This window comes from Siphateles boraxobius, unplaced genomic scaffold (genome assembly GCF_051911475.1).
Source record: "Siphateles boraxobius isolate OS27281-9 unplaced genomic scaffold, OSU_SipBor_1 5, whole genome shotgun sequence".
Lineage (NCBI taxonomy): Eukaryota > Metazoa > Chordata > Actinopteri > Cypriniformes > Leuciscidae > Siphateles > Siphateles boraxobius.
The window spans coordinates 29,287,679-29,359,767 of record NW_027509141.1 but is presented as its reverse complement, the minus strand read 5'-3'; the positions used below and the strand labels follow the sequence as shown (position 1 = coordinate 29,359,767).

Here is a 72,089-nt window from a genome sequence, read left to right as displayed (position 1 = left end):
TATCCCCCCACTCCCCACTCTCTTTTCCTCTTATACAACATCTTCTTATACCCACAAAATGCATCACACACTCATAAAAAACCCATCTACCCAGCCTCCCAGTCACATTCAATGTGTTATCATCATTTAGAGAGCCAGCATGGCTCTAGAGCCGAGACGTGTAATATCGTCAACTCTAACAAATATAAGAATAGTGTCTGCCAGTATGATGGTTCTATTGCTGTCCACATCCATCCACAATTTGTTTTTCATTACCTAAAAAGCTGCGATTTTTTTTTTTTTTTTGGTCTTACCTCACGCAAAAAATAAACAGAATGGTAAATGGACTGCATTTATATAGCGCTTTCACAGACCCAATGGCCACCAAAGCGCTTTACATATTTGCCTCACATTCACCCATTCACTCACTCACTCACTCATTCATACACCGACGGCGGTGTCAGAAATGCAAGGCGCCATCCAGCTCGTCGGGAGCAGCTGGGGTTAGGTGTCTTGCTCATGGACACCCCGACACTTGGTCAGGTGGAACCGGGGATCGAACCGTGGTGGTCCTTTCGGTTTGTAGACAACCTACATGAACCACTGAGCCACTGCCGCCCGAACATTGCATTAAAACTTTTTAATGACCACAGAGAGTCAGGACCTCGGTTTAACGTCTCATCTGAAGTACGGTGCTCTTTGACAGTATAGTGTCCCCGTCACTATACTGGGGCGATAGGACCCACAGAGACCACAGGGTGGCCTTACTAACACCTCTTCCAACAGCAACCTAGTTTTCCCAGGAGGTCTCTCATCCAGGTACTAACCAGGCTCAAACCCTGCTCAGGTTCAGTGGGCAACCAGTCTTGGGCTAAAGGGTGATATGGCTGCTGGTGATATACAGCGATATCGCACTGCTATTGCTCATATATATCAGATTTATTTGGCCACCAACGAGATCATCTGACTGACAAGTAACCAATCACTTAGGCAAACCATTAAAGAACGCAACACACAAGCCTGACAGAAATCCTGGCGAGTTCAACGTATCAGATGATGACTTTGAAGGTTTTTCCCATTTGTGTGCCGTATACATCAGATGTTCAGCCAATGGTCTGTGGGTGTTGAGTCTAGGAATGAAGTAAACTTCCTTCCTCCCCAACAGATCCAGAGTGGATAATAATCATGTTTTTCTGGACACAAGCATGCATTTTCCACACTTTCTTTGAGTCGCAATCTAGAGCACTTATCAAAACACAAAGAAAAAAGGGGTTGACTTAAGTAAGTAACGCACATAAAAAATCATAATAATGCTTCACTCTCTCTTTCACTGCCTTCTCTGTCCCTTCCCGGTGTCTCACACACAGACAAATGCACATACATTTAACAGTACACCTTCATAGCCGTTTTTTTGGGGGGGGGGGGGGTTGGTTTAGTATGTCTGCAGGCTCTTATCAGGGTTGATGCACATTTCAATGTCCCAAAAGATTAAAAAGCTAAGTGCCATACAATGACTCATGGTAATGAATGTGCACTTCTTTATTAAGCTTTATTCAGACCATTCTGTCTCAGAAAGACAGCCGCTCCATCGGCTAATATCCCGTCTCCACAGCGCAGGGTCACCCAGGTCAGTTTTGAATGAAATTGCTGCTCAGGTTTAATTCTAAAATCGTATATTATCTGAGTGAGAGAGTTCGAGAGTAAATGGGGTGGGTCTTCATCTATTTTTCTGCAATAACAAAGTGGCTCAGACAGAGATAAAAAAATTCTTAAGAGAAATTAAAAGAAGTTTCATGTGAACGCTCCAATGCATTAATTTGTATCACTGTTACTGGAGGTAATTCATCTAGCGCTCTGTGAAGGGCCATTATTTGTCCATTCGTGGCTTTTCAAATGCAATTACAATGACTTAGTTCAAAATATTCCACTGTGTTAAAGTCACTTGTCTCTTTATGATCCAGAATGATTTCAGAATATTCCCAAAACATCCTGAGCTTCAGAGGAAGCAAGAATATCACATGCTCAATGTCACAAATGTACTTGCATGTGAATGGTGACCAAACCTGAAATAGTTTCTCTCTAGATTATATCATAACTTTTACATATTTCAAATCTATCTAGATTGACACAAACATAACAAAAATTTGCAATAAAGTAAAATAAAACAAAAGTCTCTATTTACAAAAAAACTGTTTTGAATGTTTATCTTTAACTCCCGTTGTCACATAAACAGAGTCAATAACCAGTCAGTAAACTGATTTAAGTCACACAGACCTTTAGAGAAACAACAAAGACAGAAATCAAACCACCAGAGCCATGTCTGAAATCATGGGAATACTGTCAGAAATATTGTCACAATTCAATCTGTCAGCAAGACAGGAAGACAGAAAAGTCAGGACGGGAGCATCAGAGAGCCAAATATATATTGAGTCATAGACCCTGACATGAGCTCATGCACCAACCTAAACCTCCCTTCTTCTTCTTTTTCTCTCCTGGCTTTTGTTCTGATGAGCATCTGTGTTTGCATGGCTTCACTGAGCATATATCTGAGTGTCAGCTAATGGAGAAGACTGGGGGACCGAATATGTTAGTTTCACCTCAGACAAAAATAAACCTGAATGTTGCAGGCTAAATACAACCATGTCAATGTTTCACACTTTCTGGAGAAAAAAAAATGTTTTCCTTTTGTTTCATCTCTCTCTCTCTCTCTCTCTCTCTCTCTCTCTCTCTCTCTCTCTCTCGCTCTCTCTCTCTTACTCTCTGTAAAAAAATAAATTAAAAAAAATTAAAAAAAAACCATAAATGATAATAAGAGCTGAGCTCTAACAGCTGTGAGCTTTAATGGGTTAGAACATTTGAGCTGATCTGCTTTCCTCTTTTGTTTTACTATTTATGTTACACATTGTTAAAAATGTCAATATCTATGCTTTGCTTTCCACCCACAAACAATGCAATAAAACAGTGCCCGCCCACTTTATTAGTGTCCAAGTCTAAGTCTGATTAGAAACAATAGAAAAGTATAAAACTATTGACTTAAATATGTTGATTACTGTACGCATAGGGCCTACAAATATTTAAGTCATTTGAGAGTGTATCGAGACTTCATGGGTGTGCGTGTGCGCTAAAGTGTTCTTTTGGCACAATTTTCTTTTCCTGATTCTCTAACTGGTGGAGAATTCTCTGATTGATTATTTAAAAACTTTAAAAAAGTTGAAATAATGCTTCTAGAAAAGTATATAGCATTCTATAGTTGTATAGATTTTTACTTCAAGAACCCAACCATTGCACTCTGCAGTTTTTGGAGGAATCAACCTACAGCCTACTTATATTTTCCCTGAATTAAAAAAATAAAAACATGACCTTTCAGTCAACATTTTTACATTGTGGCCTTTTCATAAAGTAATCATTGTTCTAAACAATTAATTTTATATAATCTGCTAGACAGCAAAGATTTTCATTTAACCTCAAATCTTCAAACACCGCTTCATATGCCTTCTTGTTTTCCCTTCACATTTCTAACCATCTCTCACTCCTATCTCCCCATTTTCCATGCCGTCCCTGAATAAAAATGAAGAGCGCATCCGTGGGTGCTCTGACACTCCTGCCATCTGTCCAGGGGCTCAGATTTACTCCCAAATATCTTCATAACTCACGCACAAACACACGGAACGCCACACAAGCCAAGAGAGCGCCCAATGACATCTGAAGGTCTTGCGCTTTAGCTCCAGGGCTCGATGACTTGAGTGACTGATGTGTGTTTTAAACGCCAATGCAATGAACTCGCTGGTAATAGAAAGAGAGAGTGAATGAGAAGGAAGGAGAGTAAGACATGAAGAAAGGAGAGGGAATGCTAAGAAGGGAGGGTGGCAGCCTAATGTTGTGAATGTTTGGAACAGAATACTACATACTACACTTCCAATATTTTATTATGAAATAATGCGGCTAATGTTTGACTATTTACTATGTTTTACTATTTCTATTCAACAAAAAGTGCTGGGTTATTTTTATGTTTTATTAATCACAGTCCTCATTTTATCTCAATATTGATTCTTTAAATCTCCTGATTGATATTTTACTCTACGCCAGTGTTTCCTATGTTTTTTTTTTCAGTAGCACTCTGAACCTACAGCACCACAGCAAAATAAATCATATTTTACCATATTCTGCAGTCCAAATAAATAAAAATGTATTAAAACTATTCATTTAATTTAAATTATTCAAAAATATACACGCTACAACATACAGAACATACAGAATGACCAGTGTAGAGAGAGTGAGAGAGAGAGAGAGAGAGAGAGAGAGAGAGAGAGAGAGAGAGAGAGAGAGAGAGAGAGAGAGAGAGAGAGAGAGAGAGAGAGAGAGAGAGAGAGAGAGAGAGAGAGAGAGAGAGAGAGAGAGAGATGATGGAGGCATAGTTAGAGAGAAATAGAAGGAGGTCAAGAGGAGAGGTGCGAAGAGGGGGAAAAAAGACAAAAGACTTTCCTCCATTTGAGATGGGCAACATTTGGTAGAGAGATAGAGATTTTTAAGATGGGCCCAGGATGTGATTTTCTATCTCTCGTCTGATTATAGCGCTATCGGAAATGTGCTGGGGAATTGTGTTCTGTCTGTGCTCAAGGCTTAAGCACTTGTCAATTTCATTCCTCTACGGCAAACGATTACTTACAGACCCCTACGACAGCAAGCTAATGGGCTCCTCCGATTTTGGCAAAGATTAGATGGTAGGACACTGCGAAAGATTGAGCAGAGGCTGAGAGGACATTTTTAAGGGAAATTACGCAAATGACCTTGGTCTACTTATCGTTTGCATTCCTTGCCAGGAATGTAGATGGTCTCCTTGAAAATTACAAATGATCTTAAACTCCCTTGAACCTTGTATAACTGATGTTTTTTTTTTTATTTCTCAAAAACAAAAAACTGAGTAAAACAAGCTGGAAGTGAAACATTTCTCTTTTCTGAACCTCTCCTCAGGTTATGACTGAGTTTATAGCAGTTTTTCGAGGTTAAATACAAGTTAACCTTTCTAGACAGCGTCTGCAGCATGCTGTTGATTACCACAGAAAATCATTTCGATTTTGTGAAAACAAATTGTGTCAACAGAAATATAGAAGTCTTTGGCTTTGTAATTTTTTTTTTCATTTTACACAGTAATGTAAGTAAGCTGTGTATAATAATAAAAAAAATAATCATAATTATACAAAAATTTGGAATTACATGAACTTTAAAACTGTAGTGTGATAATCATTGAGACCCAATTTTTTTATTAGTATATTTTCTGGTTTCATTTTAATTTAAAGTTTTAGTAATTTAGTTTTGCGTTGTAATTGTTCTCTCTTTCAATGCCTATATAGATGTGTTTAATTTTTTTAAATGTTTTTTTTTGTGTTTTTAGTTTTAGTTAAGTTTAAGAATCCTGGACCTATCTGTCTGCATAACTAGTCGTGCAAAAGTTGTTGAGCAAGCATGTCAGTGCTGACAAGAGGTTAACTTATATTTTACCTGAAATATTCCAAGAAATTATTTAAACTGAATTCAGACAAGCATTGAAAACAAATAAGCATTGGCTCTTAAAAAACAAAGCGCTGTAATTGAATATGACACTCACTGATTCCTCTCAACACCCCCCCACCCCCCCCCCCCCCCCCCCATCTTTGTGAGGTTCTCATTAAAAAGTTACTCTCTGCTTCTCTCTTCCTGTCATCAGTTGCTCAGAAAAAGCACTTTAATCACCTGACTCTTCTGACTGACTCTTCATGTGCAGTCTAGTGCTACGAATTCCTATCGACTTTAAACCACAATATGCATGACCATTTGAATGGGAATGTAGGAAGATTTATTTTATTTTTTTACTTTTTCTGAAGAAAATGTACATCATTATGTGGTTGTTGAGTGGTTTTGCTAAGCTGCTAGGGTGATTGCTAGGGCAAGGCTAGATGGTTGCTTAATAGTTACTTTGGTCTCTGGATATGACTCCGTTCTGTGTTCATTTTTTGTCATCCAAATGCATGTATCATCTGTAGCACAAATGCTGGGCAAGTTAGTGAAAAGCTTGTAAGTATGAGCAATAATACTTGCCTTAGCAAGCACTAAGACACCTTAGAGCTACGACAGCAGTCTCAGTAGAATAGCATTACTAGATTAGATTACCAGCAGACATTCCTAAATCATGTTATTTAGCTAAAATGAGTGTAGTGCATGAAAGGGATATTGCCACCAGTCCTCTCATGGCTGTTGGCCACCCAAAGATCGGGAACTGAATTAAGAGAAGCTGTGCACCCTCTTTATTTATTGAATTGTGTGTTCTTTTCTGTGCTTCAGTTAGATTACCAGAAAAAAGAATGGAGTATTTCCCATACCTGGCCATAAATAGTGAACTAAAATCTCGGAGCTATAAATGCTCAAGGTTACAGATGTTGGACGCAGAATGGAGGATGCACACAGTAATACAAATGGCAGAAAACACAATGAAAGCAACTGGATCATATATTATATAATTCAAAGGGATTTAAAAAATCACATTTCTCAACACACAGGGGCTAATTCACTATATTTTAGTGCAAAATTACACATAAACCAATGAAACCAGGTACTAAATGCACTGAAATAGGGAAGCATTGAGTATTTAAATGAATTCATTGTCATTATTTTCAGATGAAAAATGCTTCCTTTTTATGTGAATTATATATGGCACATTATTCACGGAATTCAGCACTATTATATGTAGTCAAAATGACATCAAAATTTATTTTATCTATTTTATAATGCACTTCCCTGGACTTAATATCAATGATGCATATTAATTTTGAAAATAGCTAAATTTGAGCAAACTTGCACACAGTTTGCTTTGAATCTATTTTTGACACAGTCTGGTAAATTCCCAATAGATAAAATCAAGTCCCGTCTAACATTTGTTCCCTTTGAATATCCTGTTTAACTCAGAAATAATCATAAAATGGTGTATCAAGTGCTAAAACAATGCAATGGGTGTAAATAGATGACTATCATATGGCACAAATGATTTGACCAATGAGTTGCATTATTGGTGTAGCACACCACATGTTTCAATTTGAAATATTTGATGTGGCAGTTTTAGACCAGAGTAATAAGTCTTTCCATTGGAGTGAACTGTTGGTTAAATTTGTATACCCAAAATTTTTCATCCTATCTCTCAAAAAAAAAAACGTCTTTTACCCGTAATTGTACTTTTCACTCAAATCTGTCTCTTTTGCTGCTAATTTGTCTTCTCTCAACCATCAACCACCAATCTGCTCAAGGAGAGGAAGCTTTTTAATGTCTTTCGTGTGGACAACCCACTTTCCGACTCATGCATGCACTCGTGTGGGATTCGAGATCGATGAATACTATATAGCCTCACCATCTGGCCCCAGTTTGTTTTCTTAGCAAATTAAGCTAATTAGCGAGTACGTTAACGACTTTCAGTTCTGTGGGGCGGTTTGTGTTTCCAGCTCCACCCATGCGATTCCAGACTGATGCATTGCATGGTCACTCCACCCTTGTGCCCTCCCGTAGCACTAATGAAATCACCTCCAGCGCCGTGGCCCCTCAGAGACGGCTGTGAAAGACAAAGGTTAAGATCTCAGCACTTTGCTATATTGCTGTATTCGGTTACAGGTCACCCGATTTGCTCTTCGGACCAACTTCTTTTGATAGAGGACTCAGTTTATGGGTCCAACTTCTACAAAAGAATGCAATTCACAAGGGATTTTCACCTTCAAAGCAACAAATAACTTTGTTTTGTTGTCAAGCTCTTAGTGGACTGCCAAAAGTCTGCTTGAATCCAACTTTCAAGTAGAGCTACAGCATTCTACTTTCCAAACTTTTTGTCACACTATAATTTGAAGTCAACCTAGAGATTGCAGTTTTTGGTCCCCATTTCGTCAGTACTTCTATGAAGAAGAAAAAAACATATGTATGTGTTTGTCTGAATGCATTTCAAGTGTTCCCCAAGCTGTCATGTTGAAGGAGGTGGATGGAGGACTTGGCGAAAAGCTGCGAGTTCTAGTAGTGATTCATCCGCTAAAAAGAGATTGTTTAAAAAGCTGACAGACTGACAAGGAAACAGATGGAATCGGCAGTCATGTGTACTTAAACACGTTAATTGTTGGCGACGGAGCCAGACTACTACTTTAAACGCTGGATGGCAGGTCGCCTCAGAGTCGCGAATGCCGCATTTATCCTGCATTGATTGTTTACAAGAAACAGTCTTCATCCCACCCATGGAGGAGGGTAAGTACGCCGGAGCTTGATTTCTAGACAGCTGAAGTAATCAGGCCAATAACAGAGACAGCTTCCCATATGCTTGGCTCAAGAGAACCATTTCTGCACAGACTGAGCGAGTGTGTCGATTGTGTGTGGATGTGAGCGTAATTCACTATCTAATCAAATTCATGCCTAATCTCTCACAAAAAAACAAACCTTGAGTTCTTCTGTCTTTCCTATAGTTTAATTCCGTAATGCACATCAGTGATGCTGATTGCCTGCTTGTTGCCATGGCGTTTCTAGGGCATTATCATCTTTTCATCTTGAGGTTCGGATCAAGGCAGGGACAACACCTGACAAATCCATTACACTGAATCACTCTTTAATTTACCAGCATTGACAACAACAAAAAAACGTGCTCATACGCCAAGCCCGCCTGTAATTTCCTCCATTTGAATCTCTCGCAGGAAAGGCTCATCACTGTGTTTTTAAATTAGACAGTATATCAAATCCTGCTGGCCTACGTGGTTGAAATTGTAATCAGCTGATAGTGGCATCGTATGATGCACAGCTTTTGTCTGGCTGCAAACACACCTTCATTAAAGAGCGGACCAAATCTGTGCTTTGGCTACAGCATTTGTAATAAATGCACAGCAAACCGCAAACAAAAACAGAGGTTTCATGCAATTCAACAGGCATTTGTTTACCCAGAGGAGTAGCGGAAGGAGATATAACAGAAATTCAGCTACATGCTACTGTTGTGACTACTTCAAACGCAGACGTGATGAACGATTAATTAATGTTGTTATCTCGAAAGCGAAAGGAACATTTCCTGCATCAAACAATCTCTGCCTGCCGTGATAATTCCCTTAGTTTCATCAGGTACTAAATACATCCGTTTATCATTCGCTCAGTGCTAACCTGTGGTCTGTTCTCAGTTTTCAAAAAACAATCATGCTTCAATCCACTTTAGCTGCCATTACTGTACTCTTGTGCTGTAAAAGGCCGATAAGCAGCATTTAACCGCGTGATGCTACACAACTAAATTTAATGTGCAAAAGGTTTATTTGTGTTTACGAAGGGTGATGTATCTCCAAATGCATTCTGGACTTTCTTAATTATGCTTCGTGTTATCAGGAAAACAACACTGTGTGTTAAATTGCATTGACATTAATTTAACAGCAGTCACAGAGTGTTAAAATTTTCGGATTTATTGCTGCATCCGGAACACTCTTTCTTTCTTTTTTTTTGTTCATGCCATCAATCTATTACTGACTTTTTTTATCATAAAAGGACATGAAATGTTTGTTTGTTTGGATAAAAGAAACTCTCCAACATGTAATGTTTGGGAGATCTGAAAATAGACAGATCGAGCTAGCACAAAATGGGAAGAAAACAAAAAATACGGCCACTGAATCAGTCTGATGTAATGATGCCATTACGTATAGTTTTCTCTCAAAGCAATAATTTGGTGCATTTGTTTCAGCATGCATTCAGGTGATTATGTTTGCTCCCCACACACAAAAGTCATTACTCTGTACTCCAGAAAAACAACCCTATTTAGCCTCCACCGCCTCTTAATATCTCCTCTCTGAAGCAGGCACTGCTGTGCTGGTTTAGCTAATATTACCTCCCCCCATTTTTCATCCATGTCAGAGGTATCCATGACATTGATTTTAGCATAATGATTTTATTGAAACCAGGTTATTTTGTCATATTTGTATAAATGTCAGCATCTGTAAACTTGCTTTTTGTGTATTCCTCGCAAAAGCTGCCTACGTGTTTCCTCTGTATTGTATTACGCTTAGGCACAAATAAAACTTAGGACTTGTGCATTTGTTCAAAAAAATAATGTAATTTGTGTATAAAAAGTTTGTGGGATTTGGCAAATCAATCAAAAGTTTGAGGTAAGAAAAAGCAGATATTAGAAAAGATTTCTATTTCAAAAAAATACTGTCAATTAAGCAGCACATCGGTTTTGAACATTGATAATAATAAGAAATGTTTCAGCAAATGTTTCATTTGGTGTTTAAGCACCAAATCAGCATATTAGAATGATTTCTGAAGGATCATGTGACACTGAAGACTGGAGTAATGATGCTGAAAATTCAGCTTTGCCACCCAAGGACAAATTTACATTTTAAATTAGAAAATGGTTATTTTAAAAGGTAATAATATAATGGTAATACTATTTAATATGATATATCATTAATAACACTGTATATTCTGATCAAATAAATGCTGTGTTAGCACTTTGTTTTACAGTCCTGTTCCTCATGTATGTACTTATTATAGTAATTGCAATAACTGGGTAATAACTAGGTTTCAACCCTGAACCTACCCATAGACGTAACCTTAACCCATGTAGTTACATTATATTAGCCAGTACTTTCTTAGGAAAGTACACCGTACACATGCTGAAAAATAAAGTGCAACCAATACAGCCTTGGTGAGCATTCAAGACTTTCACAAACAATAGAAAATATTACCAATCCCAAACTTTTGAATGCTATATGAATATCTAATCATTTGTAAATATCATTGTGTAGAAAATAGCATCTATAAATATCTTATTTTGTGTTCAGCAAAAGAAAGTAATCTGTCAGGTTTTAAATGACTTGAGGGTGAAAAAATGACAAGAGTATTTGATTTCTGGCTGAACAATTCCATTTAAACCTTAAAATTAATTTGTTTAATGTAATTAGTGTATAAAACCTTCCCATAGACCAGTTTGAAGGCATTTGTGGATGGATTTCATGAAGAGTCGATCTAGTGCCTCAGTAGTGCTATCAAAACAAAGAATGACTTCTGACTCAACCAATGGTGTGAGTTCGAGTTTTGTCTGAACAATAACAGTCAGGGAGAGAGTGTCTCTTTCTTTGTCTTTTTTCCAGACGTTGTGGCAGAATTCCCAATAGCTATATAGAGACCTCGCTGCACATCATCACGGATCTGTAATTCCCCCTCAGAGCAGTGAGGACTCACATCCTGTTTAATGGGAAACGGTTCACTCAGTTTCCTGCGCTTGTTGTTTTGAGTCTGTCTGATTTATGAAGGTCTTGGGTAACACTCACGGAGGGTTTCTGGGAGCGTCGGATTGCAGATAACTACGTTGATTTGAATCATAATCTAATTTATTCTTCACATCTAAGGCAATGTTGACCTGATGATGAGTTTCAGTTTATCCTGTGTAAACTTCTGGTTCGGTGCTAAGAGAGAGGCAAACGAGCACACAGACGCATTTAAAACCCATTAATTTCCATTAGGTCCCCTTAGGCTGAACAGTGCGTGGTTGTTTCTCTCCGTCTTCTGTATTTAGGCTGCCAAGTCAATCTTGCACAGTGAGCTTATCTACACAGTGCTTAAAGACAGGCTCAGGATTAGCCGGGCCTGACTCTATGGCAATGCACCGACAAACCTTTCACACACAGCAGGCCCGGTGCTACAAGGGGGCAAAAGGGGGCATTGTCCTCCGGATCTGATTTGTACCCCCTCAGTTTCAAAAAAGGAAAATCTAAATAAAGGTGATACATGTGTCATACAGTGTGGCTGCATGATGCGTTGCCATGGAATTAATATGTTCTAAAATAATGTTCTAAAATAACGGTCGCCTAAAAATCTCAGATAGAATATAGACTCCCCCAACAACATAGCCAATCCTAGTTTCTTATCATGTTTAACTCAACAGTAAATTTCTTATAATCTCAAAAAATAAAAGAAAATTTGATATTAATTCAATCAAAACCTCAAAAAGCAATTTTTTCAGCTTTATTGGCTTAGTTGCTGCATTTTGCAGGGAAGAGAAATTTACCGTCAAAAATAAAGCCACCTTGAGAAATGTATTAGAGTCGAAAAGGTGTGATGACAAGCCCTGTTCTCCCCTATGTAGTTGTCAGGAATGGTTTGTGATCATTTTGCTGAGTCATCAAGTCACCATCTTCAGAGTCTGAGAATCCCTTATTTCTCATGTACATACACACACACACAACAGGCCTTAGGGAACCAAAAGCAAACAGTGTTAAATTGCAAACTATGCAGGCTGCTGGAAAGCTGTTTGCGAGTCAAATGTTTATTATCAGTAAACAGGTGTGTTGTTGTAAAACAAAAGGAACTCTGGGAAAAAAATAATTCCCATGTCAAAAAGATTTCCGCTCTACTAATGTTTATCAGCATCCCTAAATGTAGTCAAATTGAAGCTATACCCAATCCAAGCCTGTCTTAAATGCAAAATAAAATTCAAAACATGCATAGTTGATTATTTTTCCATTTATCTTCGAAATATACATTACATTTTTTGATGATTGCATCTTTTGATTGGTGCATGCTTATTTTGTTTCTGAGATTTAATGAAATCAAAACAACAAAAGCAAACATCATAGGGCCAGGACAACCCCTCCCATTCGATTGGCCCGGCTATAAAATAGAACATTCCTGGGGGCCCTTTTGTTACAAGCCCCCCCCCCCCCCCCACCCCCAAATGTGAACGTGAACAACATTCTAACTAGCTAGACCTTTCCTGAATTGTTTAGCAATAATAGAAATCCATCAGCATGCAGTATGGAAATGTACCACAGTGGAATTTTCCACGAGGGAGCCTCCCTTTCCCTGGCCCAAAGCCGTTGGGGCAGCAGCCTGCTGTAGGGGCCCTTTCAGTCTAATTGACTACAGGGTCTCACCTGTGGCGGCGTAATTACGGGTTTCAGCACTGCAATAGTGGCAGTTGCTTTCACTACCTCCCTCCTGAGGTTATCCACTGGGGTTAATGAATTTCAACTGATAGTGTACGAGCCGTTGTAATCCCCTGGGTTTTCCAGCACAGCACACACACTAATGCCCCAAGGCAATGCTACACCCTTTCACCATCAAGAATGACTTTCAAATGGAGCCCCATGTCTACAGATGGTCAACAATGGGTGCAGAGGCCACACAGTCCATCTAGTCTACAAATGCAAAAGAAACAGATTTCCTTAATCAGCTTCCTCATTATCAAGCTGTTCATGGTCTTTCTTCTCCTGCTGTTGGCCTATTCAGAGATTCTCCAGTCTGTTGAAGTGCTCCGTAGAGAGGGGCAGAGGCAGGAACAGGATTTGAAAGAAAACATGCATCCTATGCAAGCCAGTAGAATTTGAGCGCTCGTGAACAAAGCTGCCATTGCTTCTGAGGTGTTATTTTTTAAAACGGGTATGTGCAGAGCTGGCTATGTAAACACATTTCAACAAATTTATATATGACTAACTCTTTCATATCTCAATATTCCTATGGGTGGGCTGTATGACTAAAATATTACATCCCGTTGCACAAATATATCTACCATGGTATACATTTTACATTAAAATATCTATAGCTAGGCGTTGTAGTGGTGGATGAAATACTCAAATTAATTGTTGCTGGGTCTAACCTCATTATGAATTATTATGAATTTTCAAGTAGCCAACACTAGTCAGTAAGGAAGATTAGAGGATAAAGATAGGATGTATTGATCTGCAAAACATTTTATTTATTATCAAAACTGTCATAAACTGTAAAAAAGTTAAATATATTAAAATGTAATTTTAGGTTACTGATAGCCTTGCAAACAAGTAATAAACCAAATATAACATAGTATTTAAAAATGAGCACTAGACTAAATTGACAAAAACAAACACAAAGACATCACATAGGGCAAAATGCATAGCATTTTAAGAATGCAAACATGCTAGTTTTATCTCATTTGAAACTGCTACGGCAGCGGAGAAGATGCAAAAATGAAAAAAATTAAACATAACCTAAAACCTATACTCTGCTGAGATGGTGATACACGAATGTGGACATGTCCACATTCAAGCATTACACATTGGGCTTAAACAGCTCACCCTTTTACAGCAATTTACTATGAGCCATCAGTCTTTTAATCTCAAAGCATCTCCCGGTTCTTAATGGCTCATTTTGAATCAGAGTTGTGAATCCAGTGAATCATTAATTGGAGACTCACTCTGAATGGATAACTGAATCAATGACTTGTTGACTCAAGAACAGCAGCAATCTGATCAGTCCAATTTGCGAACGAATCGTTCGGTGTGATTTGTGAGCCGATTTAACAGGTTCATTGAAAATTATCACTTCGTTCATGAATCAGACATTGCTACTGTGTTAGGAAATGTAGGGGACTTAAATTCATGATATTATGCTTTGAAATGAAGTGAAGTAAAAGTTTCTCAAAATAAAAATACTGTCCACCATTGGCATTACATATTGTGCATTTACTGCTTTTCTTCTCTATTTTTTCGAGTTTACTCTACATATTCTGATATTTCATACCAACATTTATCCGCCACCCTTTATCTGTATTTTCCTTTCTTAGCCTCAGTCTGGCAGGGACAACTCAATTTGCTGCTTCTTCTAAATCCAATATTTGATTTGAAAATGTCACACTGGCTCTCATTAATGAAATGGAAAAAGCCACCTGCATTTTGGTACTATTTATTTGAGCCAAAGCTGCATTCCGATTGGATCAAAACAGACCCACCCACTCATTCTGCCATAAGTTAATATGACTAGACGGATTGGTGCAGGAGACTAATAACTGGAGATGTGATGGCAAAAATACATCAGGCATCTCTCGCTCTCTTTCTCTGGTGCGAGATCCATGATGGTTTAAAAACTTTGATCTTCTGTGAGGGGATGAAAAGCCCATCTCTTATCACCTGCCTGACTGTTGTCTACTTAACACTTAGCCTCAGACGGGAGGGCCTGACAGTTTCAAATCCAGCGCAAAAAGAGGCTTTTAAATCAACAAACTTTGGAAAATATTTTAACCACCCGCCGTTAGAAAAAAAAAAGTGACACTTGGCAATTCTAACATGACGACTTTTTACATGGGTTCAATTGTAGTAATGGGTTTAACTGTACACATCATACAATGTTCGTCTTCACTTATACCTTTGCTTTAAAGGAATGGTTCATCCAGAAAAAGAAAAAAAAAACATTCATGTCATCATTTACATATGTTCTGTAGAGAGAGAAAATCTACACAACAACTGTTATACTGTATCTTCATGCAGTCATAATCACCCAAAGAACAGAAGATTACACACAAAAAAACACCCTAAATGTAGTCCACATGACTTGCAGCATTATGTTCCAAGTCTTTTAAAGCACTAAATTAAAGGTGGGGTATGTGATTTTCTTTTTTGACCATTTTTTCAAAATTACTTGAAATCCTATTCCTGACCCACTTGCTGGCTGTAAATTAGAAGCACTGAAATGAAAATTAAGCAATTTAATCATCTGTGGAACGGGCAGGACTCGAAAAACTCCAGCCAATCATTTTCAAGACCGTCTAGAATCATTGGACAGAGAATGCGTCACTCAAACGGACTTACCATGCCCCCCTCCCCCCACCCCCGTGTCCCGTTCGTGCGCATACTCAAAGCTCGTGGCACAGTCACAGGAAGTGCAAGTCGCCTCGGTACAGAGAGAGAAGGAGAAGGTATAGTTGCTTCCGTTTGGAGAATGTCAGACAAGACACCATCACAGAAAAGAAAATCTATTTTCGAGACAGCAATTGCGAACAAAACGGCCGAAAGAGAAAGGTCTAAAACAAGGGTCATTCTAGGCGATGCTTTTCAACGTTGGCGGCAACTGAAGGACCAGGAAGGACTACCAACAGATGCGGCTGTGGCATTTTTTCTGCTTGACAGGTGAGAAGCCGATTATCTTGTAGTATTTACTACTAATCAGGGAACTGTCTTTACTGACGATATGCACACGAGAATTGTAGCTGTTCTAACGTTATAGCCCAGCCATATGTAGAACTAGCTAGCTAAACAACCTGTTTGGGGAGGAAGCTAATGTGAGCGATTGTATCTATGTATGGGCATCTGAGTTCCCCTTCAGGGACTACCGCTGCGTGAAATCGCAGTGGGAACGCCCTCAGCGTGACGCGTCTGAAGCATGAATGAAATCAGTCAATGGAGAGAATGAGCGTACGGCGAGTGACGTCATCGACCAGGAAGCTATAAATATCCCCTGAGTACACAACACGCCAGCTTTTAGTTACTTCAGCAGCTCTGTGTGTGTCTGAATCTGTCGATTGTGTTTTTCTGTTTTGTCAGGAGTTTTCACTATATATATATTTTATATAAAAAAACCAATATGAGCGAGCAGTATAAGAAGTGTGTTCCCCCCTGTACTCGGCACATCACGGGTGGGGATTCACACGAGCTAAGTGTGGCTTGTTTGGGAGTGCAGCAATGCCCAGTCGGCTCTCGAGGGAGTCGATTGTCAGCATTGCGAGCAGGCACGATTGTCACCTGCTCGTATTGCTTTGATTCTCGCTGCAGTAGATCAGGTCAAGCTAGGCCAGTCATCCACTGTAAAACAGTTCCAGAGACTGCTAGGTCTCATGGCAGCTGCGTCCAACGTGATACCTCTTGGCCTCTTGCACATGAGACTGTTACAGTGGTGGCTCAGGACCAAGGGATTCTCCCCGAGGGGAAATCCGCTTCGCATGATCGTGAGTTTGCGACGGTGTCATCACGCCCTGATCATGTGGAAAGATCCTTGGTTTCTGTCCCAAGGCCCTGTGTTAGGAGCTCCTTGTCGTCGCGTTATGCTAATGACAGATGCCTCTCTCACGGGTGGGCTCAGGGTCTGTGGGAGGACCATCATCGTCTGTGGCACTTAAACTGCCTAGAGATGTTGGCGGTGTTTCAGGCTCTGAAACACTTCCTCCCAGACCTAAGGGGCCACCATGTTCTTGTCCAGACAGACAACACATCGGTGGTTTCTTATATCAACCATCAGGGGGGTTTGCGTTCTCGCCCGCTTTACAAACTGGCACGTCAGATCCTTCTATGGTCCCAGGGGAAAATTCTTTCTCTGAGAGCTTTTATCTCCCGGGGTATTTAAATCAGGGGGCAGACATCCTGTTAAGACAGGGGCCGAGGCCCGGGGAATGGAGTCTTCACCCCGAGGTGGTGGAACTCCTATGGAAACATTTCGGTCTTGCCGAGGTAGACCTATTTGCTTCTCGAGAAACATCACACTGCCCGCTGTGGTTCTCTCTCAGCCATCCAGCCCCGCTGGGGTTGGATGCGATGGTACATCCGTGGCCGAGGTCACGCTTGTACGCTTTTCCCCCGATCGCTCTGCTCCCAGGAGTTCTGGAGAGGGTTCGCCGGGACGGGCTCAGTCTCCTGCATAATAGCCCCGTTCTGGTCGGCCCGGGTATGGTTTGCGGACCTAGTGTCTCTCCTCAACGGCTCTCCCCTAGAGATACCGATCAGGAGAGATCTGCTCTCTCAGGCGAGTGGGTCGATCTTTCACCCCCGTCTAGAGCTATGGAGGCTGTGGGCTTGGCCTCTGAGGGGGCCCAGCTCATAGATTCTGGTCTCTCGGCTGAGCTCGTTGAGACCATCCTCCGATCCAGAGCTCCCTCCACGAGGAAGTTATATGCCGCGAGGTGGAAACTTTTCACCTCTTGGTGTGGAGAGCGCCAGCAGGACCCAGTTAACTGCCCGGTTGGTACAGTCCTGGATTTCCTGCAGGACCGTCTCTCCACAGGGTTATCCCACTCCACACTGAAGGTGTATGTGGCGGCCTTAGCTGCTTACCACACCCCTTCAAGTGGAGGTTCCCTCGGGAAACACCCGCTTATGTCTCGCTTCCTTCGTGTCACCTTGAGGCTGAGGCCTGCAGTTCGCACAAGGGTACCAGCTTGGGATCTGGCCGTCATCTTAGAAGGTCTCTCCCTTGCTCCTTTCGAGCCCATCGAGGAAGTTTCGGAAAAGTTTCTTACTCTAAAGACTATCCTTCTTCTCGCTATCTCATATCTAAAAAGAATTGGAGATATTCAAGCACTTTCGGTGGCTCCCTCGTGCCTGGAATTTGCTCCTGGTTGGTTAAGGCCTTTCTCTTTCCGAGACCAGGTTATGTTCCTAAGGTTCCAACTGTTTCAGTTAGACCTATAGTTCTGCAGGTTTTCTGTCCTCCGCCTTTTCTGACGTCAGACCAGGAGAAAATTAATTTGCTGTGCCCAGTTTGGGTTTTGATGCTTACGTCCACAGAGCTGCCCTGTGGAGGAGATCGGAACAAATGTTCGTCTGTTTGGGTCACCTAAGAAAGGGTGTCCTGCATCTAGAAAAAGGATGAGCAAGTGGGTGGTCGAGGCCATCCCACTTGCTTATGGTTCAGCCCATCAGCCTTCACTTTGGCTGTAAGGGCTCATTCCACCCGGAGTATGGCTGCTTCTACAGCTCTTCTTTCAGGAGCTTCTCTTCAGGACGTTTGTGATGCGGCAGGCTGGTCCTCACCGCACATTTTCGTTAGATTTTATTCCCTCGATCTTAGCTCCACTCCCGGGGCTCAGGTTCTCTCGTCGGTTTGTGTCTCCTAATGACACACGACGGGGATTTGGTCGTATGGGGATGTGGGTATTGCGTTCCCACTGCGATTTCACGCAGCGGTAGTCCCTGAAGGGGAACGTCCCGGGTTACGTATGTAACCCTAGTTCCCCGAAGGGACGGACGCTGCGTGTCCTGCCATACTCTCGGCATCCCCTTGGGTCGCTGCTTCAGTAACTTTTAAGCTGGCGTGTTGTGTACTCAGGGGATATTTATAGCTTCCTGGTCGATGACGTCACTCGCCGTACGCTCATTCTCTCCATTGACTGATTTCATTCATGCTTCAGACGCGTCACGCTGAGGGCGTTCCCACTGCGATTTCACGCAGCGTCCGTCCCTTCGGGGAACTAGGGTTACATACGTAACCCGGGACGTTTTCGATCGTGCTTGATTGCGCGTCCATGTTTTTCGAATGGGTGGAGTCAGAGCCAGCGTTGGAGGAGAAGTAGGTAGGACCTTATGAATTGTGTATTTTCAAAATCTGCCGGCCATTTTGCAAATCAAATACCCCACCTTTAAAGTTATTTTCCATGGAAAATCATTGTTTCCCTAATGTGATCATAAATGAGATTTTGGATATTCTTCACATTACTATGACTTCAGAAGGCTTGGACTGTACAGCTATGAATCATATGGACTCGTTTCATGCTGCTTTTGCCCTTTTTTGGAGCTTTGGAGCTAGCCTCATAAAGTACAAAAAAACAAACTTTGTATTCTATGAAAATAGCAGCATCGGTAATTGAAAAAAAAATACAGACTAACTAAATAAATTTGCTTTTTTTATTTTGCTTTGACTTTGGTTTAATCTCTTTAAAAATAACTTTATTTTTCATTTACCAGTTAACAGCATTTATTACATTATAAACAGAATCAACAGGCAGTCTGAAAGAAAAATCCCTTAAGAAAATGTTTTTCCACAGCTCTCTTCTCCCCCTTTCCTCCAAGTGTGAAATAACACTTGCCTGTCTGTGAACCTGCTGCTTGGGGTCAAATGTAAACAAGATCCACACAGCTGTTTGATTTCAAACGTTCAAAAAATGCCATCGCCGTGGCGACTGACCTGTTATGATTCAACTGTGGAAGCCTGTGATTGGCCAACTGCCGGAGGCTCTGCTATGTGTTTTTGTTTGAATAAACCAGCTGGCACGTGTGGAGGTGAATGAATGCATGAGGCCCCTCAAACACACACACACACACACACACTTTGTGGGTAGGACTCATCTGTTGACATAACGATAGACTAAAGGCCCTGTCTATTTAAAGGCAGGGGGCGTGTGGATGTAAGGAAATGCTGTCTGAATTATCTGTTGGTGCCTATTGTGTCTGAAAACAATGGCAGGCACGAGCGACCTATTGTCTGAGTGTAAGCGAGACATAAGGCACTAACCACCCCTCCATTTAGCATCACACCATATTGCCAAAGGATACATTCAGATATAAGAAAACATTATTTTTTAAATGTCAAAATTTACTTTTATAACCATAAACTATTGTAGGCTAGTATCCATTGTACATTAAAAAAGCATATGCACTGTAACAAATGTAATTTAATTTAGTAAATTCAACTTAATTGACTGTGTTAATCCAATGAATCTGTCCAATGTATTTGAATGAAAAAAATAAAATAAAAAATTAATAATAATAATTGGGGAGTAAACGAAAAGAAGAAAAAAAACATGCAAAAAAGAAACAAAATATGGGATGAGATTTCTTTTTACAGGGAGAAACACATTTTAAATACATAGATTTATTTATCTATGTGTGTGTGTGTGTGTGTGTGTATGTGTGTGTGTGTGTGTGTGTGTGTGTGTGTGTGTGTGTGTGTGTGTGTGTGTGTGTGTGTGCGTGCGTGCGTGCGTGCGTGCGTGCGTGCGTGCGTGCGTGCGTGCGTGCGTTAAATATTTGTATGCACGAAAATAAACACTGGATTGAGTAATACTGTATATATACGCAGTTTGTATATTAGCATAACTATTTTTTTTATGTTAAGCGTATTTACTTCTTAGGCCAGAGATATTGATATGTGCTAAAAGATAAAAAACTAAAAATGTAAAATAAATGTAAATAATAATAATAACAACAACAACAACAACCACCAAAATATCACTAACATAAAACCCAAACGGAGTGTGTTAAGCATCAAATGAATAATTTGGGGATTTCAAATCAAACCTGTGAAAAAAAACACAATCATATGATCGTGGGGGTGAGAAAAGAGCAATTGTATGAAAGGGCATAAAGGAGAGAGAGTATTTTCATCACTATGTCGCCCATATGTTAGACAGTAACATTTACTGCTTCAGATTGAAAAGAGTGTGTGTGTGTGTGTGTGTGTGTGTGTGTGTGTGTGTGTGTGTGTGTGTGTGTGTGTGTGTGTGTGTGTGTGTGTGTGTGTGTGTGTGTGTGTGTGTGTGTAAGTGTGTTTGCGTGAATTATGAGCACAGAGCAGGCCACACAGACTGAGCGAGGCAGCCATAAAAAATTGGTCATAACGGCATAGCGAGCTTTCCCCACGGCAGGGAGCAATCTATTTGGTGTGTATTTGTGTGTACAGCATGTGACAGTTGATGATTTTCCTGCCGATATTACCTGGGTGTAAAACAGATGTCAGCCTAGAGATTGGTGGTGGATGAACAAGATGAAATCCAAATATGTTTAGAACATGCAATCATAGGAAACAGCTTACAGGTTTCTGTATAACAAGAACACTGTTAGAAAATGAGCCGGTTGTGGCGGCATTTAATTTGCATGTGACAAATGGGTTCAGTATTACTTCAGTTTCAAATGAGCTATATTATGTTTTTCTATCGACCAGATATAATATTTGTTTCTAAATAGGTTAAATATTTGACATTCTGCTACCGTCACAACATTTGTATTGATCTGTCTTTAGTGGCATTTAGTCAATGAGTGAAAGACCTACAATTTATACAAACACACAGAGATACTTTTAATACTATTAGATACTCTTATAAAACACTTTTCACAAAAATGTTAAGATGGATTTTCATTGTTTAATATTGAGAGTGTGTGGGGGGGGTCTGGGGGTAAAACAATAAAAAAAATAGATAAAAAGCATTTAAAAAATGCAAAAATAAATGATAAAGGCATGATCAGTCATTTCCAAGACAGTCTTAAAGGTAGGGTAGACAATTTTCAAGAACAGCTAGCAATAGCGAGCTAGTTTTAAAAGTATGAGATCCCACTCTCCAAAGCCACGCCTCCTTCAAAACGCATGAACGCTGTGCACAGCCAGAGCAAACAAAAGCACAGAGACGCCGTTAAACTACGCCAAGTCTCAAAGCACATACTATTACAATAATAATGAACATAAACAACTTACAGAGCTCTAGTTGTACCACCTGACTGCTGCAAATTCATTTTGGAGTTGATAGTGTTGCCATTGAAGCGCATAAATTTGAGTCACCTGTCATCCATTATCCATATACGCTCAGAGCACAACATCACAGGATTCATTCTCTTCCAAATTACAGTACGGCATGAATGCAGCATAAGCTCATTTTTTTGGTTCAGGAGGAACTGTTGAAGGTGAAATGCAATGATTGGACGGACATTTTATTGTCCTACGCCTTCCACAGACGATAATTAGATACATTTAAATGGATTTAAACCACTTAATTTAGGCACTGCTATCAGGATATGAAGAGACTTTCAACCAGCATAACAAACAAAAAAATCTGGATCAAATACCCTACATTTAATGTGACCATCATGAAACAAAGAAAAAGTTGAAATCTAGTAGTTTTAATAAAAATCATTCCTCGGACAAAAGTGCACGTAGGTTAAGAAACACCCATATAAAAAAAAATGACTGTTTCGCTCCATCTTGCTCCAAAAATATCCCGGCAATAATGATTTGGTAACATAAATCTTGTTTGGTGACACTTTGCACATCAGGCAATAAACGACCTCTGTGTAACAGAGCCAACAGTTGGGACCTTCCAGAGGAAAAGCTCTGATGGAATAACAGCACTCATGCATAAAAGAGAGCAATCACTCACTCCATCTCTCTCTGACAGTCTTCAGTTATGGGCCCTGAGTAATCTCATTTCGTTTATCATCAAATATCAAATTTCTCTCTCTTATTGGCAAAGCCACACACTGACGGAATTACTGGCATATATAGGGCCCCAAAATATCACAGCCTCTTTATCCCAGTCTCTCTTGACACCAAATGTCACCCACTAACTTTGTTACGACTTTAAATATTACAGTGGCCCAGCGCTCTGGGAGTTCTCCGCAGCCGCAGGTGTTTATTTTTTTTATTTTTATGAATTTAAGCAAGAGAGCGAGATAAAGAGTTTGAAGGGTTTGTATCAGGTTGTCACACTGTGACACTGAGCATCTGTGATTTTAACAACATGAAAGTTCTTTGAGCTGCAAAGTTTACAAAGAGAGACACAGAAAAAGCAGGAGATTACACTGAATGAACAGAGATATGAGACAAAGTGACACTGAAAAATCAGAGATGAAGAACCCAAGTTCACAGACGGATGTGATTACGTCATTTTTATTTCAAAGCTTCAGCCGTCTGCAGCTGTTAATTTTTTATTTAGTGAATCTTCGCAGGTACTTTTTTTTCTTCTGTTTTAATATCAAAATATTACCAAATGAAATATCTGCTTTAGTTGTTTCCGGAAACAGAGACCCGGTCTAGCCCTATTTTGACAGAACTATTGTTCCCTGAGGAGCTCTCTTGCATTTCACAAGCACTACAGTATATGTGTGACACCTCTGTATAAAAAAATGTCCCTTCTGTGATAAAAATTGTTTACACTTTATTGTGACGGTCCACTTTAGACATTCTACTAACTATAAGTAACTTTGCAACTACATGTCAACTAACTCTCGGAGTAGTAGACTGTAGTAGAGTGTTAGGGTTAGGTGTTCGGGTTCGGGTTAGTAGAATAAGTTGACTTAGTTGCAAAGTTATGCAAAATAGTGTTAGTAGATTTTAAGCAGACAGTCTACTAATACTCTATTGAGAGTTAGTTGACATGTAGTTGCATATTTACTTATATTTAGTAGAATGTAAAGTGGACCATTGAAATAAAGTGTTACTGCATGAAAATCATGCATTTAACAGACATTTGCAATAGGGTTGTGACATATCTTTATTTGGGCTATGACATGTAAGCACAGCTGCTAAATTAAATCATTACCTGAACAATCATTTAAGGGAATCACACCCATTTTTAACTGCAGTTGTCACTCCAAAAGCTTTACCAAGTGGCAATCGTTAAATTGAGTTCCCTGAAACAAGCATCCCTTGTACCCAATGTCCAAATGGCCATTACTTTCAAAACAGCAGCCCAACGGCAGTGGTCAAAAAATATTTTCAACACCACTTTTGGGCCAACTGCTCCATGTAATCGAGAGATGACTGATTCGGACAGGAATTAAATTACCACACACCCCTGCTGTTGATTCAAAAGCACTAGGTAGTTCATCCAGTATAATGGGAGAAAAACATGAACATTTCTCATCCAAACGGCAATAAAATCACAAATTGAGCCTGTAAATAATGCAATTGCATCACATGTAAAATAATTACCATCTGAGTAGGGTTACAGTTAAACTTTTGATTTAGAAACTTTTTTGATCGATGGTTGCTATTAGTTGAACCAGCTAATCAATGTCTTCAGGATTGCTAGAAAGCTAAAGACAGGTGAGTTTATCAGGGTTGGAGCTAAACTCTGCAGAGCTGTGGCCCTCCAGGACCGAGTTTGCCCATTCCTGTTTTAGACTGTCTCACAAATGAATTAGGTTGAATAGCCATCAGCTGTTCAATTTAAGTTAGATAATACCAATTTAGGTCAACCAATTACCAAGCAATGCTTAATTTTGTTCAGTATGTGGTGTAATAAGGTCGCATTAGCAATTAAACACTTAAGCAAAACATGGTCGGGTCAAAGTGTAATTTTTGGTCCAAAGGTTTTATACATTTTACTGGTAATCCACTGTATGAAGAATCTTTGCATTTAATATGTCACAGTTTACTTTATTTTGCAATCCTCACTTACACAAATGAACTATAGTGTCCTGCACCCACTAGTAAAAAAACATCAAAAATTATATCTGGATTCTAAATCATTTTTGTTTTGACTGTATATGTAACAAACTATTTATAATTCAAATACATGTTGTTTTGAACTTTCTATTCATCAAACAATCCAGAAAAAAAGTCATGGTTTTTAACATTGATAATAATAAGAAATGTTTCTTGCTCACCAAATCAGCATATTAAAATGATTTCTGAAAGATCATCTGACGCTGAAGACTGGAGTAATGATGATGAAAATTCAGCTTTGTCATCACAGGAATAAATTACATCTTACAATATATTAAAATGGAAAATGGTTAATAATATTTCACAATAGTACAGTTCCCTTTCAAGGGAACTTCGAGCTGCGTCAAACGCTGCGGGAACGCCCCTGCGTTGTGCGTCATGAAGCACGTATGGAATCAGCCCAATGGAGAGATGAAACGTCATAGGCGGGTGACGTCATCGACCAGGAAACTATAAAGCACCCCAAAAACACAAGCGCATTAGCTTCTGTGCTTTCAGTCGCGCTACATGTGAATCTGTCCCTGTGTGATATTGTCTGTCTTACATACCCTGCACCACACAAACAATTTATCCCTATATATATATATATTGAGAGATTATGGCGGACGAACAGCAGTTTAGAAAGTGTGTTCCTCCCTGCTCGCGTTATTTAACGAGCAGGGATACACATGATCTTTGTGTTGTTTGTTTGGGAGTTCAGCATGCCCAGTTTGCTCTCGAGGGAGCAGACTGTGAGCATTGCGAGCGTTTGCCGTTAAGGACGCTCCGCTCCCGCCGATCGCTCTTTGAGGAGAGCGGTTCGGTGCGCGCTCCCCGCGGTTCGGGTCCCGCTTCTGCCGAGGCGGAGCGGCGTCGCTTATCGTGGGGATCGCAGATGGATCTCACAGCGGGGTTTGAGACGGGCTCTGCCTTATCTCTCCCTTCACCTGTGAGATCCAGTGCCTCAGTCCCGGGTTCGGAAGCACGCGCTGCGGTTTCTTCCGCTCGGGCTGAGGCACCAATGCTGCAGCTATCCAGTTCTGAGGAACTTGATGTTGTTAGTGTTGAGGGAGATGTGGAGGATTCGCCACCCCACACTCCTGAGAGTGATGAGCTTATGGAGGTGTTAACAAGAGCTGTTGAAAAACTTAATATTGAATGGCCAGTGACTAGACAGGAGTCTGTTTCTAAATCAAAGTTGGATGAGAGATTTTTGCCGTCACGTGTGCAGCCTCCACGCCGGTGCCTGCCGTTTTTCCATGATCTCCACACCGAGGTGTCGAAATCATGGAGAAAACCGGTGTCATATAGAGTGTTTAGTCCCCAGACTTCAACATATGCTAATATTATGGGAGCCAAGGCTCATGGTTATGGTGCTTTGCCTCGTGTGGAAGAGACGCTTGCGAGCCATCTCTCCCCCGAAGCAGCATCATCTTTTAAGGCACCGGCATTACCCACCAAGCCTTTAAGAAACACTTCGGCTTTGGTGGGTAAAGCATATTCGGCAGCAGGTCAGGCTGCGTCATGTCTGCATACTATGTCAATCTTGCAGGCATACCAGGCTGATCTGCTAAGGGACATGAGTGAGAGTGAGGAGGTCAGTACTGACGTAGTTCGCGAACTGCGTCAGGCTGCTGATTTATCCCTGCGTGCCACCAGAGAATCGGCCAAATTAATGGGTCGTTCTATGGCAGCTCTGGTGGCCGCAGAAAGACATTTGTGGTTAAATCAGACTAATATTAAAGAGAGAGAAAAAGCTTTTCTTTTAGATGCTCCTCTTTCTCCCATGGGGTTGTTTGGTGATGCTGTGAATTCAGTTATCGATAAATTCCAAGAAGAAAAGAAACAAACTGCAGCTTTTAAAAAGTTTCTTCCCCTTAAAGTTCATGTCCCTGGGGCTGCTGGGCGGGAGCAGCCCCGGCCGTCTTCGAGCTCATCACATAGAGCGCAGCAGAGGCAGAGTGTCGCGTCTCGTGCTCCCCCTGCTGGACAGTGGGCTCAGCCGCGACACTCTCAGCCGAAGCCTTCTCCCAGTAGAACTGATCTGAGGACAGTTATATTGGCTAAGAAGGCTTCGGCTAAGAAGAAGTCCTGACGCCAAGCCGTTCAGGATGCTGAGGGTGGTCCCCACCGAGGCGGAAAGGTGTTCACCTCTTTTTACGGTGCCCATTCCTCCTCGGTGCCCTCAGGGGCTCGTTCTGCCAACCCCGCCTTTATGCCGGGGCACAGACGATCCCAGCGAGCGCTTTCCCGAGGGACGCTCGCTCCCTCTGAGGAGGGTCTCAGAGCGGTCAGACCAGTTGTTCCCTGCCGGTGCGCCGTTACAGGGCGCTGCGTCTGCTGCTCAAGTTACACCAGAGGCCAGTCTCGAGAGGCTGGTACCCTTAGTAGAATTTCTGGCAGAGTGGAAAAGCCTTCCAAAAATATCTCATTGGGTCCTGCAGACAGTAGAAAAGGGTTATGCTATCCAGTTCAGGTGTCGTCCACCAAAATTCAGAGGGGTTCTGCACACAGTGGTGGGCCCCGAGCAGGCTCTGGTATTGGAACAAGAGGTGAAAACGCTCCTTCAAAAAGAGGCTATAGAACGGGTTCCTCCTCCCAGTTTGGAGTCAGGTTATTACAGCCGATATTTCATCGTTCCAAAGAAGGATGGGGGGTTGCGTCCAATTTTAGACCTGCGCATATTGAATCGCTCGGTAGGGAAGCTAAAATTCAAGATGCTCACTATCAAGCAGATCGTGTCTCAAATCAGGTCCGAGGACTGGTTTGTCACGATAGATCTGAAGGACGCATAATGTGTCCATCCTTCCACAACACAGGAAGTTCCTGAGGTTCGCCTTCGGGGGCGAGGCGTACCAGTACAGGGTTCTTCCGTTTGGCCTAGCTTTATCTCCCCGCACTTTCACGAAATGCATGGATGCAGCACTAGTGCCTCTGAGGCTTCAGGGCATTCGTATTCTCAATTACATCGACGATTGGTTGATTTTAGCTCAGACCGAGCAGTTGGCGGTTCGGCATCGAGATGTCGTCCTCGCTCATATCAGAAAGTTGGGGTTGAGGCTGAACGCAAAGAAAAGTGTATTATCTCCTTCCCAGAAGACCACTTTTCTGGGTGTCGTTTGGGATTCGGTATCGATGCGGGCGCGACTCTCTCCGACCCGCATCGCTTCGATTCTCTCAGCTGTGAAACAAGTGAAGCTAGGCCAGCTACTCACTGTCAAGCAGTTTCAGAGACTGTTGGGTCTGATGGCAGCAGCGTCCAACGTTATACCTTGCGGCCTGTTGTACATGAGACCGCTACAGTGGTGGCTCAGGACCAAGGGATTCTCCCCGAGGGGAAATCCGCTCCGCACGTTCAAAGTCACGCGGCGCTGCCTTCGTGCTCTGGTCATGTGGAGAGAAACTTGGTTCCTATCCAAAGGTCCTGTGCTGGGGGCTCTTTGTCGTCGCATAACGCTAACGACGGATGCTTCCCTCACAGGGTGGGGGGCGGTCATGAGTGGTCGCCCAGCCCAAGGTCTGTGGCAGGATCATCATCTTTCGTGGCACATAAATTGTCTAGAGATGTTGGCTGTGTTTCAGGCTCTGAAACACTTCCTAACAGACCTGAGAGGCCATCATGTGTTAGTTCAATCAGACAACACGTCGGTGGTCTCTTATATAAATCATCAGGGGGGCCTGCGGTCTCGCCGGCTTTACAAGTTGGCCCGTCAGATCCTCCTGTGGTCCCAAGGGAAGCTACTATCTCTGAGAGCAATGTATCTCCCTGGGTATTTGAATGTGGTAGCAGACTCCCTGTCGAGGCAGGGGCCGAGGCCAGGGGAATGGAGACTCCACCCCGAGGTGGTGGAGCTCCTTTGGTTGAGTTTCGGTCGCGCCGAGGTGGACCTATTCGCTTCCAAGGAGACCACTCATTGTCATCGGTGGTTCTCCATCACTCTTCCAGCCCCCCTGGGGTTGGATGCTATGGTGCAGCCGTGGCCGAGGTCACGTCTGTACGCCTTTCCCCCGATTGCTCTGTTACCAGGAGTTCTGGAGAGGGTCCGCCGGGACGGGGTCAGTCTACTACTAGTAGCCCCGTTCTGGCCGGCCCGAGTATGGTTTGCGGACCTGATTTCTCTCCTGGACGGTTCTCCTTTGGAGCTCCCGGTCAGGAGGGATCTACTCTCCCAGGCGGGGGGCACGATACTTCACCCCCGCCCAGAATTGTGGAAACTGTGGGCTTGGCCTCTGAGGGGGCCCAGCTCATAGACTCCGGTCTCTCAACCGAGGTTGTTGAGACCATTCTTAACTCCAGAGCTCCATCCACGAGGAAGCTTTATGCCTTGAAGTGGAAACTTTTCACTTCTTGGTGTGGAGAACACCTGCAGGACCCAGTTAACTGCCCAGTGGGTGCAGTGCTGGAATTCCTGCAGGAGCGCTTCTCCACAGGGTTATCCCCCTCCACACTAAAGGTGTATGTGGCGGCACTAGCTGCTTACCACGTCCCTTTCAGTGGAGTTTCTCTTGGGAGACACCCGCTTATAACTCGTTTCCTCCGTGGCACTTTGAGGCTGAGGCCAGCAGTTCGTACAAGGGTGCCGACTTGGGATCTGGCCATTGTATTAGAAGGTCTTTCCCTAGCTCCTTTTGAACCTATCGAAGAAGTTCCCGAGAAGTTTCTCACTTTTAAGACTATCTTTTTGCTTGCTATCTCTTCACTAAAAAGAATCGGAGATTTGCAGGCTCTGTCGGTTTCACCCTCGTGCCTGGAATTTGCACCTGGCATGGTTAAAGCTTTTCTGCATCCTAGACCAGGTTACGTTCCTAAGGTTCCTACTAATATTGTTAGACCTACGGTTCTGCAGGCTTTCTGTCCTCCTCCATTTATGTCATCGGACCAGGAGAAACTTAATTCACTCTGCCCTGTTAGGGCATTAGACGCTTATGTCCACAGAGCTGCCCTGTGGAGGAAATCAGAACAACTTTTTGTATGTTTCGGGCCACCCAGGAAAGGGTGTCCGGCGTCTAAACAGAGAATGAGCAAGTGGGTGGTTGAGGCTATCTCACTTGCTTATGAGTCGGCTGGCCAGCCTTCACCTTTGGTTGTCCGAGCTCACTCTACCAGGAGTATGGCTGCTTCTAAAGCTCTTTTGTCGGGGGTTTCCCTGAGTGATGTTTGTGATGCGGCTGGATGGTCTTCACCGCATACTTTTATTAAGTTCTATGACCTAGACTTAAGCTCTACCCCTGGGGCACAGGTGCTCTCGTCCTCTGTGCGCTAGTCTCACATGACGGTCATTTGGTCCTATGGCGACGTGGGTATTCGCGTTCCCGCAGCGTTTGACGCAGCTCGAAGTTCCCTTGAAAGGGAACGTCTCGGTTACGTATGTAACCCTAGTTCCCTGATAGGGAACGAGACGCTGCGTCGCTCCGCCATACTCCCGGCACTCCCGTTAGCGCTTCCTTCAAGCCTATCAGAAGCTAATGCGCTTGTGTTTTTGGGGTGCTTTATAGTTTCCTGGTCGATGACGTCACCCGCCTATGACGTTTCATCTCTCCATTGGGCTGATTCCATACGTGCTTCATGACGCACAACGCAGGGGCGTTCCCGCAGCGTTTGACGCAGCGTCTCGTTCCCTATCAGGGAACTAGGGTTACATACGTAACCGAGACGTTTTTACAGTATTTTTGATTAAATAAATGCAACCTTGGTGGGCATAAGAGACCTTTTACAAAAACATTACAACATATTAGCGACCCAAACTTTTGAACAACAGTGTATAAATCTTAAATCCCCATTGTTAGAATTATATTACATATATAAATTAGTTTATTTCCATATGTTTTGTGATCCGTGCATCCTTGACCTTCTGTAAGGCCCACATCCAAACATCAAACACTCCAATCATACTAAAAGATCTCATTACCATCTGAATCAGTACATAAAACCACAGACATCCTCAGACATGTTAATAATTGCAACTCAAACGTCCTTTGAAAAACTAATCCTGCTTATGATTCTGATACACACCTCTCCTGACCATAAATGTCTTCATATATTACCTCATTACATCCATGTTCAAGCTCCATTACACAATACACACTACACATTATTACATGTGAACAATTTTTGCTCTTTAGCTCAGAGAAAGGTGTCTAGTACAGCAGTTTCATTACTATGAGCGCCTGCTCATCAATTCAATTTTCTGGAATAATTAGAAATGAGCTAGGTATTATTTCGATTTACAGCGATAGAGAGGAAAAAGCAGAAAATGAGAGAAATCCATATTGTGGGCTGTGTACACATGGATTTATGTAGCGTCTGCAGGAACAGGTGGAGAGAGTGTTTTGAGCCCTGTGGTGAACTGCGTTGCATTGTTTTATTGGGTAGGAAAATTAAAATCTGTGACTGGAAAACTTTTAGACTGCTAGAAACTTTGGATATCTGACCTAACCATTTCAGAAGGAGAATGAAAATAAAAGTTGAAAACGTACATCGACCTTGGTAGAAAAATGGTAAACAAACATGACACTGGCTCATTTGCACTGACGGTTCAACAGAGTTCGAGCTCCTTGTATACAGGATTTGCAGTATGGGTGTTGGAACGGTGCCTACTGTTTTGCTTTGGCATCACCTCATTAACACATCAGCAAACTTACAGTACATTCACACACATCACTTACTGTACAACGCTATCTCACAGAAACTCGGAGGAAGGTGGTCCTCATTAACTCATTAACCCTCAGATAGGTGCAAATTTTTAACTGAGAGTAAATCGTGATGGCATGTAAAAATACATTTCCAAAACACAAGGGCAGCACATCTTATGTAATTCATCCAGGCTCTTTTCAATCTGTCAACTGTCAATTGTTTATTAAACTGCCTTTCAGCCTCTGCTGTGACAGTGCATTTTGGAGAATGATTGCATCAGAAATTGTTGAAGATACAAATTGGAGCCCAACACAAATTGACCTGTTTTTATCAGTTTCATAAACCTCAATTTACTCAGATACGAATCCACCCTAAAAATACGTGCAGAGGTTACAGAAAAAAATATTTAGTTTTTCCTTCCAAAGTTAGAGGTAGACTTTCCACCATTTGGCTAATTTTAACCATTTTTGTCATGCAAAAACATGTTAGCTATCCTGAAAGTGCAAAATTATTCACGTTTCTGATTTGCTAAAATATGCAGTAGCACCTCAATGCAGTACATGAGATCCACGGGGAGGAGTCAGATCAAGATCCAAGGGGTGGAGATGGGTAGGATTAGGGGTGGGTTTAGGGATTAGGGGTGGGTTTAGGCATCAGGGGGCAGAGTTGGCTAGGTTTAGGTGTATGTAAAATGGGAGGAGTTGGATCTGGATCCGACTCCTCCCCGTGGATTTCATGTTTCCCCTGTGAGAACCATCTCAAAATATGTGTCTGGCCCTCGGACTCTCGGGTTGCTTGTACCTGGTTACTTAATGCACTTTTTCTAAATCGATACGTATTCAATGACAATACCAAATACACACTACCATCCAAAAGTTTGGGGTCGATAAGATTTTTTTATATTTTTGAAAGAAATGCTTAGGGTGCATTTATTTGATCAAAATACAGTAAAAACAGTAATATTGGTAAATATTATAACCATTTAAATAACAATTTTCTATTTTAATATACTGTACTGTGTATATGCATATGTAATGTATTCCTGTGATGGCAAAGCAATTTTTGGGAATTTTCAGTCTCCCATGATCCCTCAGATATCATTCTAATACTCTGATTTGGTGCTCAAGAAACATTTCTTATTATCAATGTTGAAAACTGTTTTGCATCTAAATATTTTTTCGATAATTTTTTTAGGATTCTCTGATGAATAGTAAAATCAAAACAACATTTTTTTTTTAAATAGAAATATTTTGTTACATTATATATGTTTTTGCTGTCATCAAGTGAATGCATCCTAGTTGAATAAAATAAGTAATTTCTTTTGAACGGTAGTGTAAACCGTACTTCTAAACAGACTTCCATATACCGACGTTTGAGAGCCCGCAATCCACACATGAATAGTACAGCATAGGAATTTACATCCATTCTGTGGTGACACATTTATGCGGCCAAGTTTAATTATAGCAATCCGATCCATCAATACACATAAAGCAACTAAGTATAAATATGACCTTTTTTGCGGTTTAGAGGGCCTAGGGCTGTCATAAGGACAGGCGCAATTTCTCAAGACACCAATATCAATGATATCTGACATGAAGGGGGACATTTTATGTTTGGTATTCTAAAGAAAATAAAAAATAAATAAAAATAACAAAATAAAAACTGCCCTCCATCCACTAAATTTCTGAGGATGATTGCATCAGAAATTGTTCAAAATAAAAATTGCCGTTTATGAAGCACAGCTCAAAACCGACCACAGCGATCTGGTCTCATCAGTTCCATACAACTCAATTTACTCAAGAAGCGGGTCGACTAAACACTTTAATTTACGCAGAGGTTACAGAGAAGGTGAAAAGAAATGTGTTTTTGTCTTTCCCTCCGTAGTTAATAGGAGTAATACGTGCCAAATCACTGATCAGACTCTCTAACCTCTTGCTCTCCACATAGTAAGATCACAGTAAATTGTTTTACTGTTTTACTTGTTTTCTATCTCACCCTCTGTTCTTATAAGACTTCACCTGTTCTTTCTCAAAAGAAAGTGCTTTTATCCGTCCCTCTGAAATGCTTTTTACGTATTTCCCTCGATGAAATACAATTAGCCAAACTAGATTTTCTGCAAGTCCCTAAAAAGCAGCTCTCGTCACGGACAATTTACACAATGAGTATTTTCTTCATTAATCATGGCCAATTTTATTAATGGGAATGAAAAGCAAAATAATGGAAATATAATTGTCTAAATTGACAAAGAAGCATGGGGCACCTGCAGAGAGGGGAATGGGGAACCACTGGTGCGTTTAAGCAAGACTTGACTTCCCCTGTTCGACAAGTCATTGACTTTGCACACATACACATGCACACAGAGTTTTTCAATACTAATCAAACCGTCAAACACATTTTTGGCCCACCTATCTCTGTGCGAAGGCATATGATGAAAGGGCCGGCAACAGGCCTACAAGTTAGAACAAGATATGCGGTCTTTTAACCAGATCCCACACAGTGAACTCTGATAGCTGAGGGTGGCTTCACACAATTCGTTGTAATTGTGATCTACGACCACGCGATTGAAAAACCGCAAGTCAATATCGCAGCTGGGCGGTACTGGGATGAAGCAAATCATGGAGTTTAGCTTTCCACAGATTCCGGAACCAAATAAATGTGGGGGAAATAGAGACCTGGACATTGGCACTGGGCTGTAAAAGTGGGAGAACAAGTGAAGAATGATCAGATTCTATCCAACATTGGCAAAAAGCACGCTCTTTGCTTCATTTTAAAAACAATCAGAGGACCGAATCGTTTCTCCTGTGTTACCCTGCAATTTGCAGCGAGCAGATTCGGGGATTAACGTGTGATTTGACACCCGTGAGCTGGAATAAGTGGTCGGTCTCCATGGTGAGCGGAACCCGGAGGAGTTCAGAGAAAGCAACGCCTCCATGCCAAGCGCCGCTGTTAAATCTACTCACCCAATATAGAGTTCAGAATGGAATTAGTCTACAGTATGTACATAACAAGCAATTTAACTCTAAGACAAATGCCAGCAGCCCCCTTGGAGATCTTAAGTAGCACTCTCAGGGAAATTTATTTTAGGGTACGGATTCTCTCCGAACAAAATTGCAGACAGGGGGACTTAAAGTGCTTTTATGTTGCCCCCAGGCTTTGATTAGGAGGTTGAGAAGTAATATGGTCTCTTATCACGCACTTAATAGTGTCTTTTGGTGTGGGAGGCATGTGTTTACTTACCTGTGTGTTTCAGTAGGATGGTAGCATTTCATAACCACTAACTGACTGTCAAATTGCCTGTGTGAGAGACAGCATGGTTTTTAGTTTTTTTTTTTTTTTTGCATCACATAAACACATTTAAGGGTTACAAATTTACGCATTACAAAATGTCCTTGTTATATTGTTACTTTGTATGGATAATAATGGCACAAGTTACACAAAATCATTCAAATGTTTTGGGTAAGATCTCTTTTTTCTTTAAGAAATAATACTTTTATTTAGCAAAGATGCACTCATTTGATCAAAAGTGACAATTAAGAACTATTTAAAATAAATGCTGTTCTTTTAAACTTTCTATTCATTAAAGAATCCTGTAAAATCAGCAATGTTAAGCAGCACAACTGTTTTTAACATTATTAAAAAAAAAAATCTTTTGCACCAAATCAGCATATTAGAATGATTTCTAAAGGATCATGTGAAACTGAAGTCTAAAGGAATGATGCTGAAAATTCAGCTTTGCTGTGAAACAAATAAATTACATTTTAAAATACATTAAAATAGAAAACAGTTTATAATATTTCATAATATTACTGTTTTTATCCAGATAGATTCAGCCTATAGATGAGCGTAAGAGACTTAATGACATTAATGAATTAATGACATATTGACAAAAAATACATCTAATTTATACATTTAAACCATACAGATCAAACCGTATGTGTATATAATATAAGTATTGGATATGCTATTGGAAATAGCAATTTTGTTTTATTAGTTTTTAATTTTTTTTATTATTTTAATATTTTTTTAATTTTTTTTGCTGAGGACAATGACAAACTGCATGCAATGACATATGCTACACCACAAAAATAGGTGCATTCCTGACAATGCACTGCTGCTTTGAGGCAACACCCAAAATATTTTTTGTCAGCTACAAATGACTGGATTTTGATTAAATACTCCGGTTATTATCATTTAGCAGCAGTATTTTTAAGCTTTTAAAACATTAATCTTGAGGTGGGGTAAGAGAAACTTTTTTGCACTCTGTACATCACTGATAAGCATGAAACACACTCAAAATCAGCATTGAACTACAATACCACCAAACAATGTGTATTTCAATTGTATTTGAGTGCATTAGTGTATTTCAAAAACAAGAGCATGAGAGAACGATACCACAGAAAGGTGAAAGTGTATGTCTAATACATTTCCCCTTAGACAGCATTCTAGAGGTGAGTGTGTCTGTGTCAGGGGTTTTCTCGTGGGGCACGTCAGAGGGCAGTGGTGTTAATTACCTCGCCACACTGCCACGTCAGCAAAACACCCTCATTGCTTTTAATTGGCCCATAGTGTCCTCTCTAATCTGTTCATTAGGCTCTGATATAAGCATGCTAGCCGCTACGCTAAAACTGCACAGGTACATGCCGCAAAGGGCAAGGAATTACTTGCCCACAGCAGAAAAATGTTAAGCAAATAAGTAAATTACATGTGCAGACTTAATTAAAAAAATTAATAAAAACTCTATATCTGTATCTATAGACAAAAATACTTTTTGCAGTGTATCATGCCAACAGTCCACTCAAAGGAAGAAACAGTAAATATCATTGTGGTCAAAATGATTTATTAAGAACAAACAGGTATACAAATAGGAAAGCTTGACAGTTTCAGATCTGTGATTGTAAGCGACATTCTGCTGGTGTTGTGGTGTTGGTTTGTCACACGTAGGAGTGATCAAAAAGAGACTTTGCTTTCACATTGTGTTCGACAACACAATGAAAAGGAACCTAACAATAGACTGAGTCAAGTCTGACGCTTACAAAGAGCAATACTGCCAACTAAGAGAGGAATTCAATTTAATATGACAAACATTTGAAAGCAGCAATCCATCATCTAAGTCATTTCAATTCTTCTTTTTCAAAAGTTGCACTCAAAGAAAGAGACGAAACGAGCCTCTAAGTTTCAGCAATTCAAGAGTGATACGTCCGGATCCTCTTGGAACAAAGAATTTTGCCTTCGCCATAATAGGTAGTCGAGTTTGACAAAGTGGCGTGTCAGACTACCTCAGTGAGAAATATATCTTAAACATGATATTTCATTGGGAATACAGTTTGGGAAGAGTCTTTACCTGTCCTATTACGGCAGTCTTTTGGGGATTAAATTAATTTCTTTATAACTTTTGAAGCTTCCGCCCAAGTCGTTCATGAATGTTAACTCTTGTGGCAATGAAAACAATAGATGATTTAAGTGAAAGTAGGTCATATCCTTTTTCTATTTGTGGCTCATAGAACAAATGTGCCTTCAGATTATAGCAAATTGCTACACAGGGTTAGATGTGAAATATACTCTTAAGCTCAAAGTTTTTCTGAAGAATGAGAGCGAGAGAAACAGTTTTGTAAAAGTAACTTTGAAATCCCAAGACTTTATTTTTCTCTTGGGGGATTTCAGTGCTTACACGTAACAAACATTAACCATTAGATGCATGTAATTAATTCAGAGCATGTAACACAGGCCAATTATAGATTTGTTTTGCTTTTCTTTTGTCTTTGTCTCTAAGAAGGTCCACAACATGTCCCATTTAACAGGATCTCTAACCCTTCTCTTGAGTTGCGTTCATGGTATTCCCAAGCTACAGACAAGTCTTCAGGAATTGAATTTTTCTTTAGGAGGCGAGAGGTTAACCCATGCCAGGGGGTGCTGGGGGATTTGGGCTCCACCCATTGAGCCTCATAATTTGAGCTTGAAACCTCAGAGGTCAGCCTGAATAATGGGCTCATCCTCACTAAAATGGGCCATGTCTGGAGCCTAGAAATGACTGGGGAATTCAAAGGAATATGAATTAATACTTGTTATTGTGAGAAGGACATTATAGTAACTGTGGAACCAATGTAATATGTATAGATGTACAACATCCAATTCCATTTAGTCATACAATTTCAGGATAAAAATACCTAATTAACTAATAATGCTGTATCATTCATTCAACCGATTAATTCAAAAATGCTGATTAATTCAATAATATGCAAATGACTCTTTGTATGAGTAAGTCATTGAATCATTTTCTGAAAAGATAATTCTGGACCAAAACCAGTAGTGAGTGAGTCATGGAATCAAACACTCAACTGATTCGTTCAAAACACCTGTATTCACTAAAAATAGAGAAAGCATGAAGGCATTATTGTGTTTTAAATGTAAGTAACCCAATATTACATATATTTCAGGAACGGAGATGGCATTTTTGGGGGACAAGGTAGAATTGTGATATATGGCCACTTGTTTTGAGATCCCTCATTAATTGATATTACTGTACAATAAGATTCATTAGTTAACATTATTTAACTCCATTATTTAGCATGAACTAATAATGAACTGCACTTATACAGCATTTATTTATCTTTGTTCATTTCAACATTTACTAATACTTTGTTAAAATCTTGTTAACATTAGTTGATGCACTGTGAACTAACATGAACAAACAATGAACAGCTGTATTTGTATTAACTAACATTAACAAAGATTAACAAATACAGTAACAAATGTATTGCTCAAGGTTAGTTCATGTTAGTTAATACATTAACTAATGTTAACTAATGAACCTTATTGTAAATTGTTACCCATTCACTTTATCAACATTTTGGCTACACAACAATCATTGACTAATGTGATTCTGAAAGCTGATTGGTTTAGATGGTTACCTACGTATGAAAGAAATTATTTTATATTTTGAATTATTATCATATTAATAAAATATTATATAATATTATTGCACGTCATTAGGTAAATAAATTTGTCAAAGCAAAAGTATTTACAAAAGAATAGACCCTATAACTCAATTTGGTAACATCAATCACACACGTATGAACTTTCCTTGCTGTCCCCCTACAACTGAAAATAATATTTCTCGTTATTATTTATTCATAATTAAAATGCATTGTGCGCAGTTTTTCACACTTGACAAATGTGAAGAATTTTCATGATAAATTATTCACCTGAAGCAGACTGTTTAAAAAAAAAAATACTGGGAATTTCACATCTAAAAACGGCTGATGGACACAGATTTTAGTTATGGTTCCAATCTTCCATTAAGCAACCAGTCAAACATAATTACATTGTCTCCATTGTTGCTGTAAACACACTAAATACCTTTTAATTTGGAAGTGACTGACTTCAGGTTTTTTGCACCTGACGCGAATAATTCTTGTCTTTGTTTGGCCTCTGCTATTTATCTGACGCACATCCACAAGTCTCCTCTCAAACCAGCCGTTTGGCAGCTCCGGCTATGAAAACATATGACTGCAGTTTTTGTCCTATTTGGAACTGCACTCATTGCTCACCTACAAGGAGGTACAGTAAATTTTCAGGTTTTGTAGGCCACTTTACTACAATAGAAAACAAAGATTGTGACAGTAATGTTTACATACGAGTCATAGTTTTACTGTAATGTCATGTGTATAAATGCACTACAACTGTATTAAAGCAGGAACAAAGGGCATTTTGCAGGTTTCTCCCAGTACAGTTCATTTTCAATAGAGCATGAGATCTTTTAGCTTAATGTAAGGTGCCTTTAATTTTGTCCATCGGGAATTGATTGGATGGTTGTGGTTTGTTATTGCTGTGATCTCATGTGATTGACAGATTGTCCCACCCTCACGCCAGTAAATGCCATCTGAGAAGAAAAGACATGTCGCTCTAATTGTTATTTTGATTAATGATTACGAGGGCACATGAAAGTGCACAGAAAAATTATTTATAAGAAATACTGCAATATTCCATTAAAAAAGGTCAATTTTGATTTCATGGTGACTTTGTCACTTACAGAAAAACACCCATCCATAATGGACATCTGTACAATAACAACTTGTGTAACCATGTAAAATGCACGTGATGCCTTCCTACATTCAAAATAAATTAATTTCTCAGTTTTGTCTCATAGTTCTGTGATTCTACATGACTAAAACTCACCTGCTCTGTTAAAATGTTGCGAATCTCCACTGTTTTTTATTGACCTATGCAGCTTTCAAAAGATAAATCCATTGACTTTGCAATCAGCTGCAGGCCAGACAGCCAGGTGTGAATCCCTGCATTATCACAAAGCTAATCTCCTTCTACGTGTCCCCCTTCAACCCGGGCAGCGATCCCCCAGGATGTAGGATGAGTTTTGACCAGGACACACTCTACTGATGGAAAGAGAGAATTGAAAGAGAAGAAAGTGAGGGAAAAGAGGATTAAAGGAGCACTGAGCTCAGAACATCTGGGTAGGCCTTTATTAGTCTCGTCATCATCCCACAAAAAGAAGCCAGAAGGGTTGTTTCTCTGAGAGATGATGGGAGAGAGATTTCCAGCATCCTTCAGAGCTACAGGAAAGGATCTGCATAAGCTCTCTCTCTACGGAGCCTCAGCGGTATCAGAGGCCACGCTAGGACGTCATGGCTCACAGCACTAATATGGACCCTCTGAGACACTGTCGCCTCTTGCGAGCGAAGCACTCCAACTGTTTCTGTGTGCTTAAAGACCCCTCACCATATAGACTACTTTGGCAGATTGACACATTCTCCATGTGGACAGAAATCCAAAGTAAATCTGACTCCAGATCTAAAGCCAATTTCAATCAGACGATATTATGTACTGTACTAAACACCAAAGGCTTTTGGTTAAAAAGGCTGTATTTAACAGCGAACACAAATAATGGACTATTTTTTCTTATATTACTATTATTCTATTATTATGACTATTATTCGGGGCAAATAATAAGAAAGATAACAACACAATTTAAACTATTTTACACATGTTCAGCATCAGACACTGACATGCATCTGCTGGTCAAAAGTTATATTTAGGAATATTATAGATCTTGTAAATTTTTTTATTTTTTAAAGAATTGTGGTTATATGTGGGCTAAAAAAAAGAAGAGGAAGCGAAAGAGGAGAATATGGACGCAGTCATGGCTAGGGAAAAGAGGCCAACTTGACATGCACTTTGCAAATGGAGCTTGAGGTTGCACCATGACGCTATGACGATTTCCATAAAAAATATCAAGCAGCAAAAAACATTTTCAAAATGATAAATTTAACTATTGTTAATTGAGCAATAGTAACAATTAATGATAATTGAGCACCATGACATCTATTGAATCGTAGGCTATGACGCAATAGTATAGAGGAAAAAATAGTCATCAGCATGAGTGGTAAACGAAGATAGTGGTAAACAAATAGAGCAAGATGAATCGCATTTTGGCAATTGTGGTTATATGTGGGCTAAAAAAAAGAAGAGGAAGCGAAAGAGGAGAATATGGACGCCGTCATGGCTAGGGAAAAGAGGCCAACTTGACATGCATTTTGCAAATGGAGCTTGAGGTTGCATTTTTATTGGCTACTCAGTAGATGTAAGTCGTAGCAGCAAACATTGTGAGATAATCATGCTAAATTTCTAACACTGTCAGACAATTATTGCAGGCTATCTTTGGTCGCAAGACCATTACAGCGGCCATCTTTGAATCTCTCTCTCTGTACGACTTAGAACCACCGTTTAGGAGCAACGAACACAGAAATCACCACAATTGGTCATCTTTTGTGTGGGACAGCCAAAAAAAACTTACAATGTGTCGCAGGCATCAAATTGAAATCCTAGAGTTTCCACTGGAGCCTCACCGTTATCTTCTCCACACACCTGTGTCCCGTCTTGAGTACTGATAATCCAACAACCACTTTCTGTTCCGTCACACACCCAGATATTTATGAAATCCTGGTTTAGAAGTATTTGATGTATACTTCCGGATTGTATTTCCCAGTATTAACAGATGGATAAAGGCCGTCTTCCTGACAACTGCATTTCCAATATAGATGGATCAATCCCTGCTTATGCATTGCTTTTCACAGTAACCTCCAATATTTGATGGGCCAATATTGCTCTGTTTTGACGGCATAAGTCTGCGGTAATCTACTCTCGGCCATTCGGAGGAAAGTTGTTTTATTTAAAGAGATGGTGGAGTTTTCACCAGTGAAGCAGTGGAAGTTTGTGCGTTCGACCTTGGTGTCTATTTTTGGCTGGTTGTTTTGTTTGATTGAATAAGCTCTGGTATGGCTGTAAGAGGCAATCATACAGAGATTTCTGAAGTGCCTTGAGAGGTCTAGCGAGCAGCAGCGCAGACCCCGACAGACACTTGAGTGCTGTTAAATAGTGAGATTTTAATGTCTTGCCAGAATGTTCCTTGAGTTGAATTGCAGTGATAGAGTTTGGAATGTTGAACGCTGTGAATAGACACGTACGAATAGAGGCAAATATGTACAGGTAAGTTTAAACAGCTGAGATATACCTATCTATCTATCTATCTATATATCTATCTATCCATCTATCTATCCATCCACCCATCCGTCCCTCCAAAGGGGGTGGAGCATAGCGAAGGGGTGAATGAACAATGAGTTTAAACAGCTAAAGATGAATGAGTATGGACGAGTTGAGCATAAACAGCTGAAAATAAACAAGTGAGTATTGGCAAGTTATGTCTAAACTGCTGAAAATGAACAATTAAGTATGAACAGGTGGGGCTGAACAAGCCAGAATAAATAGGTGCATATGGACAGGCGAAAAATGGACAATGAATATGGCAAGGGCTTGTACCCTTTTGGTTATCCACCTTCATGCTCAATTGCCTCATCCACCATGCTTGCTATACCTGACAAGCAGCAATTCAGGAGGGAAGACAGGTGGCCAAGGCATTTTTTCAGAAAGGACAGAAATATATGCAGGCTTCTCTCAGCTTAGGTTGGAATTCACAGTCCCCACCTGGATAACAGCCAGTATCTGTAAAGAAAGGTACAAATTAATGAGACCATTTCAGCATTAAAACTTGTAAAGGGTCCTATTATGTTCATTTGCAGGTTCATGAATTTGTTTATGTGGTCTTCTAGAATACAATTAAATCATTTAATGTTAAAAAAAAAATGTATTCTTCTTATAATTTACATTGTTGCAGCGCCTGTTTTCACACTATATTTGAATGTTCCATTTCAGTTTCAGTTTCTTAAAAACCCATCTTCTGAAAAGCACAGTCTTCGCTTATTGGTCAGCTGACTCAAGTCTGCTGCAATTGGTCTACCGCTTACAACATTACACACTAAGGGTACGTTTACATGATAACAATGTACTAAAAAATGAAACATTTTTCCTTTTTTTTTTCTTTTTTTTTCGATTAGAAACAGCAACATTGTCAAAACGATCCCTGTTCACAAGGTTCAGTGAAAATTATAAAAAAGACTCATGTATTATGCATGACAGGCCAGTAGTTGGCAATGTCAATAGACTGAACACACAATGCGCATGACGTTACCGTTTTCACAAATTCTTATTTTGATAGTTTACATGGAGAATAACGGTATCATTTTCAAGAACTTTCAGTTTAAAACCCGTTTTTAAAAGTTTGCTTTTTCAGGCCCCCAAAATGCTGTTTTGTAAATGAATGGCCCAAGCGCATACAAAGTTTTCTGTTTTTAGTTCATAACAATGTCATGTTAACAGCCCCTAAAAAAGCTAAAATGTAAAAAAGCATAATAGGACCCCTTTGAAGATAAGATCTTTGAATGCAAAGCCACTGCTTTAGAAAAATTCTATATGTTGGATCTCCTATATTACACACTTGTGTAATAATATAGTAATAATAGTATGATTTTTTTTTATGTATATTGACATCTTGGTGATTTCATCCACCACTTTTTATTCAATATCCCAAAATTCATATTAGAAACGTGGATGGAAACGCAGCTAGTGTGGATGTTGGAAAATAACGTGGCTGATGATGTCAAACGCCCAAGTCAGTGCTGTCAATCATGACCAAATTCTTCAGATTTATCATACAGGCTGGCATTAAAAAGCATTGATGTTGAAACATCTGCCTTGGCTTTTGCCCACGAACCCCGCGGGGTCATATTGTACAATCTGACAAGCAACAAACGTAAGGGACAGATAAAACTGTACAGTGTAGACCGGGCTTAAAAGTTTTTTTCAGTGCACATGAATCCTGCCATCACTACAGGCTCATAACATGCGCATGAAAACTTTTCAGACGTGTGCAGGGAACAGTCTGACAGGGTCAAAGCCATTTAAACGTCTTTAATCTTTGGCTTTGTTGTGGCGTTTTGTCAGTTGTCTTTTCTTTTCGCTTCTTCATCTCTCTTTTCTGGCTCTGTCCTCCCCATATTAGAGAGTGAATTCATAAATAGAAGCACGTTTCAAAGCCTCCTCTTGTCTTTCTGTCTTTCTCTCTAGTCCTCCAGGGACAAGGCACTGAGATGAGCTCAGCAGGGACCACGGAACAAGGAGCCGGGAATGAGACGAGAAGGAATTTATAACCGCTGTGAGTTACAGAGCTCTCTAGTGTGCTGGTGATCAGTCTGCATTGCAGGGTGTTAATTGACCAAGCCAACAGTTCATTTGATATCTCTTAACCAGTGAAGTATCACATCAGACGAGTGATCCAACCAAGAGTCCAAAAATTAATTCTTGTAAATAATGAGGTTTTGTGCGTAAATATGTTACATAACTCATGATACATAAATTAAATGTGTTAAAATGATAATCTAATACTCACAGATGAAAATAAACAAAACATAGCAAATCAATTCTCAATAGAATAGTTAACATCATAAAGGAGTTTCTGTTAATATATTTTTCAAAGCATTATTTCACCAAATTGGAACAAAATCATGAACTGTGACAGGTGCATTTTTAGAGAGACTCATCTCGAATATGACCTGGTCTGTTTGTCATTAATATACAAGAAAAAAAAACAGCTAACTAACCCTGTTGTCATAAGGGAGAAGTTATTTCTAACATTTTACACTACCATTCAAAAATGTAGGGTCGGTAAGATTTTTAAAACATGATTTTTAAAGTAGTCTCTTATGTTCACTAAGGCTCCATTTATTTGATCAAAACTAATATTTTGAAATATTGATGCAATATAAAATAATTTATCTCTATTTGAATATATATTTAAACAGAAACATTAGAAAATATAAACATTTCTTATTATCATCAAAGCTAAAAATGGTTGTGCTGCTTAATATTCCGTGACATTTAGAATTAATGAATTAGAAATAGAAATAGAATGTTCAAAAGAATAGAATCTATTTTAAACTTTTATATTTTGTACCATTATAAATGCCTTTAATGAATAAAAGTACTTATTTCTTTAAATAAAACCCTACTGACCTCAAATTTCTATATTTTTATGTTATTATATTTATATAATAATATAAATATATATATAATTACAAACTAAGTTTATTTTGTACCCTTTAACCAAGTATAGATAGAAACATTATTAGTTCATAAAGTTCATAATAAAATATGTTAGAAAGATAACCTCTCTTGATAGTACTATGGTTCGTAATGTTTAGTGCAAGAGGGTAAGATGGTTCTACACAATCTGAGTTATGGTAAATCAGAAATCTGACAGAAAAGATGCATGTTGACAGGTGAGGATGGAGAACCTGTGCTCTGGGTCTCATTGTGAAGTTTGCCACCACAGTTGTCAGTCAGAACTGATGTAACAAGCGTGAAACACATTCGTTTGCTTTCTCTCACTCTCTCTTTCCACCTGACAGCAAACAGACAACCACAAGCACACGTACTTTCTATCCACATCAAGAGTGAAACCAGTACTGTACATCATTCAGCAGAGAATGCTGTGCAGGTTCCAAAATCACAAAGCGCTAGTAATACTGGCAAGAAATCAGAAAATGCCATGATATTACTCGGTGCTTTAGGCAAACAATGATATTACCATGGCTTTTTGGAAATGGCATAATGGTAATACCATGTTTTTTGGATGTTACAAAAAAACTATGGTATCATGGTACAGTGGTGGTATTGGATGGTAATATTATTTATGGCAATCATTTAGTACTATGGCATACATGGTATTGGCATCTGATACTATCACTATATCATTGTGCCACCAGAGAATAGAAAAATATGCCACACTGCACATTTGTCAACCATCATCTCACAAATTTGCTTGTTAAAACTCAGATGGTTCCCAGCATCCTTATTTAAAGGGGAACTATGCAGTTTTTTTAGCTTAACTGAACAGCTTCGGAGTTATTGGAATGGTTATATGACTTTTTTCGGGTTGAATGGTGGTCGTCTCACCCCTAAACTATTATGATAAATTGCAATAATTATGTCTAACGACGACATCATAACGGACATTGTTACGAAATAATGCGACGTACATGTAACTTTATTGATGTCATCTGCCATTTTGTAATGTTTACATTACACTCAAAAAACACAAATGAAATTATACAGTAGGCCTAGGCTAGGCTATTTACTTGTAATTTAGCTGCAATCATGTAAAAACGTTATAAGCCATCAAACGCGGTAGGCTACTTTATTATTATAAAGTACAGAGGCGTGCAGAGGCGCTCTGCGTGAGTGGTATTTACGACAGTAACGTTAAATACAAGTTCTCTACAGCGACTCTAGGGGTCGCTGTTTGACAAAAATGGAATTCCTGCATAGTGTGCCTTTAACACTCATTATACTAAAGAGTTTTAGGTGATACTTAAGATAGAATTTAAAAATAAAGCATTTAGCTGAATAAATGTTCTTGATATAACAGAGTAAAAATAGTAAAAAAAAATTTTAAAAAAATCCTACATCCTTTGCAGTACCAGATTATTCGGGCTAATGGCTGTTCTGTTATTCACGGTTAGAGCTCATGGTCTGTTTATAGTTTGAGAGAAAAAAAATGCACAATTCCCTGAAGTTATTCAAACACCCTATTTACTGCCAAAGGTCCAAAACAAGAGACACTCCATTAAAACAAAACCATTCCCAACACACACAAAATGATGAAAAATTCACTTCTTACAGTTTATGCTGTAGGCCTATATCATTATAAGTAGCATAGGTTTAAAGGGGTCATATCAAACATTTTTGTATTACTTATAGTGTTTTGTTTTATTCACCAAAAACAGCCATAATTTAGTTTAGTTATGCACTCTCAGACCCTTAAAATTATATGGAATGTTTTTGCTTCTGGGCTTTTAAAAATCTGCAAAGCTATATAAATATCCTCATCATGTGTGAAATGAGAAACAATGCTCACATGTCATGCCTTTTGAAAATCAAATCAAATCAACTGCATCTTTGCAAAACAATTAGCACTGAAATGTTGAAAACACAACATCATTTGTTCAACCGATTCATTCAAACTAACTCATTTAGGAGCAAAACAAGTGACTAGCTGCGTCCGTACACACTCTGAAGTAGGTACTACATTTGGTATGAAACTGCCCGTTAAATAAGTTATTCTATATAGTATGAATGTGGGTAGTATGAATGAAATTGTTTGTCATGTTGAACATGTTGTCACTGTCAGTGTCTACTTAAGTTGAGTTGATTCAATGCCATTCAACAATCCTCTCCTTTGGCCCTAATGGGATAGTAATGTGTCCAGTGAATGCACACTTCAAAATCTCACAGGAAGTAGTAAGACGGTGGCTGCATCCGAAATCACATACTATGTATATAGTAGTGAAAAACAGTATGTGACAAAAGAAGTACATCCAAATTCACAGAGTACTCATAAAAGAGTAGGTAAAAAGTACCCGGATGACCTACTACTTCCAGAGATATTCTGAAGTTTGCATACGATGGACACTTTGCTATCCCACGAGGCCACGGGAGAGGATTTGTGAATGGTAGTGGAGCGACATGACTGACACTGGTAGGTCACATGACAGCTTGGCTAACATCCATATTACATTCATACTACACACATTCATACTATATTATTCAAAATAAGTACCTATACTCACGAGAGTATGCGATTTCGGACACAGCCAGGGACTGTCTTTATGAATGAGTCAGTGAATAATTCACTCATTCGATTCATTCAAAACATTGATTCATTCAGAAAAAAAAAATAGTGAGTAACAATCAATTGATTTGTTCAAAACACTGATATATTCACAAACGCCACTCCTGTGTGTTGCTCGGAGACGCACAACGATCCTTCCTTGGCATTGTTTTGAAAAAAAGTAACAGTCAATAGTTATTGAATATTAACTATTTTGTTTATTGAACTGTTGTGTAAAATCAATATCACATTCACAATCATCCAAATATCAGCAAGGCGATGATTAACACGAAAAACAGTTCTCTTGCTCATGTGATATTGCTTAATTATCTCTAAAAACTTGATTTTTCATGATGGTACCCCTTTAAGGCTTCTTCCTCGACTATTGACTATTGACTGTGCACGTTTGTACGTTTATTTGAGGGCGAGGTAAGAGATTTCACAGGAAAGTTGAAAAGAACACCACTCAGGAGGTGAGAGAAGTTATTTCCTGGAGCCAAAGCCACAAACTGCAGTCCTTCATGGCAAAGCTGATTTACAGATTAGCTGAAAAGTACTCTTCTTTTCCTCCTGAGGAAGTCCCACTTGAGAAGACATTAAGGATGTTTAAGAGGGATTAAGCCTCCTCTACCAACTGCTCTTTAAAACCTTTTCTTCAGGTTTTCGGTACAGATTACAGAGGACGGATGAGTAAATGGTAGAGGCCTGACGCTTTAAAAGACGTTGGTAAAATAACCTTGTCAGTGTAATTAGCTTCTCCCCATTTAAGAATGAAATTATACAGATACTCTTCTACTGGAATCTTTCATATTCTAATGTGGAACGAATTAACTATATCTTGAAATAATAGGACACATTCCTGTAGTTCTGCACAGCATACGCTCTCTTTTCTACAGCTTCTTAAACTTTGATCACGCCACAATTTGGTGAACGCAATTATGTGTTCCATATATAATTTATTAAAAGGGACGTCTAATGTGCTCATAAGGATTTTTAGGTTACCAAGTTCAATATCGGATTCCTTTTGATCCTCGTCTGCTTTGTATTTCTCTGGCAGTCAGCATTAAAAACTCCCGAACAGTGCTCGAACAGTGAGGCCGCTGTTGACTGTACCATACAGGAGACAATTTTTTGGACATGTGTCTCTGTAAGGTAATGACTTATTTTAAAGAAAATTTAGAAACAGCAAGACTACTCACCCATGACACTGCAATTTAAAGCTTTAATTTATGTCTCCTATATTTATTTCGGAAGAGATTATATTGCTGATTTTATATTTCAAGACAGTGTTTGCAAGGCAGACATATTCCTCAAATGTTCTATTTTTTCATCTTTAATTTGTTCAATTAATTCAGTATGTCCATATCCAAATTTTTTTTGGTACAGTTTTAACCTTGTGTGTGGCATCTATCTCTCTTTTTGGTAAACTGTAAAAAATCTTGATAGAAACATTCAAACGGTTTTATTATGCATATTGACTGGCCTTTTTTTATCACTGAACTGTGAACGGTCTCTTATCTCTTGCATCTAACCATCTAATATAATTATTTTGCTACCTTGCAAGTGCTGATATTTTCCTCATTCATCTCAGAGTGTAGCACTATACAGTTATTGTGGATAGTATTGTCCAGAAATTTGGTCTTGGTAGAATTTGAGGAGTTCTTTGTTACACTTTCAACCTTCTACTAACTATAAGTGACTTTGCAACAACATGTCAACTAACTCTCATTAGAGTATTAGCAGACTAAGAATTAGAAGTAGAACAAGTTTACTTATAGTCAGTTGGGCGGTTGGGATAGCGCTTGCCCAAATAAAAATATATATATATTTACTCTCAAATCTCATAACCATCGTGGTTTGAGACCTGAGGCAGTGTAGAATATTATCATTGAATTATGACTTAAAATTCAACCTGTTTCTCACACAAATCTGTTTATGATTTCAGAAGACTTGAAATATAATGCATTATTGATATGTACAACTTTTCATTAGCCATAGAAAAGAGCTGCTTCAAAATAAACAATAAAAAACACCATATGAGTTTAAAACAAGATGATGGTGAGCATATAATGACAGAATAAAATTTTTAGGTGAACTGTTCAGTAAATCTGATTGCATTCTCTAGGAAACAATTGAGATAGTATGATAAGATCTCCTCTGTGATTAGGGGAAGAGTGTGTTAAAGGAGGATCTGAGTGAAAGTCCAGGCCAGTAGAGACGGATTTGTACAGAGTCTAATCCTCCATGTGAATGAGCAAGCATGTGGTGCGGGCCAGCTGTGCTGGAGGAGCGCGCGAGAGAAGAACGAGAGCATGCTGTGAGGATGATGATGAAGGATCTCTTGCGGCTTGTGGCAATGAAACTTGAGTAGCGGATCAGTTGCTCGCGCTGATGTCATCAGTTCCATTCTGGACACGGCACCACGTCCCCAGCCAAATGCATTAAAGAATAACGTGTATCTGCAATCCTTCAAATAGGACTTATTCGCAAGTCTCCATCTCTCCATGGCATTCTCTTTCTCTCTTGTATACACACTCGTGCCCCCTGTGTCTCTCGCTCTTTCCGCTCACCGTCCAATGTGGCGTAGACATCCATCTCTAGTTCATAATGAGATAATTAACGCTGTTTGATTAATCGCAATATGGCGAGAGGGATCTGCAAGGTCTTCCCAAAGACTTAATTCAAAGCAGGGCCTAGCAGGAGAGCTAAACTGTGTCACCTTCCTCTGGGCTGGGGAGAAAAGCTGCGGGGTAATTAATGGACTTTTGGACATAGGGGGTTGGCGTCAGACTTATGATCAAATTTCACTGTGTGCAGAAGTATTTGGAAGGTCAAAGGATGGTTTAATTAGTTATTATGAGAACCACGGAGACCATTCTAATGCACGCGGTGAGGAAAATGGGTTGAACCAATATTGATGCATCAATGAAGTAACTGCATGTATGACGCTTAATGTTGATCTGAAAATTAAAACTGTTTATAGTTACCATGAGTGCAAGATAAGTTGTCCATATCCACAGAGATACAGAGAAATTGAAATGTGCATATCAATTTTATTTTGTCAACTTTTAAGCAAACACTATCATATAGACTGTCTCATGGCTATTAAACATATGTCTTAGAGTCAAAGATAGCAATTTATGCTTTTACAGGGTCTTGAAAATATTTGATATATTGTATTTGCCCCCTGCCACTCCGTGAAACTATCTTTTTGTCTGAAGTGCTCAAGTTCCAAATCTGTCATGCTACATTCATCCATCACCATCTTTTCACTAACAGACCTCGAAATTGTACATATAAATACCATCAGAGTCAATATGTAGACTAATGGTCAACATGAAGAAAACAGGTTCAACCAGACAGCTTTGTTTAGGTGTTTCTGCAATATTGCAACCCCTTCCATGTCAACCCTTCATTAAATCTTAACACAGATGTGCAAAGACATGCAGAGACATGCCAAAGTTTTCTAGAACACAATGGCTCTCATGAGATTCCATTTTCACACAATTTTATACACAGGAATTGTATTTTAAACTAGAACAAAAACTGATGTGTGGAATACTACTAAACATAAAGGACTATACAGATCATTTTAAAGATCTTTGTATTAATGAAATTACAGAAATAAATTTGTTACATTTTATTTTAAGGTGTCCTTGTTACAGTGTAATTATAAATTTAAGGACTGAGTAATATAAACTCACAACATGTACTTATTGTAGGGTAAGGGTAAGGATTAGGGTTAAGGGTTAGGTTTAGTTGCATGTAATTATGTATAATTTACTGTTATTACTGTTATTAGTACGTACATGTAACACAGACACTAAAATAAAGTGTTACCAAATGTTTGTATTAATTTATAAAATTGACTAATTCTGTTTTTGAACGTTAACATTTAATATTTCTGATATATTCACTTCACCCCAGTTGATGTTAATGTTTAGCCTTCACATACAGCCACATATTTTGTTTACGGCCTCTCTGATCCTTTCAAAGATCCTAAAATTTGTATTGTTATTTCTGAAATTATGTTGTTTTTATATTAATATTAAATTCTAAAATTCTGTTTTTGAATGTTAGCCTTTAATATTTCTGAGAAAATCTCTTCATCACAGGGTTTCACTGCAATTATACCCAATATGAAAATGTTTAGCCTTCACAAACAGCCAAATATTGTCTGTTGATTTCCTCTCTGCTTTCCATTGCTGAATGATCAAGAGGTTTTGGTCTTGCTTACATTTTCTCAAACTAATGATGCATGGCAAAACTCTTACAACAGCTCCTGAAGTTTGAATAAAACATGAGAAATACACATCCATGTGAAATACCATCAATAAGGGATGCCATGAATACACTGTGCTGTTTATTGCTATTGTCCCAGGACTGTGAAGTTGGAATGCCACAATGCCAAGAGTCATATAATGGTTCTTTAACTCTTCAATTTAATCTCCTTTGTGTTCCATGGTAGAAAGTGGACTGCCTGAGAGTAAAAAATAAAATTAAAAAATGATCACAATGTGACTACAACTCACAACTGCAATTTTATTTCTCTATGTGACTATCACACAGGTGCAACTTTAAATCTCACAATATGACTTTCTCATTTTACCCTTTATATTAGCCTGTTTTAATTTTTACTCTATAGCAGAAACTGGGTTCCACAATAAAATCACATGGGGCTGGAACAACACAAGGATGAGTACATTATGACGTTTCATTTTTGAGTGAACAGTTGTGTCACTACTTTTGCTCCTCACACTGTCTTACTGAAGATTTCTAAACTCAAACTTACTCTCATGTACAAATACACACACACACACACACACACACACACACACACACACACACACACACACACACACACACACACACACACACACACACACACACACACACACACACACACACACACACACACGCACACACACACGGGCTAGCATTGTTTGGAGCACTCACACTCCTTGCTTCAGCTCTATGATCCCTGCACTTCAGTAATGACGGGATGACTTCACACTGAGCCTAAATACATCAGTAGAACAGAGGAGTACGTGAACCGCGCATTAGCCTCTGTTCTGTCTGCCATCTGAGTTCCTCTGCTGTGTGTGTCCATTATTGTTGTATATTCCCTTTGAGAGGCATGGTGGGAGAGCACAGAATTCTGGGATAGCAGGCCAGCGACATAGTCTCTCACAAAAGATGAGCTTTATTTATCTCCCTCATCTAATTATCATCTTGCTCTGTTTCACAGTGTGTGTACTGAGAGTCGGGTCCAAAACAGAGCTTGAGTAGCAAACCATCTGTTTTAAATTTTAGAGTTTTTTTGTTTTTTGTTTTTTTGTTTTTCATTTAATAGTTTTTAAAGTCCTTGGGTAATCTAGATATTCACAGGATTTCTACCTTTTCTCAGCCATCCTTTTCAGGCCCAGGAGTCAGTGAAGCAGGCAGATTTTTTTTTTCTAAACATGTTGGAGAATTCAATGGCTATTCAGAGAAGCATCTTGTGTATATAAATGCACTGATTGTGATATTATTAGACTGTTCTTTTGAGACTTCAGATCACAAAACAACCAGTAAGTGTGAGGAAAAACACACACAAAAAAAAACAATTTTAAGGAGAGTGAGTTTTTGAAAATGTATAAAGAAAAATTGAATGTAGAAATACAATAGGCAGAATACAATAGGTTCAATACACAAAGAAGTGAATTCAGCTCTGAAAACAATTGTGCCACATTTGTACACAGTATTTCAGTGGAAAGAACTCCTGCCTTATATACCAACCACGCACAATTCAGTTTACTGTAAGTGCCAGGTTAAACTGGATTGCAGATACAGCAGTTAATGAATAACGGGCCATTGACACATTAGTGCGTTTTTGCCTTTACATTGTTTTTTCTATGTAAACAGATGAAAGTATTAGACCATTGCACTTATGTGTCACAGCATCTCGTGCATTACACAAGCCGTGTCCAAATACAGAGGCTATATCCTTCGAAGGCTGGATTCTAAAGGTCCTAAAGGTTTTTCGTATTCATCATTCGGTTGCTCTGAATTGTCAAAAAAACCTCTCACAATGCTTGCTACGGACGCAAAAAAACTCAGAAAATCTGACCCGATCCAAAAAAATTTATGACGGACGATTGACACAACGTGAGGTTGTATTTATTTTTTAACGTGCGAAAATTCAATTTTTAAAAAATAATTATTGGGTTTCAAACTCAAAATGTTGACACATGTTGACAAATGTTGACATTATTAAGATGAAATTGTATAGATAGTTTATACTGTTTATTAAAAATGAAGTGAAGCCCAAGTAAGGCAACCCATTCTTTGGGTTGGTCCTCTGCATTTTACCCATCCAAGTTAGTGCACACACATTAGGAGCAGTGAGTAGTGAACACACACACTGCAAACCGTAGACAAACACTCCGGAAGCAGTGTGTAGCCATTCACTATGGTGCCTGGAGAGAAATTGGGGGTTAGGTGCTTTGCTCAAGGGCAGCTCAGTCATATTCTGCTGGTATTGAGAATCGAACCCGCAACTTTCGTGTTACCAGTCTGACTCTCTAACCATTAGACCACAACTGCCCCATGTACATACATGGATCAAGGTGAACATATCTAGGTTGTGAGCCCTGATTTCTCAGATTAATATAGCTTTCAAAAAAAGTCCAGTACAAACATTACTGCAGCTGTCATAGTTCCAAGGTGACAAGAGCAATCCTATGTAGGCTTAGTCCAAACTTTTTTTGTTTGTTTTTTAACTGCGCTCAATTTAAAATATCTTTTGTTAAAAAATACTAGCTAGACCTTGAGTTTTTCAGTTCCAATGCCTTGCATCTAAAAATTTTAAAAGCAAGAAAAAAAAAATGAAAGAATTACCCTTATGACAAGTTTTTGTGCTGATATATCATTGGAAATTCTGTAATTTACTCACCCTCGTCATTCTAAACCAGTATAACTTTGAACAGTATAACAGGTGTGTTGAGGCCAGTTTGCGGCAAAACTCAGGACAGCAGGACAGTGGCCCTCCAGGACCGAGTTTGGACACCATTGAGTTAAGGTCATGCTGTAACCCTATAGAAGCTTCTGAACCAACATTCCAGCTTCCCAGTTACACACGGCAGAAACACTCCAGTAATTACTCCACATGAACGCTAACTGTCCCAGAAACACAGATCCCCCCTTGGCACTTCTCAGTGAAAACATGGAAGGATTTATGAGAGGATGGTGCAACTACATCCTTTCCTGCAGATGAAAACTTGATTTGCCAACTCTTCTATGGCGGACAGCCGCCGTCGACTAACAAATCCAATTTCCACAGAAACATGATGCCAAGTGGAGCCCTCTGGGACACCGGTCACTGCGGACAACAACCTCCGTCTACTCCTCTTCTCATCTCTGGCATGCCCATCCGCCCGCATGAACAATTAGGCCCCAATTCTTTCCTTATTACTCACAGTGCCCAGACAAAGCACACGGTGCGATCGTAATTAAAATCTATTTGGGAGCATATGTGGCTGAGTCCCAGAAGACACCCGGGTGACAACAGGAAAAAATTAAGTAGTAAAAAAAAGAAAAGCGATAGCAGCAACAACGTCAAACGTGAAAAAACAGTCACGCTCACACGCAAGGATCATTCCGGATGACAAAAAGAAATAAAGGAAAGTGTCATCAGATGTGTGTGTGTGAGAGAGAGAGAGAGAGAGGAGAGAGAGAGAGAGAGAGAGAGAGAGAGAGAGAGAGAGAGAGAGAGAGAGAGAGAGAGAGAGAGAGAGAGAGAGAGAGAGAGAGAGAGAGAGAGAGAGAGAGAGATTTCCTGTCTTTAGGGGATAGAGATAAATTAAATGCTTATTTGCTTTCTTGTCTGCATTTATTTACCTGGAATGAGTCCAAAGAAAGACAAAATGGATCCAAACAACCCAAACAGAATGAATAACATCAATGCTATCTTATTAGAACTTTGGCGCCGCTTCCAAGAAAGAAAAGACATTCTCACAGGGTATTAACAGAAAAGCTTGTTATGCTCCAATTTTACAAAGCACTAAGGCTAGTGAGGAGATTACGCCAACGAATCGGGTCTGTTGATTTAGCCCGATTTCGAAACAGGGTCATGCGAGATCGTCTCTGATGAGCCTCCTTCATCCACCCTCACGTGAGTAGCAAAGGTCTCCACCAACAGATTGAGATCAAATCAAGGGTCTGTTCGCAACTGCCCTGAAAACACAAATCCGAAACCAAAGTGATGAGAGGTCTGTGTTTACAGGAGAGCGACAGATTGCCAAAGATGCAGAGAAGATTAGGATGTTCATTTTTGATCGCTTGCTTAACATCTCTGCTTTTACAATATTGTTTGTGTGTGTGCATTTTATTTTATTTTTTTGGGGCTTACAGTGTTATCTGAAGGGTTTGTGTGTGTGTGTTTCCATAGTTCTTCATCTGATAGCAAGCAATAATCCGTTGTATCTTAGAGCTTCATCTTGGTACGGGAGGGGCTTGAAACAAAACAACAGAAAAAGACATGAAATCAGATAAACCTCTTAACAAGATTTGAATATGCAATTACTGTTTGGGTTTATGATTACTGAAATAGATAGTGTAAGATGTCATGATGGTGTTCTGCTGATTCGGGAAACAAAGACAAGCCAATTTAGGCTAGAAATGTAAAATTTACATTTTACTTTAGGTTTGAAACCATATTAATACACTTAAGCACTTAAATGGATAGTTCACTCAAAAATGATAATTCTGTCATCATTTCATTCACCCTCATCTTATTTTTCTTCCATGGAATACAAAAGGATAGATTTTGAAGATGTCCCTTGCAATTACATTGAACAAACAATGAAACACCATAAAAGTATGATGAAAATGGGGACTTTTGCGCTACATTTCAAGTTTTCTATAATCAACACTCATTGGCAAGTTTATGAGAGAAATACTGTCTGAATCATTCTTTTGAGTTGGATCTTTTTAATGTATCAACTGATTCACAAAACCAACATGAATTATTTGTTCACAAATCAGACTGATTCATTTCTGAAGATCAATTAACTGATTCGATTTGGGCACAGCAGTCAACAGCCATTTATTATAATGCCTATTATAAGCAAATATTACCAAGACAAGTCTATTTCTGACACAAACCTACTGAATGGTCTCAGAACATTTTAAATATAGCTCACAAATCATATGGGACTTTTATATCATTTTTATGGAATGGTTTAAGCTTTAAAGGCTTAGTTTGGAAAATAAAGAACAGTAGAATATTCAAATGTCTTTTTTTCCACCAAAAACATAAAGTCATATGGGTTAGGAATGACATGAGGGAGAGTAAATGACTGGATTTTTCGTTTTTGGGTGAACTAATCCCTTAAGTGCTCTTGCAGTGGCTCAATTCCAAAAAAGGATTTAGGATTATTGTACTATGAAACCAGGAGCAGGTAAACAAAAAGTGTCTCACTTCTTAAAGGTGTCAGTTCCCTTCCTGGGTTTAATTTTATGAATTAATTCCAACTTTGTTTCATAATAACATAATTACCACCCAAGTCATTTATTTGGTTAAAACAACAAAACAAAACCATTGCGAGGCTGTCAACGTGATAACACGGCGAGCTAAACACTAAACAATGAACCAGCACTAAGAATAGAAGTTAATTACTTATGAGTCATTGTACTTGTTAATAATGAATCAAAGGGTGTTGGGGGAGTATGGTTAACATGCACTGACTTGTAAACATTATTACTCACGGCTGCCGGTGCTGGACCAGTGTTTTCACCCATCGTCTTGAGAAGTTGAGAAGCACAGTACATTAGCCAGGAGCCAACTAACAAGTCTGTAACAGGTGCATCAAAGACAAAAGGATCTATTGATCTGTCTGTGTGGTGAACACACTAACCATGCCACACTGACTGAAGAGTGTTTGTGTTGGATAATGCCCAGGTCCACACTAAATCTGGCAGCAGATCCCTGCCTTGGAGTGCCTGTCATTCTTAAAGTTCTGCCCCGCATATGGCATTTTCTGAAATGCTTTGCCTAATACCATAATGTATCATGCAAGCAATAAGTGTGAGGTATATTATTCACAATCCTGCTAAATCAATGCAGAAAAGAACGAAAAAGACTGCCAATACTATTTTAAAATCACCTTATACAAGGCCCTAAAGAAAGCTGCGCTTAGTCAATTTATGGCTTGCATCATACATTTAGCATTAAAAGGTTTATAATAGACTGCAAGGTCCATCTCAGCCAAGATTACTCAAGCAATGTGCCAGTTTCCATCGACAAACTTCAGACTATTGTTGTCCTCTCGGATGCCAAATAAAGCAATGTTTTCAAATGTCTTCCAAATATTGGTACTGTGCAAATGTAAAATATAGTACCAACATATTTATCAAAGTTGAGACATTACCAAAAGTGGGTCCCTTGAGACTGGGGTATGCTTAGTTTTTCTGCCTGTTGTTACATATTGTGCATGATCGAGAATCTGAGCTTTTTCTGACTATACTTCATTGACCAAAAACTCACTTTGCAGTTTTTCACCTGACCTGCACATGACAGCACAACTGTAAAAAAATTAAATTAATTAAATTAAATTAAAAATGGGCGCAAACAATTTTTAGTTATGATTTTGGATGCATGGCATATTATAAACCTTGAAATCTTTAGAACCTACATTAAATGTGAAAATATCTCCAGATAGAAATAACACTAGACTGTGCTGGCTAAGAAATTCAATTCAATCCAAAAAAAAATCAATTTATAAGAAAATTACCCCAGAAATTAAAATACGCAATTCCCAATTCTGGGGCCCATTTAACATGACAAAATCTTTCAACAAAAAGAAATCAGTTCATTCAAAAAATGTAATTCATTTAAATTCAGTTAATTCCTTTTCAACTCATTTGGGGTGCAAACCACCAGTTTCACAAGTTCACATTAATAGTTCTTGACCGAGTTCTCAATCCAGCAAACTAGCTTGTACATTAGAGTTCATATGTACTTAGACCTTTAAGGATCCTTAAGTCCATTCAGAACAGCACTGAGCAACCAGTCCACTGTGCAGTTCAGAAAGAGTTTTTAACAGCACTTCAAACTAAATTTACACAGTCTCATGGAAAAAGTCTCAACTGGCAAACCCAACAAAAGAAGAAAAAAAAAATAATACTTGTTTGGTTTTGTCCAGTCAGTCAGTCAGTCAGTCAGACAAATGGTCTGTCCTCCATTGTCGTTTGGACCATTGGTAAATAAATAAATCCCAAGGCTATCAATGAACTGTTCCTTTTATCGAACAGGTTTTTGGAGATATGCAGGGATTAACTTCCCACATCTTTCCACTGCACAAGTTATTGCCCTCAAACTGCCATCTTCCAACTCTCTTGTGCTCCACACATCATGTGACTCAGAACATCATGTGATTCAGTGCATCGTGTGACTCAGAACATCATGTCCAACACAAGTGCGTTAACTTTGTCGGCTCCAAAATATTAAAACTTTATAAAAATAAAAATAACAACCAAAAACTAATTAAAGCTAAACGCAATTTAAAAGAGATATATAAAAAATGTACAACAACAATACAAAACAAATACAAAAACAATGTTATAATGTAATGTTATACACCATTTCAATGGTCTACTTTATTCTACAAACTATGTCTCTTTGCAACATGTCAACTAACTCTCATTAGAGTATTAGTAGACTGTCTGCTTAATATCAACTAACAATTTACTTTGATGAATAGACATTTTACTGACTATAAGTAACTTTGCAAGTACATGTCAGCTTATTCTAATAACCCAAACCTTAAAACCTAACCTACTGTAGCAGTTTACCACAGTATACTAATACTCTAATGGGAGTTAGTTGATATGTTGTCGGAAAGCTATTTAGAATGTCTGAAGTGGACCTTTGAAATAAAGTGCAACCTTATCTTCACCATCTGACCTTGCATGCATGTCCATTGTTTTTGTTTCCACCTTTGTCTTCTGTTTGTTTTTACTCAACTGGCATTTCTTCTTCTTCTTTGGGGTTTTATGGCGGTTGGCATCCAAAGTGTTGCACTACCGCCACCTACTGAATTAAATAGTTTTCCCAGTGCAATATATTTACAGTGACCACGCTAAAGTTCACTTCCCGTTCTATATGTCATACTCAATGGTCTGAGATGGTATAAATTCTTTCCTCAGCGTATTATCTAGTTCTTCTCCTGATATGTCCATAATGTCCAAGAATCTTCACGCCGCATCCAACACCATCTTGATCCTCTCTGATTTGCCTTTAGTTTCCACAGCACAATTGACCACCATAGCAATAAATGCTAGAACTCGCTTCATGTCCATGCAAATAACGTTACTCTGATCATCTCCCTTCTTTTCCGCCTCCTTTTCTGTTTGCACTACTGCTCGTTCCTTTCTTTCCAGTCTCTTGGTAGCTTCTGTGTATGTAAGCCCTTCTTCTGCTCTGATTTTACTCACTTTTACCCGTTTAATTTTTTCAGGACATTGCGTTGACCCCGCATGGTGATTTCCCGAACAGTGAATGCATTTTACTTGTTCCTCTTCACACTCCCCTTTTTCACAATTATTTTTCCCACATCTCCCACATATCCTGACTCCTCTACACACTGCAGCCACATGTCCATACTCCTGACAGCAAAAGCACCTTAATGGAGCTCTTTCATAAGACCTCACCCTGTAGCATATATAGTCTAAGTATATCTTCTCTGGCAAATCTCGCTCAAAAGTCAAACACACAGAAGTACTTTGTTCCCTTTCTCCTTGACGGAATCTTGTCAGTCTTCTGGCCTCACAAACTCCTTCAATGGACCGAAACTCCTTGTCTTCCACTGACGGCGGTACGCCACTTACTACTCTACAAAACTACTTCTTTTTGTATTCTGTCCCGAGTGGAAAGCATTTCACAGCGCTGTAATCTTTATACACCTTAATCCTTAGAGCTTGTTCTCTCTGACGCCTTGACACGCAGTCAATAATAGCCATCCCATGCCTTGTTATTTTAATGGACCAAACATCTCCGAGTTTCTTTCCAGAGAATCTTCCAACCTCGTGCGAATCCTTGAAGACCCCGTCGCTTCTTGTTACTGCTATCATACCTACTTGATATCTCTCAACAGTTCTTCTTGTATGGCTTCCGTCACTTGAAACACTGTTCTTTTTCCTTTTCCTGTTCTCAACTCCTCTTGTGTCTTCTTCAATTCCCTCGCTCTCGTCTGATTCAATTTTTCGTGCTTCCCGCTGAAATGCCGGTCTGTTCCTCTCCTTCTGGAACCCAGCCACCCCTCAACTGGCATTTTCCATCTTCTTCGACTACTTTGATGCAATTTCCAAACTGTGAGTGTTGCCACCTAGTGGATTCACCAAAACGTGCAGTCAATACCAGACACATTCGATCCTGTGTCCTGAAAATGTAAGAAAGCCTGTTTGGTTACAGTATAAAATGTGATTAGTATTATTGTTAAAAGCCAAACTTTGTTTCGAACGTAACCATATTTAACACCTTAATCTGCTGCTTTGTGAATGTAGCCGATCTGTCCTGTGACGGACAGTTTTGGCTCAATTACGCTCTGACGTGTGAAACTTGGTATCAAATCAATCCAAATTCAATCAGAACTTTTTCCCGGTTTCAGTGTTTTTAAATTTGGACAGCAATTGAAATCTTTGTTGCGCTAAAAGTCACAACAGAGTTAGCACTGTCAGCTAAATGCAGTATCATGCAGAAGTGCCAGTCCACACAGAACAAAAATAGACAATCATGAGGGTCCTATCTACAACTAGGGCTTTATTTCATGCATTTCTCTCTCTCTCTCTCTCTCTCTCTCTCTCTCTCTCTCTCTCTCTCTCTCCTATTGTTCTCAACAGTCTGTAACTGTGCTGTTTGTACTTGTTCAGCGGATTAAAGAAAGGGCTCCTCTGGAGAGATGATCTTGTTTGAAATAGCTCTTCTCTAAAACAGCAACGTTGTCAGTTAATGTGGGTTTGATGTGACGGGGCGTCATGGGAGAGTGTTGACAGCGTTTCACTTCCTGCTTTTTTAGAGCAGACTTCCATCAAGTCGCTCACTCTGTGGCGCATTAATGCTCTTCTTCTTTTTTCTTTTTCCTAGTCTTTTTTCCATGTTGTTACATATTGTGCATGATCGAGAATCTGAGTTTTTCTGACTATATTTCATTGACCAAAAACTCACTTTGCAGTTTTTCACCTGACCTGCACATGACAGCACAACTGTAAAAAAAAAAAAAAAATTAATAGATCTGCTACGCTGCTGCCGCTGTTGGTTGTTGCTGCTGTTGCAGAGCAGGTAGAGGACTTGCTACTGCCAATGCATACATGACATACTGATGTGAGCAAGAAAGACATGCTTTTGCTGTACAAAATAGCTTACATGAAATACCAGTAGCAAATCTAGACAGGTGGAGCTGGGGAAGGTGGAGGGTTTCTGAAAGCATGTTGCACTGCCAAGGCAAATGGTAACTAAGTATTTGAAGCTTGAGCACACAAGCTCATTGGCTGCTGATACAGCAGGAACCAATCAGCTGTTCCCTATAGAGAATGATGTAATTGCAAGCAGGTTGAGTTAAGGACCTATTAGCATGTGCAATCTAGAGTTTTTCTATGCCTTTTCTATACCTTGTAAGCAGAAAAAAAATGCTAAATGGTTACCGTTAGGTGCATCATCTAAATAATTTTCATTAGCCTTAACCATTTCATGACATCACAAAAAGCAGGTCTGTGAATTCCCCAACTGTCCTGAACCATTTTTAAAACATGCAGACCATATTTGCTTTTCTGCCAGACTCTCAAACACATGCACTGTTTTTACGACTATACACACATATTATTCTTTGTTTATGCAACAAAACAAAAAAAATCAGATATAAGCATACATTGTTGTATAACAGCTGCAACTCTTTTTAAGGGATAAAGAAACAGTTGTTTCCTTGAATTTAATCATTTGGAAAATTAGCAATTATAGCAACAGCGCCCAGGACAACCCCTTATGTTTATAGTAAACAAATACAACATCCATCTGCATGTGGTGCTTATGTAATAAACCCCCTCATATGGCTGCACATCAAGTCTCTACACGTACAACAATTATCCTAATTCTGAGTCCAGAAATCAATGTCTCTTTTCTTTATCAACCTGCAATTACTTCACAAGGAGAAGGAGTTTACAAAGATCACACTCTTTTCCAGAGTATCATGGAGAGCTCTGGTACAAACCACCAGATGCCTGTAAGTGTGTGTGTATTTGTGTTGCCGCTAAGGCTTGTTCAAACTTATTAAAAAATGTCTCATTGATTAAGCTGAGCCGGAGTGCTGTTTCGCAGGTAAACTCCTTACTCACTGCAGTGAGTGAGTGTGTGTGTAAGTGTGTGTGTGTGTGTGTGTGTGTGTGTGTGTGTGTGTGTGTGTGTGTGTGTGTGTGTGTGTGTGTGTGTGTGTGTGTGTGTGTGTGTCACAGTTACACAATGGATAACAACTAATTTGTTAGTCATACCGCATGCTCCCATGTGCACATGAATATCTGATCAGTCATTATCAGACCCTAAGATTGTGTTATAACTTTCTGTGTGCAAATTACCTCAGACCATTTGATCAGATCATTTGATCAGCTTTTGTTGGGATTTCAGTAGGGACAGGACACTCTCAGGAAAAGATCGCAAGGGAATGGGATCAAGAAACATTGAGAGCCTCAGATTCAAGTCACACACAACATCTTGAGAGCCAGGTCCATGGAAATGATACAAGAACATATTTAAATTAAATAAAAAAACCCGTTGAGGGAAGAGGAAATGACTATGAGAGAACGAGAAAAAGATGAAGTATCCGGAAAGTATCGAGAAAATCTGAAACAGAGAGAGAGGCTGGTGAAGAGATTGACAGGTTGTTCAGACAGCGTCTGGCTCTCACTACAGGGCATTTGACAGAAGTGTAAATCTCTCTGTTGAATGGTTCAGCCTGAACATATACACGGCATTCTGACATACTTCTCAATAACAGACGGACACATGCACCGAGCGCCCTCCCAGTGCCAGAGCGACACATTCAGGTTTACCACTCAGCTATGTCTGTAGCACACATGAACACACACATCCCGGTGCAAATCTGTGGAAAAGTGTGTAAATATATGTGTGACAAAACCATTCGTACACATTCAACACTGCTTTGCCAGTGAGACAAGGAGAACTAATGTCCGCCAAGTGGTTAGCACACATGCTGCAGACCTACAATGTTCATGTTGGAGATGTGGGTTTAAATCTGGCCCATAGCATGTCTCAATCCCATTCTGGGCTGGTAACCAGGACGCAATTGGCCTTAAGACCCCAGGTTGCTGTAGGAGAATTTTGTAACACGTGTACTGTGAAAATGCTAAATGTCTACAGTACTGCTTCATTCTATTCAACTCAGAAAGTCTGAATCTCCACTTTCAGTTGATGTCAAACTTCCATTTGAAAGCTTCCAATTTGAAAGCTCAGCTACAGTATGTAGTTAATAATAAACATTCATTTTTTAAGCAAATGAAATGCGTCGATGACTCATAGTTACTATATCACCTTATACTAAAACCTTTTTAGCAAACGTTTACATGATAAATGATTGTTCCTAATGATATTCACACCCCTGGCACTATTTTTTTTACTAAATTAAATAACTAAATAGTAACTTAATTTACCTAAATAAAAAAAAATGTAATAATTTGTTACATTTATATAGCCCTTTTCTCTGCACTAAAAAAAGCTTTACACATAAGGGTGCATCTCCTTAACCACCACCAATGTCCAGGATCCACCTGGATGATGCGACGGCAGCCATATTGTGCCAGACAACACACCAGCTTATTGGCGGAGAGGAGACAGAGTAATGAAGCCAATCAGTATACTTATGGGGATGATTAGGAAGCAATGGGCAAATGTGGATTTTTAATGATTATGAAGTCAGGACCCCGGTTTAACGTCTCAATTTAAGGATGTTGCTTTTTTTGACAGTATAGTGTCCCAATTCCTATATGGGCATTAAGACCCACACAGATCACAGAGTAGAAAGAATACTGCTTTTCACTAGTTTAACAGAAATCTGTTTATAAACCTCATCAGGTTTCCTTGCAGATCAAGAAAAAGAATTTCGATGTTAGCTAAAGTCAGCGGAAACACCTCTCACCTCCACAACTGCCTAGCAAAATAAATTGGAGAGATATATAGATCAATACCTTGTTGTGATTCTGAGCTGTTCTCTGGGCCCAGTAGCATTCGATGAATTCAGAGGAGTGGTGCTGGTTAACTACAGACTGCTTCCTCTCTCTGCTCACACCTGGCTATTTCTGCTCCTGCATCGTTCTAGAAAAATCCTTGTCGGAGATGTCCGAAGGGCTCGAGTCTCCACTGGTGGCACCTGGAAGAAACAGCCAAAGTATAGTTCAGCTAACCCAACCAGACCTCTCTCCCATTGGTCACGTCCCCTCTGGCTGCCCCTTCTACTGTTTGGAGCTCTGGGATCTGACAACACAACCCTGCCAAAGTCCATTACATTTACTTCACCAGTTTTGCTATAGAGCTTGAGAGAAAGTGTGTGAGATAGATAGTCAGGAAAGGAAAGAGTGACTTGAAATAAAGTACTACCTGAAAGAAAAGGAAGGAGAAGATTGATGTTTGTATTCATGAGTTTTCACCTTGTAACCTCAGCTGAATACACTGATGGTGAAAGAGACATTCAGCACTGGGTTATTGCAGATGGTATGATTAACTAATTCTACAAAAATCCTTTTAGGTATGCTCCCATTGCATCAGAAGGTATCTTAACATGCTCAGTATAATCAAGCTTTTGCGTAGTCAAGCTACAATGTCGACACAACAAAAAGCATAGTAGAAAATTGAATAATTAAATACATGTGACAAGTGAGCAAGTGTACAGTGTCGAGACCGGTTGTAGTCAGAAATATGTGTATTCATGCTGGACGAGGCTGAGCTACAATCACAATATTTAGGTCTGTTAATTCGACTTTACAAAAATTAGACTGCTACAATACAAATTCAACCAGACTAAATCATTTACATGCCATTTTATATTTACATTTATGCATTTTGGCAAATGCTTTTATCCAACGTGATTTACATTCAAGGAATAAATTATGCATTCTCTGGGAATCAAACCCATGACCTTGCTGATGTGATGCTCAATTGTTTGAGCTACAAATTAAACTAAAATAAATAAATAAAATAATTACTTTAGTTCAACTCGAATTGAACTTTTGAAGTTCATGTAAATGCACTTTCTAAAATAAATTACAATGGTTTACAGCGGTTGAGTTTGTAACCAATCACAGACAATTCTGTTTAGATTAGTCTCTATGCAAATTGTCAATGTAGCATCCAAAAATAAACCTTACTAAACAAATGCACTGTAATTATTTTGTATTTCCTATGTTGCATCATTGCTTGTAATGTAGACAGAACTAGAAAGCCAGCATTACAAAATTGCACCCCTATTCTTAGCAGTAAAAGCCCTTTAAGGCATATTTCCCTGTAACCCAAAACAATTATGGTAGGATTGTGTTTTTATGGAGGAAAAACAATATCATCTGTGAGCTGATCCAAGCCTTGTCCCATGGAACAGTGTGAAATGGTGGGTAGACACAATGGATCGGAAAGTACCAAGGTGACCCTTCAGAACTCATATAACAGAAGTTTCTAAACAGAACCTGAACTAACCTGGGGTCCGAGAGCTCCAGAGGCTTCTGGAATACCTGCACATCTTTCACTCTGTCCTTGGCAACATGGCTTAACATGGCCAAAATGCAGCCGCTAGAGTTCTTACTAGATCAAGAAAATATGATCATATAACACCGATTTTATCATCACTTCATTGGTTACCTATAAAGTTCCGTATTAAATACAAGATATTGCTTTTGACTTGTAAAGCTCTAAATGGTTAAGCTCCAGTCTATTTAACGGATCTTCTATCGCCTTACAATCCATCGCGCTCTTTAAGATCACTAGATTCGAGGCTTCTGGTCATTCCTAGGATATCCAGATCCACCAAAGGAGGCAGAGCATTTTCACATTTAGCTCCGAAGCTCTGGAATAGCCTTCCTGATATTGTTCGTAGCTCAGACTCTCTCTCCCAGTTTAAAACTAGACTGAAGACGCATCTATTTAGCCAGGCATTCATATAAATTTTTATCTTACAGTTACTGTAAATTCGGCCTCTAGTTCATAAACGCCAGTGGAGAACTGGCCCCCGACTGAGCCTGGGTTCTCCCAAGGTTTTTTTTTTCTCCATTGGGTCATTTGATGGGGTGTTAGGACACCATTAGGTCACTGGATCGAGTTTTTCGGTTCCTTGCCACTGTTGCCTTTGGCTTGCTCAGTTGGGGATATTCAAATTAATTAACCAATCATACCATTGATTAGCTCTACCAAACTTGGATGTCTTTTTTTCCAGTAATAAACAAACATTGTTAAGTTGTTTTGATTGATACTGTGAAGCAGCTTTGATACAATCTGTATTGTGAAAGGCGCTATATAAATATATTTGACTTGACTTGACTTGACTTATCTCAAATGGTACTTTATGGAATATCTACATACATACAGTATGCAAAGTTAGTACATGTCACATTTGAATAAACATAAATAGTTATGCAAGAAAAAGAGCGTACATCACCCAAAGCAGGTAGGCACTGAGCATTTATGCAGGTTATGGAGAGCAATGCAGGAGAAGGACATCAGGTGGGAGGGTGTAAGTAGATTTATGTGCGTTTGCATGTATAATTCACACACACACACTAAAATATATTTAAATCTTGGTGACAAAAATGTTTCTGCATCTTTTGTTGGTTCTGGAACACCATTCTGTCAATATTCTAGCCATGAACCAATTAATTAACACCAAAATGAGAGGGAAATTATAAGAATTTGTGGTAACATTACAATACGTTTAATTGGTTAACATTAGTTAACATTAGATAGGTTGGTAATATATATAAATATACAATTAAAAATCTGCTATTCAGTGTACTTGAGTGTTCTTAAAATGAGCTACATTTTTGTCTCAACTACATTTTATTAGGTTTTATAGACTTAAATGTGCTAAATGAAAGTTTATCTGCCCAATTTTTGTTACAATTTGTTGTTGCATTTACTGAAACTGGGTAGTGGATATCTAGTTCCCAAGATGTCTTGAATAGGACTGGATCATAGGAGTAAATGTTGAAGTGTCATTTTATGTATTTTTAAGATATATGATTAATTAATGCATCATAAAATGTTACTGAATGTTGTTCAACCCCCTCGCCTTATCCTAAAATCTGACTGATGAATAGAAAATCTGTGCCTCTTTGGACCCAAGACACCAGAAATGCATCCTATCTGGTAAAATCATACTTACCTTATGTGCTTTTTTTCAAATTGCACACATCCATCGACTCTAATAAGAGGCTCAGAAGCATCTAAAGATTGTTGCATCTTTAAAAAAAAAAAAACTGGAATAATTCCAGTAGCTCTAACCTCTAAAGAGCTGTTATACAAAACAGCAGTCCAATCAGGTTAATATAGGGAAACATGCCAGAAACTGTGAATCAGGTTAATAGAGAACATTTCAGGAGATATGAAAGGGCGTTTGTGTATCAGTAATTTCAGATCGAGTCCCATTCTACCAACACCGCTGTGACTGATCCAAATAAATAATGACATACCTTCTTTCTTTCGCACATTCTTCGCGGGACAGATGCTTGGTTAGGCGTGCCTTCATCCGATGTATCACCTAATCCACAGCAGATTTGTCTGAAATTGATAGAAAGGGGAAAGGAAAAGGAAACAATTTGTGTGCGTTTCCCCCAAATGACACAAACAGCTTTTCTATTTCATCAGTTTGATTATTATCACATTACAGAAAAGCCCCCCAGTCCCTCGAAGGGAAACCTACAGGACAAAAAGGGAGGAAGTCAACAGGGAAAAGCAATATTTTTTTATCTACACTGTCAGCTCGCCTGGCCATTTCAAACATATGGAATGAACAACATATTGCTGTCTCAGTGATATCTCCTAACATAGGATCTGCATGGGTGAATTATTGACTTAACTTCAGAACAAACAATATCTCCCTCAGTATTCATGCAATTCACAGTCATTTTTCACCTTCATGCAATTCACAGCTGTTTTTCAATTTCAAACGGTTAGTGTGTGCATATACTGGAACAACGATCATGCCATGCACAGGAACATAACATATACTCTGAGTATTACCAATCTGTTCAAATTATATACAAGCATGTTTAATGGAATCCATGTCAGCACAGCAAGAACGTATCTTTTCATTCAGGGTCTACTTTTACATACAGAAGCCACTGTTCGCTGTAAATCATTCATACTTCCCAGGAGAGCCGGAGTGGAGTCTAATACACAAACATCTATCAGCAGAACATGAGCACTTATCACTAATGGGGCCACGAAACTGTGTATTTGGACCCTGTAGATTTGCCTACATCACTTTATTTTGCGACCTAAATTAAGATCTAATGTCAGTTTGAAGTAGTGCTTATACTGGCCTTTTGTTCTTTATTGTGTTCGTTTTTATAGCACAGGGTTGTTACTTCCCATCATGATCCTATTCTATAATTCAGAAGGTACAATCCCTGAAAGAATAGATGAAATACAAGTCTAATGTAATTTATTAATATTACACAGGGCACTGCTAAAGTCCCTTTTAGGGACAGACCTGACAGGCAGCCATTAATCGCGTCTCGAGTCATCGAGTTGCTCTGAGCCACAGATTAGCATACATGCTAACGTGGGCCAAGGAGGCGTTAATTAGTAAAACAAAGAAATTAATTAGTATGTTTTGGGTGAAAGTCCCCTACGGAAAGCAGATAGAGGAGAAGGGCTTTGCGGACAGGCACACACACATCTTTCCAGAGCGCTTTCGGACTCCACAGGTTTGCCGACATGCCGTTCTGGAAGATGTCCGAGGGTCAGCTGTCAAAATCCCCACCCTCGTCATTATCACCAAGATGGAACACACATGCACCTGTCGGCTCAGCGGGGGCCGACACATCCGACAACCCCCCAAAGTCCTCGGAGAGCCAGTCGCAGGTAACATCATGTTGCACAGCAGGGAGGTGGTGCAACTAAGCCGTCAGAGCTGCGTGGAGCCCATCTGTAGGACACTTCCTGCTCGGAATGTGAGTAAAGTGAGATCCTGGAACACCTTGCAAAGGAATCTCTTGCTGTGGCATCTCAAGAAGCTGCATGGACTCTCACTCTGGATCAATTCCCTGAAACAAAGACTCTTAACGAGAGCGAGGGTTAGCGTTAGCCTAATACAGGGGTAGAAAGTAAGGACTGGTGGATAATTAAGCTGTCTTCCAGATTCAAGAATCTCTATTACTTCATTAGTGTCCTGTCAATGGATTCATCTTGTTAGTCGAATGACGGGGGATTTAATATAGCTGGCTTGATTTGGACAGGAAAAGTGTAAATTTTTACACAATTTATTGCCTTCTGAGGAAAATGTCCATTTAGTCAATATTTTCTGTCATTTCATATATTAGTCCAATTAAGTCTGACTGAAATGGCATATGTGGTATATTTGTGACAAAATGGATAAAAATTAAAAAAACTTTTCAAATTCTCAACATTTTGAAAAATCTATAAACATTAATAGATAATGTTTAACAATAATAAAGCACTAGCTGATATTTTTTCTCACACTGAATATAGTGATATTCAAATGGACCATCGTTTTCAAGATCCCCCAAATAATATGATCCGTTTGTGAAAACCCCCTTCCTACACTATGAGAACAGTAAGCATGATATTATAAAGACAATATGTTAAAAATGTGCAAAAAAAATTTATATGTTAATATAAATGTCTGGCTTGTGTCATTGTACTAGCAAAATATATTGAATTATTTATGTACTTATTTTTTTAACATTGTAGTTCTTTGGTAAATTTTATAAATTTGAATAAACTTAAATAATATTCATAAAGTTAATATTTATAAAAATAAAAACGAATAAATAATCAAATTACAAATGTTTTGGTCTATCACATTTTCTACAAACCCAAGTTTGAAAACCTCTGGTCTGGACCTCATTTATGATACCTTTATGATGTGTTTGTGTTCCTTTTGAACCTTGAAACGTTCTGTCCCCATCCATTTTAAATGCATGGAAGCGAGTCATCGGCAGAGTCTTCAAAACATCTCCTTTTGTGTTCTGTGGCAGAAAGTAAGTCAAACTGAATTTAAACAACATGAGGGTAAATACATTTTCATCATTATTTTCATCTATAAGTGAACTATCCCTTTAAGAAAGTGGGGCTATTGAATGATTAGCAGTGGCATGGGTGTTCCAAAGCATGATAAATCCACTTGGTGTTAGCGGTCCATGGGGAGCTTTAATAATTGATAGAAATGGTACACATTTATACAGTTAGCACAGCCAGACCATCATTTAACTGCCCTCTAGAATCCTAAATAGCTCTCCCTCGATCTCTGACAGGGCAGGGGGGTCTCCCATCAGCAGGAAGCTAAATGAACCCACCATGACTCTCCAGTTCAACTGCCTCTCGCAATATAGCCTCTCCAACCACTTTCCAGATTGTTTTACGCAGATGTCTGCATCTATAACAGTAACTGTGTCTGTGTTTGAAACGGACTCAGGCGGACAAGCTTTCTCAAGGCCAAACTAAAAAGTCCGGGAAGAATGTCAGCCATTTCCTGCTGGGGACTCGGCATCCTGAAAAACATGCAAATCAACCCTCGCTCCTGCCTAAACTCTCGGAGACATCTGCTGGGCAGACTGAACTCTGACACTGACTTCAGAAGCAGTTAGCCTCACTGCACTCCAGAGGTCAGAGGGCAAACACAAGGGTGACAACAAATCTGAATGTGTTTAGGCTGGCACTGTACCAGCTGGCCACGGGGACGACAGTGGGCACATTTGACCACTGCGGGCTCACATTCCGTTTGCTCTTTTGTGCTAAACTCTCATACTTCTTTTCACTTAAAAACAAAACAAAAAAATCAATCCTTTTTCGGGGGAAATGGCTTTGGTATTCATTGGCAAACAATTATAACCTTATCATGTACCTGTTGCTGAAGCAATTTCACACTTAATTTCTGTCAAGCTGTTAATTTCTCCTGAGCTGCTTTGTGCAACGTCTACTGTAATTGTCTATTGTAAGGGGGAAAAAAGGGACGCAAATTAAATTACACAAAGAGGCGTAGGGGATTTGACTGAAACCCTGCGACTACCTTATTTCAGTTTTCATAATCACGAAAGAGGAATTAAATCTACTTGAACGTCTTTGAACTAAGATAATATGAATATTTTTGCGAATTAATTCAAAAATGGGCGTCCAGTTGTGTTAGAACTACAGAAAGTAATTCTGTACATGTAAAATCGCCATGAAATAAAAATCTATCTATTTTTTAAATGCATGTTATTTACCTTATTGTGAGCGATTCATCCATGCATGTTTCAGTTTTAAAATGCATGTTTAATGTTTAAAATCAACTTCCGGTCAAACCAAACTCTTTTTTTGCCAGACATTTCTCAGCATGATTTATTACTAATGTTTGGTTGAAGTTACGCAGGCTACCAACTGAGCATGCAATATATATATAGAATGGAACAAAATAATCACTAATCTAAAATGTATTATGCCACTACAGATACATTTATACAAGTTATGTTTAAATATGTTAG

General features: G+C 39.3%; 2 long non-coding RNA genes across 3 annotated transcripts; both read right to left on the bottom strand.

The window, feature by feature from the left end:
• Positions 1-36,141: 36,141 nt before the first annotated feature.
• LOC143711787 (uncharacterized) lies at positions 36,142-39,810 on the bottom strand. The gene is made up of 3 exons (XR_013194905.1): positions 39,461-39,810; positions 38,833-38,877; positions 36,142-37,313 (listed from the first exon to the last, which is right to left on the bottom strand). It is a non-coding gene; the product is annotated as an uncharacterized LOC143711787 (long non-coding RNA).
• Positions 39,811-42,122: 2,312 nt separating this feature from the next.
• On the bottom strand, positions 42,123-69,666 carry LOC143711786 (uncharacterized). Of its 2 annotated transcripts, none has more exons than XR_013194904.1 (4): positions 69,404-69,666; positions 68,073-68,160; positions 64,590-64,771; positions 42,123-42,298 (listed from the first exon to the last, which is right to left on the bottom strand). It is a non-coding gene; the product is annotated as an uncharacterized LOC143711786 (long non-coding RNA). The 2 variants fall into 2 exon arrangements; XR_013194903.1 differs by lacking the exon at positions 42,123-42,298 and adding an exon at positions 51,513-51,840.
• Between the last annotated feature and the right edge of the window lie 2,423 nt (positions 69,667-72,089).